Source organism: Dama dama, chromosome 4 (genome assembly GCF_033118175.1).
Source record: "Dama dama isolate Ldn47 chromosome 4, ASM3311817v1, whole genome shotgun sequence".
In the NCBI taxonomy this organism is placed as follows: domain Eukaryota; kingdom Metazoa; phylum Chordata; class Mammalia; order Artiodactyla; family Cervidae; genus Dama; species Dama dama.
This window is the reverse complement of record NC_083684.1, coordinates 63,140,196-63,212,284: the sequence shown is the minus strand read 5'-3', so window position 1 is coordinate 63,212,284 and position 72,089 is coordinate 63,140,196. Positions and strand designations below refer to the sequence as shown.

The 72,089-nt window shown below is 42.0% G+C and overlaps 4 protein-coding genes across 4 annotated transcripts; 2 read left to right on the top strand and 2 right to left on the bottom strand.

Moving 5' to 3' along the window:
* Nucleotides 1–1,491: 1,491 nt before the first annotated feature.
* On the bottom strand, nucleotides 1,492–2,181 carry LOC133054759 (mediator of RNA polymerase II transcription subunit 4-like). Its single transcript, XM_061140057.1, has one exon. It carries the CDS (start codon nucleotides 2,164–2,166, stop codon nucleotides 1,492–1,494), a length of 675 nt encoding a protein of 224 aa, XP_060996040.1. The 5' UTR covers nucleotides 2,167–2,181.
* Nucleotides 2,182–13,564: 11,383 nt separating this feature from the next.
* Nucleotides 13,565–15,150, top strand: LOC133055145 (zinc finger protein 501-like). The gene is made up of 3 exons (XM_061140598.1): nucleotides 13,565–13,865; nucleotides 13,950–14,824; nucleotides 14,994–15,150. Exons 1-3 carry the CDS (start codon nucleotides 13,569–13,571, stop codon nucleotides 15,148–15,150), a joined length of 1,329 nt encoding a protein of 442 aa, XP_060996581.1. The 5' UTR covers nucleotides 13,565–13,568.
* Nucleotides 15,151–22,350: 7,200 nt separating this feature from the next.
* Nucleotides 22,351–68,009, top strand: LOC133054742 (zinc finger protein 91-like). Its single transcript, XM_061140006.1, is given in 8 exon segments — nucleotides 22,351–26,413; nucleotides 30,496–30,622; nucleotides 32,048–32,140; nucleotides 35,165–37,633; nucleotides 37,786–37,810; nucleotides 53,587–54,810; nucleotides 67,864–67,912; nucleotides 67,914–68,009. Coding segments are annotated over 8 exon segments (4,191 nt in total). The 5' UTR covers nucleotides 22,351–26,305.
* LOC133054758 (large ribosomal subunit protein eL43-like) lies at nucleotides 58,494–58,796 on the bottom strand. The gene has a single exon (XM_061140056.1). It carries the CDS (start codon nucleotides 58,782–58,784, stop codon nucleotides 58,509–58,511), a length of 276 nt encoding a protein of 91 aa, XP_060996039.1. The 5' UTR covers nucleotides 58,785–58,796; the 3' UTR covers nucleotides 58,494–58,508.
* Nucleotides 68,010–72,089: the final 4,080 nt, after the last annotated feature.

Below are 72,089 nucleotides of genomic sequence, written 5' to 3'. Positions count from 1 at the left end.
GTCACACGAGTACAACTCTCAAAAATAGATGTCAGTGTTGATGCGATTGCTTTATAATTTCTCTTCCAGATCAGAATACTTTCTATAGTGGTCTGTGGATCATATCTCATTCTCTTTTCCTGGGGTTAGAAATACAGTGGAAAATACAGTACTATAAAAATTATATTCTTGTGTAACACCAGACATTCTCCTAAATCAAAACCATTTCTCTTGCTGGTTTCATCTTGGGTCACATTAGGAAGTCTTCCCAGGTCCACGTGGCTCATGTCCTTTATATTTCAGGGGCTGCCGACATTCCAGGATGTGACCGTAGATTTCACTCAAGAGGAGTGGGAATGCCTGGACCTCGGTCAGCGGGAATTGTACAGGGACGTGATGTTAGAGAACTACGGGAATCTGGCCTGCTTGGGTGAGGATCACTTGCTTCCACAATCTCTTATGTATCCTCAGGGTTTTGGTTCATTCATTCTAGAATGTCTCCTGGAATTTTCTGCTTTGTCCAGTAGAGGTTAGGATCCCTACTTTCCAGGGGAAAGTAACCTTCTTTCTTGATGTAACCTGCCTCCTTGTTGTTCAGTTGCTAAGTGATGTCCAGCTCTTTGCGATCCCGTGGAATGCAGCAAGTCAGGCTTCCCTAGCCTTCTTTGACTCCCAGAGTTTGCTCAAATTCATATTCACTGAGTCAATACTGCTCTTCAACCATCTCATCTTCTGCCACTCCCTTCTCCTGCCCTCAATCTTTCCCAGCATCAGGGACTTTTCCAATGAATTGGCTCTTTGCATCAGGTGGCCGAAGTATCAGAGCTTCAGCATCAGTCCTTCCAATGAATATTCAGGGTTGATTTCTTTAGGATTGACTGGTGTGACCTCCTTGCTGACCAAGGCACTCTCAGGAGTCCTCTCCAGCACCACAGTTCAAAGGCATCAATTCTTTGGTGCTCAGTCTTCTTCTTCTTCTTCTTCTTTTTTTTTTTTTTTTTACAAACAAAAATAAGTTTATTTACAAAAAATACAATAATTACAAAGAGTATAAATTGTGCTGAAATCTCCTCTTCCTGTGACAAAAAGTAATAGCCTTTACTTTCAGATGAGGGTTTCTGTTATATAATGCACACTCTGTGATCGGCTTCTCTTGTTTATGCTTTTCTAAATAACTGCAAGAAGCCTACTAATGATAGGTATGTGGGTCATTTCCCTCAAATCTTATTTCCAGTACTATGCACAAGTCCAACACAATTGGAACAGAACAAGGTAAGACAGCATTGAACTGAAAAAGCTTTACCCCAACAGTAAAGTGTGATTTTTCTTTAAGTATTAACCTAGTGGTTTAGAACTGAAACCTAATTTTCAGCTTTAAAAAAAAGTCCACTATGATTTTTAATGGGCAGAACAATTCTACAGCCAACATCACCTGGCTAGCTTTCCACATTGACCATTTAAGAAACAGATTTCTATAGTATTCAATTCTGTTTGCTTTTCATCTTATGGTTTCTAATCAGAGTCACTGGTGCTGCTTGAGGAGTCCGTTGACATAACCTCTACATCGTCCTCATTTTCTTTGTTGTACCCTGGAGGTTCCAACAGAAAGTCATGACTGTGGTTTGGTGGCAACATATTTATCGCCATGTCATTTGACTGCCAGGGATACTGTGGAGCAAGGACATCTGGCAGTCTGCCCGCTGCAAGTGCATCCCCTGGGAGATGACCGTTTACTCCATTAGTGGAAGGATTGTTCATCTGACCCAGTAATCCACTTCTCATCTCCAAATCAGTTGGGTATGGTCTCCGTGGGTCCCCTGGGACCCAGGTCAGTGGGGCACACACAGCATTACTTGCACTAATCCTACGTGCATACTTAATCATTTCTTCAGAGGAAATAGCACCTTTTCTTGCTTTTTCTATTGACTTGAGTTTTTCTATTGCTTGGTAAACAGCTGTTGCCAGTATCTGTTCTGCTTCCTTTAGCTGTTTTTGTAGTTGCTGAATATCACTGTCTCTCTTTTCTACTTCTTTTTCTAAAACTTGCATTTCATGATGGGCTTTTCCCTGATTAAGTGCCAATTTCATTAGTTCCTGAAATTCCCCATCTCTGTGAATTAACAACTCCAGGACCTGGTTCTCCTCTCCAGACTGTAGCAACTTTCGGTTTCTTGAAATTGCCAGCATTTCTATAGGTTCTTTCGACAAGACCTCCAGATCTTCCAGCGCTGACAGCAGCCGCTCGCGTGCTGTTACCGCCGGCAGCTCCTAAGCCGCCGCCATGCTGCCCACAGACCAGCGTGCACGCAGCTCTGGTGCTCAGCCTTCTTTATGTTCCAAATATCACATCCACACATGACTATTGAAAAATCCATAGCTTTGACTATACAGACCTTTGTTGGCAAAGTGATGTCTGTGCTTTTTACTATGCTGTCTTTCTCATAGCTTTTCTTCCACAGGGCAAGCATCTTTTATTTTTTTATTTTTTGGCAAGCATCTTTTAATGTCATGGCTGCAGTCACCATCTGCAGTAATTTTGGAGCCCACCCCCCCTCCCAAAACTAAATCTGTCACTGTTTCCACTTTTCCCCTATCTATTTGCCGTGAAGTGATGAGACTGGATGCCATGATCTTAGTTTTCTGAATGTTGAGTTTTAAGCCAGCTTTTTCACTCTCCTCTTTCACCCCCATCAAGAGCCTTTTTAGTTCCTCTTCAAGTTCTGCCATTAGAGTGATATCATCTGTATATCTTAGGTTGTTGATATCTCTCCTGGTAATCTTGATTCCAGGTTGTGAATCATCCAGCCCAGCATTTCACATGATGTACTCTGCATAGAAATTAAATAAGCAGAGTGGCAATGTGCAGCATTGATGTACTCCTTTCCCAATCTGCAACCAGTCAACTGTTCCATGCACGGTTCGAACTGTTGCTTCTTGACCTGCATATTCTTCATTCTAGGTTGGTGGTAATTCTGTAAGTTCTGTGGTATCAAATAGTGCCACTCTCCTCTTAAATCCGGAATTCCACTACCTGCTTTCACCTTAGTAGTACTTGAGCATAATATCAGAATCTGATTCTGATGCAGCTGTCTTTCAAAGATGCTTCCAATACATTAGTTGGCGAAATCATTTTTTTAATGCTATTTTAACTTTCTACCTTGCCTTCTCTCTCACCTGAATACATATTGGATTGGAAATTGATGAATATCTCAGAAAACACATATTCCTTTTTCTGATGAACAGGTCTTGTGGTCGCTAAGCCGGACCTGGTCACGTTTCTGGAGCAAATGAATGATCCCTGGGATGTAAGGAGAATGGAGACAGCCGTATACCCAGGTATGTGTCTATGGATGAAGCGGATAACTTGGGTGAGAGGGACAAGCATTGTGGAGGAAGTCATACTTTGCCGTGTGGTTTGAGAAGATCTGCTTCAGTGGAGATGATTTTGGATTAGGCTAGGTTTATTTCTGTCAATGTCATAGAGCGTCATCTCCTGACCCATTCCTGATTCTTTTTATCATTTGTGTACTTTTCTCCAGTGACTAATTTTCACATTCACAGTTAGAACCAAAATATTTGTCTTGGCCTGGAACAACCTGCATGACCTGATAATTCGTCCATTTTGGGGAGGTTTTAGAAAATCTGTGCATATTTCTGAGTAACTATATTAAGCCCTTTTAAAAGTGCTGATTCTGTCTCTAGTCAGAAGTGTGTGGGTGGAACTGTGAAAAAAATTGCCAAACTTGTAGGAATACTGGGGACAGACGTTTTTTGTTTTCTACTATATGATTTCCAGTGCACTGGAAACTACACATATGACCTTAGAAATTTCATAATCAAATTCTTTCTTCACTGCATTGTGACAGCCACGCTTTCCGGGAAACAAACTCACTCAGAAGGACAATGCAGATAGTGGAGTGCAGTTTATTACACCGGTGGGCCCAAGGCAGAGTCTCCTCTTAGCCAAGGGCGCCGACCAGCATTTGTGAAAATCTTTTATACCCCATGTGTTCATGTCCAAACCCACCACCCCAATCCCTTGATGCTTACAAAGGAAGGGTAAATACAATCACAATAATCCCATCATTCACGTGTTATGTGTTGAAACAGTTAATCATCAATAAGCCCACGGTTACATTCCAACCAGTTAATAACCGATAAGCCTGTGCTTACATTCTGATAGATAGTGTCCAGAGGCAGGGGTGATTATTGTCTGTTTTCTCTTAGGTGATGAGTAACTTGGATATGATCTTCAAGGTTCCCCTGTCCAGAGGGGGTTTTATCCTTCCATTGTCGTTCCCACAGGCACTATGCAGAGACTTCAGGGTCCACTGGAGAGGTGGCTGAGCACGATCAGCACAGACAGGCCTGAGATGGAGCCCAGGCCCTATGAATTCCTTCTTCATTCCCCCCTCTTGATGCTCTCAACTCATATTATGAGCATCATTCATAGGGACATATTGCAGCCTGGCTCTCCAACTGCCAATTAGGGAGAATGACATCAACCTTTGGGTTACAAAGTTCATAATACATTGCAAAATTCAGGGTCCACAAAGCAGAACTATCAAGGCAACTTTAACAGTGGTAAATATAGTTTTCCACTAATTGCTCTTCACCCAAGATAGGACCGAAGTCCAGAAAGGAATGTTCTCATTTGACATTGCTTTTACCTGGTTTTTCATGTCATATAAAGTAGTTGATACATTGTCAGATAAGTCAGGAATGTATACACAACATTCAACCTTAATTATAACACAGGTCCCTCCTTGAGCAGCTGTGAGTATGTCCAAAGCCATTTTATTATGAAATACTGCTTTTCTCATTTAGACTTGCTCTTCATTTAAGGCTTGGATGGCTTCTGTTCTATCTAGGAGGGCCTGTTTGTGAAATTAGTCAAAGCCTCTACTTTAATCATAATATATTTGTTGTCCCTACAGAGGGTACGAAAAAGGCAGCAATATACTCATACCATTGAAACACAGATCGTGTCCACCTAGCATGTAAATAAAGTAGATTTACTGGGGCTTGTTGTGGGTTAGGCTTTTGCTACACTGGCATTTTTATCAAATGTAACCCCATGACCCAAGTCTATTGACTGTAGGTCTTACACCAAGAGAGCAAGGAGAGGTTATGATTGACCAGAGAGGAAAGTCTCTTTGTCATCCCAGAAAAGAGCAGAGTGGTTTAAAATCTGCCTGGCGGCGCGGTGACACCCACCAAGGAAGTCCATCCTTCACAGAGAGAGGCATAGTCCTACATACCCAGAAGTTGTAGGTGTTGTGGAAGTCCGTGTAGGAATGTGCCCATGAGGTGTAAACGTTGTCCTGAGTTGAGACAGAAGGTAAATTCAAAATCACGTTGATGAGGGCAAGCAGCAGGAGTTGATTGTGCGACTTCATCCTGAAGGGGCTCGTCCAGAATCTTCTTTTCCTTCTTCTTAAGGATGGTCTTAGTCTCTCGAGGGTCAGTGGGGTCCCTCTGTGCAGTCCACTCAACGTTTTCTGGGTCTGCGTGGTATGCTCTCTTCACCCTCGTGTGATGGATCAAGGGACAATACCTGTAACTTTAACTGCAGTAGGGATAGTTAGAATAACATAAGGGCCCTTTCACCAAGGGGCTAGCAAATCATGTTTCCAATCTTTGACCCATACTTGGTCACCAAGTGTAAACTCATGAATCTGTTCCCCAAGGGGGAACGGCACCCTTTCTTGTACAAACTTAGTTACCCGATTTATTAGCTTACCCAGTTCCATCTGCTGTGAAATCCTATCCCCCCTTACCTGAGGCAAATTTGTTGACACCTGTTTTATTATGGGAGGAGGCCTCCCATACACAATTTCCTGTGGAGAATAGCCTTGGGACTGTGGGGTCATCCTGAGTCTGAGCAGAGCCGTTGGAAGCAAGTCCACCCAGGAGCAGTCAGTCTCTCTGATCCACTTGCAGAGTCTTTAAGTGTCCGGTTGGCTCATTCCACCATCTCAGAACTCTGGGCCTATATGCAGTGTGCAGTTTCCATTTGATGTTTAAGTTTTGCTTACTTGTTGTACTAAATCAGCTACAAAAGCCGGGCCATTGCCTGATCCAGTGCTGGTAGGAAATCCAAATCTGGGAACCATTTCCCTAAGCAGGCACCAGGCTACTTCCGATGTTCTTTCAGTCTAGGTAGGAAAAGCTTTTTGCCCATCTCGGGAACATACATACCATGACCAGCAGATAATGGTAGTGTCGATGAGGTTTCATTTCAGTGAAGTTCATTCCCAGGTGTTCAAGGGGCAGTGAGCCTTTCAGCTGAATACCCGGAGGATTTTTTCTGAATCCCCGAGAGGCAGCATTAACCTGTGAGCAGGCAGCATGGCCTAGGTGGATCACTTGGTGTGTCCGGCTTACCAGAGTGTGTGCCAGCTCCTCCAGTACCAATAATTTGCCACTTGGCAATTCCCACCATCCCTTTTCAGTCTTGATGGCCCCTTCCGCTTTGGCTAACCTGACAGCCATTGTCCTTGTTTTATCAGGCTAGTGCCATCAGTACATAGGACCAAATTAGGGTCTGGAACCTTGAGCCCTTCTTTAAAGCAAACCCCAGATACCTCACCTACTCTTTGTAGATCTGTGCCTTCTTCTTTGACACCGGGTAACCTGCTTCCATCAACAACTGGAGCAGTGCATTTGTCCCTTCCCAACATTTTTCCTTGGTCCCAGCAGCCAGCAGCAGGTCATCCCCATATTGTAAGAGCCAACATCCATACTCTTCCAGATGGAATGAGTCCAGGTCAGAAGCCAAGGCTTCCCCAAAGATGGCAGGGAAGTTTTTAACCCCTTGTGGGGGAGTCCAGATGAGCTGTTGTTTGGTGCTCCCCACTGGATCTTCCCATTCAAAGGCAAAGATGGGCTGTGACGCTGGGGCAAGGCGTGTGCAGAAGAACGCATCCTTGAGATCTAGGCAAGTGTAAAGTTTAGTCCTCGGTGGGAGGAGGCTAAGTAAGGTATAGGGGTTTGGAACAGTGGGGTGTAAAGTCACAGTAGCCTGGTTGACTAGCCTGAGATCTTGTACAGGCCTATAGTCCTGTCCTCCTTCCCTGTTGACTGGCAGGATTGGTGTATTCCAAGCCGACTGGCACTCTACTAGAATGCCTGCTTGTTTCAATCTATTGATGTGGGGCAATATGCCGGTTCAGGCCTCCATCCGTAGTGGGTACTGGCACTGTCTAACCAGGATGGTGCCTGGTTTGAATTCCATTATCACTGGGGCGTGATGTTTAGCCAGCCTGGGGGGCGGGGGGGGGGGGGGTAGTTTTCCACCCAGACCTCAGGGAATAATTGAGTTAGCTCCCTCATGCTCTTCTGGCCCACCTGGTTCTGCCTTCAGAGGCTCATGCAACCTTCACTCATCTTGGGTTGGTATTGAGAGAGAGGGCAAATAAGTCATGGAGTCCGTCCAGAAGGTGGGCCTCTCCTCAGGGGAGAAAGTCACTTGTGCTCCTAGTTTGGAGAGCAAGTCTCTTCCCAACAGGGGTACTAGGCACTCAGGAATGTAGAGGAATTCATGAATCACCCGGTTCCCAGCACCCCCCACCCCCCCATCTGACATTTTCTGGGCTGGCAAAACGGTTTACTCATCTCTTCTCCCGATACCCCAGTAACAGCGGTAGTCTTTTTGGACAGAGGTGCCACAGGTTTTGTTACCACCGACAGTCTGCTCCTGTATCCACCATGAAGTCAGTGTTTTGGTCCCCCACTTTTAAGGTCACCATGGGCTCTCAGGGACCTGATATCTCTGAGCCCTGGCAGCCCTAGTTAATTTCCAGGTCAGCAAGCCCCACAACTGCGCGAGCTTCCTCTTCCTTCCTTGCCTTAGGGCATTCATTCTTCCAGTGGCCAAAAGCTCGGCACCGGGCACACTGGTTTGGCTGTAACGGGCCCAGGGCCTCCCTTGGGACCGGCTGAAGGACTGTCCTGTCCCTGGGGCAGATGAGGTTTTCTGGAGGGCACGAGATAGACTTTCCCAGAGCAGAAGCTTGCACTATAAGTCTCTTGTCTGTTCTCTTTCTTTCCCTCCAACTCTGGCAGAGCGCGGTCTCTGCTTAATTCCAACGTCTCCCTCCCCCTCTTGTCTATACTCATCGGGAGAGGCTGGTATAGCTTGGGCAGTTCGGTTGGAGCCGGATCCTGGAAGTGTTGGCCAGAGGCTTCTGTCACCGGGATCGGAGCCTGCCCAAACGGCGGCTCTACGAACTCCGGGAAAGCTGGCGGAGGAGCAGCGGCTGTTGCAGAAACTTCACCTGGCCCTGGATCGGGCATTAAGGCGGCCTCCGGTCCTGGTGAAGCACTGGGAGGCAGGCGTGTCATTATCCAGCATGGGGGAGGGGTCAGGTCATCCCCGTCCAAATCCTGTAGAATTTCCTTTTTTATCATCAGTCAATTTTTGTGCCCTTCATATTTTTCCCTTTCCCTTCTGGATACAGGACCTTGTCCAAGTAAGAGCGTCTCAAGCTAACCCTAGCCATGAGTCAATAGATGGATATGGATCCAGGTGTCCTGGCTCTCCTGTGACTACTGTGTAGATTGCTTCCACTATTTTTAAGTTCACGGTGTTCTCTGGTGGCCATCCTGCTCCCATAGGGGGCCATTCGACCTCACAGAGTATGTGGAGGCAGTTAGGCTTCATCTTCACCCCATAGTCTCCTCCTAATCCCTTCTTTAAAATGGTCACTCCAATACAGTTGCCTTAGATTCACTTCCCCCCATCTTGCTTACCTTCTCAGACCTTCTTGGACTTTTCCTTTTCGTTCTGTCTACGAAGTTTCAGTACCCTGTGTACTTCTCACATTTCCACTCAGTGACACTTAAGTTGCCAGTCTGCCTCCTTCCTAATTGGGGTGAGAAGAGCCTTACCTGCCAGACCCCAGAGGGAGAAGGGGGATTGGCGTGTCTTCCCCTGCCAGTCAGCATAGCTGAACCAGAACATCACATGATCCAAGACTGTTTCTCCCTTAAAGTCCGTTCTGCCTTTGTGGGCTTGATCAGGTGCGGATGAAAACACAGATGGGTTAAATATCCCATGACCCAGGCCATCTCTGGAAAAGCCAATTCATACTCACTTCTGTATCCCCCTCCTTCTAGCCTAACAATTCCGAGCGGGTCAAGAATTCAACAGCAGACAGGACACCTCCTGGGCGAGGGCAGAATACCAGCATACAAGGACCAGTTTCCTATCCTAAAAATCCCCTGGCGATCGCTTGGTAATAATTTTTCCCGAGACGGCGTGGACACACCTCCTAAATGACCATCACAAATTTCTTTCCTAACCCTAGCACGCTCCTCAACCTGTGTACCAAGCAATCGCCGCCTGCCTATTCCAGGCTCCTGTGGGTCCCCGCTCCTTCTAGTCCCTCCCAGAAGGGTGATCAGGCCCCCTCTTCCACCTTGCCGGGTGGGTTCCTCCTCACCTGAGCGCTCAGTTCCCCTGCTGCCGTCCACTACCTGCTGACGTGAAAGGTGCAGGCGTTGAAAAGCAGAATCCTTCCAGAGGGGCGAGGCGCCTTCCCCCGTCTAGGAGATTCAAGCTACAAAACCTTGGGGTGGCCTCAAATGAGACCTGTCTCCTCAAAGTGAGGAGCTTCCCGCCCAATGCACCAAATGTTATAGCCACGCTTTCAGGGAAACAAACTCACTCAGAAGGACAATGCAGATAGTGAGTGCAGTTTATTACACCGGAGGGCCCAAGGCAGAGTCTCCTCTTAGCCAAGGACCCGGACCAGCATTTGTGAAAATCTTTTATACCCCATGTGGACGTGTCCAAACCCACCACCCCAATCCCTTCATGCTTACAAAGGAAGGGTAAATACAATCACAATAATCCCATCATTCACGTGTTATGTGTTGAAACAGTTAATCATCAATAAGCCCACGGTTACATTCCAACCAGTTAATAACCGATAAGCCTGTGCTTACATTCTGATAGATAGTGTCCAGAGGTAGGGGTGATTATTGTCTGTTTTCTCTTAGGTGATGAGTAACCTGGATATGATCTTCAAGGTTCCCCTGTCCGGAGGGGGTCTTATCCTTCCATTGTCGTTCCCACAGGCACTAAGCAGAGAGTTCAGAGTCCACTGAAGAGGTGGCTGAGCATGATCAGCACAGACAGGCCTGAGATGGAGTCCAGACCCTATGAATTCCTTCTTCACATAAGACACCTCACTAAAATGAGAAAATGCAAATCTGAATTTTCTGTGAAAGTTTCTCTTTTTTTATATGAACTAACATTAAATGGGTTAAGTATATATGTCCCAATTCATTAATGCTAGAATGCTTTAATATATTTATTTAACTCACAGAGTTTTTAAAGAAATTATTGACATGGGAGTTTATAACATGTCCCACAGTGCTTTTTTCTGATTGTTCTTCACTATTAAACTTATAGATTATATAGAGAAATCTTTAAGAAGAAATTTTTCTGTTCCAATAATGCTATTTTACAATGTTATGTTAGTTTTGCTATACAGAAAGAATAAGTGATACATATACACATTTCCTTTCTTGAGGAGATTTCCTTCCCATCTAGGTCACCACAGATCATTGAGTAGAGTTCCCTGTGTTCTCACCATATTTTTGAAGTCTCACTTCTCATTTGGTTTGTTAAGAACTCTTACCTTACTAAATCTATCTTGTTTGTTATGAAACATCCCAGGACTTTATCGTTCATGCCATCTATTTCTGATTAGTTCTAGGTCAATATCATTTACTATTTTAGACTCCATTAGAACATGCTCAGATAACAACATGAGTGGTAAGTGGGTTAAATAATTAGTAGCCATTAGCTTTTGTGAAAATGTTTTGTTTGTAAATTTGATAACTTCAAGCAAAAATTAATCATGACACTCCTCAACTTCTCCTTGATTCGTTGTTCCTGTAGGTTTCTATCTGGACTTCTCCTCTGCACCATGCTCCTCTGTCATCTCATTTTGTCCAATGTTCTGTGTCTGTGGTCTCTGTTCTGCAGGCTGCAGATCCTAGTTCCTCTTGCTCTGGTGTCTGCTCCCTGGTGGGTGAGGTGGTCCAGAGACTTGTGCCCTTATGCCCTTGAGAGGGGGTTGATTGTTACTATTGTGACCAGAGCCTGCCTGGATCTTGAGGGCCGCTTCACCTTTCCTCTGTGGCTGTCACTGTCTGTGGCGGGGTCTGCTTCCTGATTGGTAGAGCAGAGGCCCCAGATCTGAAATGAGCTCTGCTCTGATCTGGTGGGACTGGAGCACACCCGCTGAGAGGGAAGCCACTGAGTGTTGCTCCTCTGGGGATGTTCTCCTCGTAGAGTGCTCTGCGTGTCATCTCTCCCGCACTGTGCGAGCTCTCGTGTGACCCTGTGTTGGCATTGATCCTGGCCCCACCTGAACCATGGGTATGCTGGCACTTGACCCTGGTGTCTCTCAGATGTTGTTTTCACCAGGTCACCAGCAGAGATCCACTGTAGTCATATCCCAGGTGTACATTCATTGTGGAGCTGAACCTGCTATGGTGCTATGGGGGCAAATTAGACTGTGACCTGGCCCAAATGCCTCATGTGCGTGCCTACAAAATCTACAGTTGCTAAAGCCAGACTGGTCTTGACTGCCAGAGCCTCATTTCCATCCAGATGTTCTGTTGGGGCTGAGTTTACCAAGCCAATTGTGGGGTGTATTACCATGGTTTGTACAGATGCAAGGAGAGATCTCAGGTTTTCTTGCCTAGTGGCAGGGCCTTCGGGCTCAGCTGTGGTTTCAGCACCACCTGTACATTGGGACCACCCACAGGCGTGTGCTCTGAATGTGCCCCTGGAGCCCATGAGTCTACCCTGGTGGGGAGGTGGCTGGGGAGGAGGAAGCAGCTGTGGGGTCGTGAGATCACCCACCTAGGTGGGAGCCATGCCTAGCGCCTGGAGAGTCAGGAACAGGCAGAGGGGCAGCGAGGCTGCAAAGAGGTTCTTCCCTTCGGGCATCACTCAACAGCGCCGCTCTGCTTCTCTGGCGGTTCAGGCTTCCTCCACAAGCATTCCATTTGCAGAGCTCCTCCCTCCCTCCCATCCCCTCAGGATGTCTACTCATGGCAAACACAGTCCTCTACCTGGGTCTGCTCTCTGAACGCCACGTTCCAGCACCCAGCCCTTGTCTGCAGTGGAGGACACCCTCTCATGCTGGGTGGCCACGGCAGGGATCAGTACCCTGTGTACAGGTCTCACTCTGTCCTGCATGCTGGTTGCTGTGTTCTCTTCCCACAGAGAACGAGGCTCCCCTTCTGTCCCAACTGAGCTCCCACCAATGAGGGGCTTCCCTGGATGTGGAGACCTCTCCTCTCTTCAGATCCCCCCAGGGTTGTGCGGGTCCCATCCTGCTTCTTTTCCTCTTCCCTTTCCTCCATCTCTCTCTTGTCCTACCTGGCTCAGCAGGAATCTTTCTCTTCCTTTCAGGTGTCCAAGTTCCTCTGCCTGTGTTCCGCAGGGCTCTGTGAGAATTTTTCCACTTCAAGATGTATTCTTGATGCTTTGGTGGAGAGAGATGAACTCCACGTCTTCCAAATCCTCTGCCATCTTGACTCCTTCTATCTCGGTTTTAGGCTTAATCTAGCCAAGTGTATGCCAATTTTATGTAATTATGTAAATTTTAAACTATATTCCACAACAATAGTAAGTAGAATAACTTATTATTTGATATCTTTCAGCTGTGTCTTCTCTCGACACCCAGGGTTTGAGGACCCAAAAGCCAGGCTTAGAAGATTTACTCCCAACAGCAAAGCTAGGAATATATGAAACATTTCACCTTGCAAATTTACATTTAACCAACGACTGGGAATATATGAGGGCATGTAAAGAGCCCAGAGCATGTTATGATGGACACAACCAAGTTGGTTCAGTTTCCCATAAAGTAAACATTACCGCCAAAAGAAATCAAGGATGTGAATCAAATAAGGAAAAACCAATTTCAGATGACCACTTTCAGCCACCAACATCTGCAGATAAGTGGATATTTGTCTGCAAAGATCCACATCATCTCTTAAAACATACATGTTCTCTGAAGGGAAAAGTGGAAAATCTGGAAAGTCATCTAGTCTCTACTGCAAATACTCATTCAAACCTATACTCTGAGCATAGGTGTCTATTAAATATACATTCAAACATGTCTGGAAACCAGAAAGTTAAACATGAGGGGGAAAATTCCCAATACAATCAATTTGAGGGATCCTTTAACAAGGGTTTCTTGTTCTTCAACCAACAACTCTTTTCTCCTTGTTCCAAAATCTGGAATGTTGATAATAATGGGAGAGACCTTATTCAACCATCATTGTTCAATACATATGGAGGTATAATTAGTGTGGAACAACTTTCCAAGTGTAACAAAATGAGTAATGCCTTAAGCAGGAGCTCTACCCCCAATAATTACAAGAGTATACATGATGGAATGAGAAGCTCTTCATGCAATGAAACTGGCCATAATGTTGACCAAGTCTCATATCTCCTGAAACAACAGGGACATCAATTTTCAGACAACAATTTTAAACATCATAAGTGTAGAAATATGTTTTGTCAAAGCTCAAATCTTACTATTAATACTTATAAGAGTATGGATATTGGAGAGAAGACTTATAATTGTTATGATTATGGTAAAGTTGTTAACCAGTCTTCAAAACTTATTCAACAGCAGATAATTCAGAGTAAGCGGAAACATCACAAGTGTAATACATGTGGAAAAGTCTTTAGTAACTCACCAAATCGAAGTAGAGATAGGAAAGTTCATACAGGAAGGAAACAATTCAAATGTACAGCATGTGGCCAAACCTTTAATCAGAGTTCATATTTAACTGAACATCTGGGAATCCATGCTGGGGAGAAACCATACAAATGTACAGAATGTGACAAAGTCTTTATCTGCTGTTCATGTGTTACTCAACATCAGCAAATTCATACTGGGGAGAGACCTTATAAATGTACAGCATGTGGCAAGGCTTTTAAGGAGATTTCAACTTTAACTCAACATCAGCGAATCCATACTGGGGAGAGACCTTATAAATGTACAGCATGTGGCAAGGCTTTTAAGCAAAGTTCAACTTTAACTGAACATCAGCGAATCCATACTGGGGAGAGACCTTATAAATGTGCATCGTGTGGCAAGGCTTTTAAGCAAAGTTCAGCTTTAACTAAACATCAGCGAATCCATACTGGGGAGAGACCTTATAAATGTACAGCATGTGGCAAGGCTTTTAAGCGGAGTTCGACTTTAACTCAACATCAGCGAATCCATACTGGGGAGAGACTATATAAATGTACAGCATGTGGCAAGGCTTTTAAGCGGAGTTCAACTTTAACTCAACATCAGCGAATCCATACTGGGGAGAGACCTTATAAATGTACAGCATGTGGCAAAGCCTTTCTCCTTTATTCACTTCTTACTCGACATCAACGAATCCATACTGGGGAGACACCTTATAAATGTACAGAATGTGGCAAAGCTTTTAACCGTTATTATTTTCTTACTCGACATCAGCGAATACATACTGGGGAGAGACCTTATGAATGTACAGCATGCGGCAAGGCTTTTAAGCAGAGTTCAGATTTAACTCAACATCAGCGAATCCATACGGGAGAAAAACCTTATAAATGTACAGAATGTGGCAAAGCCTTTATCCGTTATTATTTTCTTACTCGACATCTACGAATCCATACTGGGGAGAGACCTTATAAATGTACAGCATGTGGCAAGGCTTTTAAGGAGATTTCAACTTTAACTGAACATCAGCGAATCCATACTGGGGAGAGGCCTTATAAATGTACAGCATGTGGCAAGGCTTTTAAGCAAAGTTCAGCTTTAACTAAACATCAGCGAATCCATACTAGGGAGAGACCTTCTGAATGTACAGACTGTGGCAGAGCCTTTATCAATTATTCACTTCTTACTCAACATCAACGAATCCATACTGGGGAGAGAGCTTATAAAGGTACAGCATGTGGCAAAGCCTTTTCCCAGAGTTCAGGTCTTTCTCAACATCAGAGAGTTCATGCTGCAGAGAAATTTTAGAAATGTAAGGAATGTGGCAAAGGATTTCCTCACAGCCTTCACCTCACTCACAATCAGAGAATTCATACTGCAGAGAAACCCTAGAAATGAATCAGTGACAAAAACATTGGTCCTAAATATACAATGTTGAAAAAACGAGTGTTTTCTTCGGAAAGATAGCTGAATGAAATTAAAAAAAAGTAGAGAACTGCTTAATCAAACATCAAAAGTAACTCAATACCAGAGAATTCATACTAGAAAGCATGTCATTAGTACCACTTTTGTTGAATTACTCTAAGCAGAAAAACTGTAGCAAGTATTCCATAAGTAAAACACATACAAAATTGATATGTTAGTATGGATCACAAGATGAAGGGGTGGATATTTGCAGAGGTATAATTATTATTAATGTATCCTTGCTTATGTTGACGTTATTTGAGATTATTAAGGAACCAAAACGAATGTAATTCAACTCTCAAATTACTACATCCTGTGATTTGTTTCTACTTTATATATAAACTTATGTTTTTGATGGTTGTTGTGCAATGGTAAGAGAAGCCCTTCTGTATTAAGTGGAATCATTTACACTTATTCTCCAATTTATAAGATTTAGAACACAGTCGTGTTATATACACACTGAACCTCTGAATGGATGTATTTGTCACTGATGTCAAACACCTCTGTGGTCACCATGATGTAAGTGTTCAGGGAATAATTCAAAGTAAGACAGAAGTTTGCTCTAAGTTTTCAATAATTATGTCAGTTGCTTTTTAAGCATAAAGCAAGGATAGTTCATGAAAATTGAAGGTATTTTTATAACATCAACATAGAGAAATCATGCATATTTTCTGGCAGGCTTGAAGTAAGCACACCTTCTCTTCTATCTGATGTAAGTACAGAAAACTCTTTCTAGAAAAGTCATATTAATATAACGAATGTCCATCCATGTTTACTAAATTAGCCTCCATTTTGTAAACCATATACATCACATTCTCAGATCATTTCATCAGAGAAACAGGAAAGTTTTTAGAAGCTTGTAATGTGTATTTTAATCAAGGATCAAACAACAATTGTAAAAGGTTTTATTCTATCTGTGTAAAATTAATGTACCTTAATTAATAAAAGTGAATGGTTTTTCAGTGTTACAATTGATGTGGAATGAATGAAGGGTTAACACACTACCAGCATTAACCTCTCACACCTATTTAAGGTTGCAGGAAAGGTAACGTAATGATAAACTATTTGAAGCACAGGGGGATGGCATCTGTAGAAATTAGTTCCTTACTGCCATTAAACCTCTCATAACTTCATATATTTCCCACCATTTCTACATTGTATCTCCTCTCCGATTTTTATCTACATGGACATCGTGGTGGTTCTAATAAGGATCATACAGAGTCCTGTTGAGAGCTCCCCTGAACTGCTCCATGCTGTTGCTGCCTCAGCGTCTGTCTGGGGAGCAGGCAGCCTGCAGGTCCTTGAACTCACACCAGCCAGTCCTGTGAGCACCTGCACTAGATGACCCCTTCCTTGGGACCAGCAGTCTTGCTGAACCCCAGGGTCTACTGCACAGGCCCCCCTTCAGTGACACCCTCAGAGCTCACCGAAATCATGCTCATCTTTGTTTGAAAGGACCCCTCTACACTCAGAGTGTGGGGTCCAGAGCAGTTCACCCAGGGTCAGGTCTGAACCCCAAGTACTGGAATTTTCTCTGCCTGGTTCTAGCCTTGACCTTCCTCAGGGGACCTCAAGGCTTGCTGTGAATTCTCTGAGGACCTAGAGTCATAAACTCACCTGCTGCAATTGTCCTTTGTTGTTCTTTTAGCTAAAACTTTTCAGGGGTACATTTAAGCAAATGTAAGTTTAACAAAGTCACAAAAAGAATAATCAACAGCTATGATGGGAAAATTCTGAACCAAGATTTATAAAATCTTACCCTGTATCATTCTTAGCACATGTGTCTTGTAAGGCTTAAAGGAACTGTTTTCTCATGGCTTTGGCATACTTTGAATGCAATATATAAATATCTGAAGATATATACATAATATGATTTATATAACACACATTGATTACAGGATATAAATATCTGAAGGTATACATGTTACCAGTGAGAAAACCAAGCAGGAATATGTGAGTGTATGTGTATTCTTACACATTGAACTGAGAGAATTTAGAAATGCCAGATCAAAACTGGTCATTTCAGAATTGCAGATGATTTACTACAAACTATAAAACTTGTCAATTTGTCGATTAATCTGTTTTGTCTACTTTTCATGGAATTCATTTACTTAAATGCCAGGAGGTTATGTTTTTTAAGGAACTTTAACACCATCCTCCCTCATGACTGCACCAGTTTACATTCCCTCCAGCCATGTAGTAGGTTCCCTGATCTCCAAGCCCCTTCAGCGTTTGTGATATTATTAGTGGGCTTTTTGCTCATTGTTATTCTGACTGGCATGCAGTGATATATCCCTGTACCTTTGTTCTGCATTTCTTATTGTTTAGCGGTGGTGAGCATCTTTCTTTTGCCTCCTGCCCATCGAAAAGAATAAGCTGCCCCGCACAGCCTCAGCAGTTGTGGGGCACAGGCTTAGTCTCCCCACAGCATGTGGAGTATTCGTGGACCAGGGATGAGGCCCTTGTCCACTGCACTGTCAGATGGATTCTCCACCCCTGGGTGACCAGTCTGTTTAGCTTTTTTTCCTTTGGGAGAAATATATATAATTTATTTATTTATTTATTGGAATATAATTGCTTTACAATATTGTGCTATTTTTGCTGTATGAAGTCATCAGTCAGCTGTAAGTATACATAAATCTTCTCCCTCTTGGCCCTCCCTCCCGTGGTCGCCGTTTCACCCCCCTCCTCAGCACAGAGCACCAAGCTAAATTCGCTATGATAAACAGCAGCTTCCCACCAGCTACCTATTTTAACCATCAGTTCAGTTCAGTTGCTCAGTCGTGTCTGACTCTTTGAGACCCCATGGAGTGCTGCACACCAGGTCTCCCTGTCCATCACCAACTCCTGGAGCTTGCTCAAACTCATGTCCATTGAGTCAGTGATGCCATCCAACCACCTCATCCTCTGTCGTCCCCTTTTCCTCCCCCTTTCAATGTTTCCCAGCGTCAGGGTCTCTTCAAATCAGTCAGTTCTTCACATCAGATGGCCAAAGTATTGAACTTTCAGCTTCAACATCACTCCTTCCAATGAATATCAGGACTGATTTCTTTAGGACGGACTGGTTGGATCTCCTTTTAGTCCATGGGACTCCCAAGAGTCTTCTCCAAAGTTTTATCCACGGTGGTGTATATATGTCAATGGTCCTTTCAATTGGTCCCCCTCTTATCCTGCTGTGTCCATGTCTGATCTCTATATTTGTGCAAATATTGTCTTAACAGATATGTTTGGAATTTAAAATATGGTATTGATGAGCTTATTTACTGAGCAGGAATATAGGCACAGAGGTAGTTCTTAAGCTTTTGCATGTTAAGCTTTCAAGGCATAAAATACATTGACAATCATTCCATGCATCTGACGGTTGTAGCCATGTGTTCTGGGAAACAAACTGACTAAGAAGGACAATGCAGATAGTGGTGTGCAGTTTATTACACCGGCGGGGCCAAGGCACAGTCTCCTCTTAGCCAAGGACCCTGAACAGTTTTTGTGAAAACTTTATATACCCTAGTGAACTTGCTCAAACCCACCTCCCCAAATTCCTTGAAACTAGTCTGGACAAGGTAAAAGAGAGATACGATCAAAGTTAACCCTTGATTCATGTGTCACAAGACTAAATAAACAGTGGATATTTATCAAAAGGCCTGTGGTCATAGCCCGATAAACAGAATGGAATTCACCACTTTGTTCTGTTAGAGAGATAATTAACATATTCTTTTTGGCAACAGAGTCCAAGTACAAGTCCTGAGGCTCTTTTATGAGTGGGCGGGGTGGGATCTGATTTTCCATTGGTATGCCATTTCCATATACACTGGGGCGCAAAGTTCAGAGTCCACTGGGAGGGTGACCGTGCGTGTAGACTGATGCTCACAGGCTGGCCTAAGATGGAGTCCAGCTCTGTCTGTTTCCTCCTTCATTACTAAGTGAAAGAAGCCCATTTGAAAATGCTACAAAAAGTAGGATTTTTACAATATGACTTTTTGGTGTAGGCAAATGTTCATATGTGTGCTCAGTTCTGTCTGAGTATTTGTGATTCCAGGGGCTGTAGCCTGCCAGGCTCACCTCTGTCCATAGATTTCCCAGGAAAGGATACTGGCGTGGGTTGCCATCTCTTCCTCCAGGGGATCTTCCTGACCCAGGGGTTGAACCCGCATCACCTGGATGTCCTGCATCGGCAGGCAGATTCCTTACCACTCAGTCACCTGGGAATCTAGTAAGAAATATAGAAGAGATTTAAAAGGTCCATGATTCCTGTGGGTTTCAAAGGAGGGACTATGAATATCCTAAGTCTAGAGAACTTTCAGGACCATGAAATAATTTGTGTTAAACTGTCATGATGTTATTAAACTGTCAACATGTTATTAAACATTTATTTAGAGGTATGGAGTGCGCATTCCTAAAAGGAACACAGGGGTAAACTAGAGAGTTTATCTCTTTACTGCCCATGTAGATTCATCAGTGGTAACAAATGCTCACTCTGGTGGGGAAAGCTAAGTAGGGAGATTGTCCACATGTGGGAACAACAGGTATATGGGAAATGTCTATACTTTATTCTCAATTCTGCTCTGAAACTAAATCTTGTACAAAGTTGTACTGGTGAATGCAGACTGAATATTTTTTAGAATACATAATATGAGAAAGATCAATATGTTTCTATCTTTAATTTTTCCTTGGTCATTATACTTTAAAGATGTGGGAAAATAGAGCTCTCTAAATGAAGCAGACAAGTGAAAGAAAAATTTAAAAGAACTCCATTTTAGATACCATTACAATTCTGAGCGAGAACCCCTCCAGAGAAGAAGAGAAAAAAACTTCGTCAAACCAACCAATCAGAAGGACACGAGTTACCCTCCACCCCTAGGCAATCTAGCAGGGCGGGAGAAGTCCCTCACCCCGCCCCCATCCCACCAAGACTTCCTGCTTCCCCGGCTGCACAGTATAAACTAGCCGATCCCCCTAAGTTTTCCTTCCCGCGCACCGTGGGAATTAGCCAATCCCCCTAAGCTTCCCTTCCCGCCGTCCCTGCTAGACAGGATAAAAAAGACTCGCCGCTTTCACTCGGGGCTCCTTCACCATTGTGTGAAGAGGATCCCTGCTCCAGCTTGTAATACAGTTCCTCACTGCTTTTGCATCGATCCGCGGCTCCTGTCGTGTTTGGGGGAATTCCGCAATCCGGGTACAACATATGGGGGCTCGTCCGGGATCCCCCGAGCCCTTCAGGACCCGCGCTTCGGAGGACGAACGGCCGGTGAGCAATAACAGCAGGTGCATCTGTGTCAAAGGGGGCCCAATCTGTGTCTGTCTGTAGCTGGAAATTAAACCCAGGCGGGCGCGCCGACAGTGGTCTCCAGCAGGGGGCCGGAGGGGCCGTCCTCCACTCCCACTCTGTCGTCCCGTGTATGTACATACCTGCGCGGACACACTCTGTACTTTCTCGGGATTGCGCGCTCTGTTGTTTGTCTGGAGTGTGGTCTTGTTTGTTCATTGTGTGACTGACTGACGAGGGGACAGGCCCAATCCAGATGCTCTCCGCTTACCTTAGTAACTGGATTCAGGGGCCAGAGTACTCAGGGGCCAGCTTGTCTGCCAACGGACCAGACCCAGCGGCCGCAAATGGGACCCTTTTGTCCCTGGTCTCCTCCTGACGCGGACAACTGGCCAGAGTGCCCCGACCGGTAAGGAACAAGAGACTTCATTAACCTCTCTCCCCTTCCCTCTCTCTGTCCTCTCCTTAGCCGTCCTATCCTTCCCGTTTTTCTAGTCCCCCGGTCCTGGACGCAGGAATCTGGTCGAAGGGCCTCAGCTTGAGCTGAGGGTTGGAGACTGATCACCTCCTCTGGGCAGAGAACTCGAATTTTCTGATCTGGTTTCTGGCAGGGCCGAGTTCCAGTCCTCCCTTCTCTGGAAGCCCAGGGAAAAGTCCCGCAATGCCTGGGTGTCTGGAGGTGGCAGGAGACGTCTGTAAGGCCACCCCTTTTGCCCCCCTTTCCCGCCTCCTCCTCCTTCTTCTTTCAACCTGGCTTTTTTTCCTCCTTTTAAAATCTTTGAAGACATCTGAAGTTTTGTGTCTCTGTAGAAGGTTTTCTGAGAGACTGTATTCTTGTATTTAAGGGAGTGTCTGATGAAGACTGCCAGGTTTATATGTGTGTTTTAACTCTGTTCTGTGTTGTGATTTGTGACGGCTATTTTGCTTTGTCTGACCAACATTTAGACCTGCCGCCATTTTGTTAAAACTTGATTTTCTTTCCCTGTGCCTTGAGACCAGGGCTCTCAAGAACACTTATTTAGACCATCTGAGACTGAGAGAAAAAAAAAAAAAGAAAGAAAAAAAGCCTTTAAAAATGTTATTTGTTTAAATTTTATATTGTAATATCTAATTTATGACCAAACTTAGAAAATGAAGATAGATCTTGCACTGTGTCTGTCTAAATATGTTTTGGTATGTCTCTGTCTCTGAAAAATATTTTTAGGTTAATTTGTAAATGAGCTCTATTTAATTGGCTTAAAAAAGGGGGGGATAAGCGCTTACAAATCTGATAATTCTAAATTAAACAATAAATTCCAGGTTCAGGTGAACTGAGAAATATTCAGTATTAAATACCTGATATTAATGTTTGTTTGTTTGTTGCCCTACCTAATACAGACATGTCTTAGAGTAATTAACATCAAGTGAAATATTTTCATTGTACCTAGGTTTAATATAAGTTAAATATTATATCTATTACAAGTTTGTCGACAAAGAAATTACCTTGAGTAAAAAAAAAAAAAAAAACTTGTAAAAAATGTAAATGAGGTATGAGTTTGTATATAAACTCTATTAAAAATAATTATTCTTTAAGAATATCTATTTAAAATAGTCTCTCCAGATTAGGGTAACTTGAATTTCTAAGGGTTGTGCTAAACTAAGTATTGAAAGTCTATTAAATAATTACGTCATTTCCAAATGAAATAAGATTTTGAAACATTTACTACTAAACACTGATTTCCTTTTACAGAAAAACTAAAGAGATTTGGGACTATAAATGAATAATGTTTGATGCCATCCTAAAATGTTTTAAGAAAACAAGGGTTTTAAAAATTATCACTGGTATTTATGCTCACCAATCTATAAAATGCTAATATAAAAGTTAGCTTTTGGTTGCTAAAAGAAAGCAAGAAGTATGCTTTCAGTAAAAAAAAAAAAAAAAAAGTGTTAAAAAATACTAAAAAGAGTTATGCATGATCAGGATTTTCTAAAATTAGATTACAATTAGTTAAATAAATAGATTTTGTTATAAATGACACAGTCATAAAAAACTGGTTAGAGCCAATTAGGTAAAGCTTTTAATTAATCTTTTCGATAAAACTTCCTGAATCGAATTCTTTTAAATTTCCCTTGACATCTAGCTAGCTTTGGGGTGTTTCAGAGGGGCCCTGAAACATCCCAAAGAGAGATATTAAACTGTTTATTTGGTTGGTTAAATTTACAAAAAAAGAGTTCACCTAGATTTATTAGGCAAAATCTGTGATAAGCCTTTGGTGTGAGTTTCCCAGCCCTGTTTTATATTAAAAGTTCAGTCTGAGATCCTACAAGTGTTTCAGCAAAATAAAAAGTCTATGATCAATTCTGTTATGTGATATTAGTGTAAAAGTTTGTTTCTGAAGCTTATCTCAGTAATCTATCTTTGGATGAAGATCAGATGCCTGATGACCTGCAACCAGGACTGATAAAAGACAATTTAAGAGACTGTCTCCAACCTGGATAAAAGGACTTTTTATCAGGTACTCTTAATTAGCTCATGCACAATAAAACTAAAGAGAAATTAACTCTTAGATTAATTCACACTTCCAGAGGCCCCGACACTGGATTGGCCTATAGGAAAGACAGCTGACCTGATCTCACCTCAAAATGATGCTCAAACAGGAAATACTACAGTACACCAGGAGGAAAAGACAACGACATCAGAGGTGGACAGCTTGTCCAAGATGCTGGACCTGATTCGTATGATCGTTTATAGTGTTCTCTTGACTTCTTAGACCTTTGTGTATAAATCAAATGCTTTTCTATCATAGGCCTGATTCTATGCCAGTTTTAAAAATCAATCCAATTGTTGGGTTTGTGGCCAATCACCTGTATCTCGTTCTGGGTTACTTTGGTAAATTTCTCTACTACAAGACTCTAACTGGTTGGTCCTGAAAAAATTTACTTGAAAAAATTATAGTCATATTCAGGTCACTGTGATATTACTAGATGAGATCCCCTCACCAGGCCAATTAATAATGCCTCCTCTGACTCTGGCCATAAATTTGAGCCTTTTTCTATTCCTCAAGCTCAATCAGAGCAAAAAAAAAAAAAAAGTTTTTAGCAAAAGAAAAAAATCTCCCACAATTATAAGGTAAATTTATATAGATAACACCAGGCTATGGTAATTTAGGTTTAAAGTCTCCTCTGTGTTAAAAACAATTAAATCATACTAAAAATAATCAGTCTAGTAACACTAGAAAACTGGGCTGTGTGCCTTATAGATGGTGGTGCTAATGTATAATTTCTCTGAAAGATAAACGTTCGTACAGAGTAGACTAAGTCAGATGACCTGGGATATACTGGGCTACATCTAATAGAAGCTCATACGTCTTCCTCGTGACTTCACTAGCACTGCTGGCTGTGTTCTTTGTATTTCACCTGTTTTACAAAATTGCCATTTCTTACAGTGCCAAATGTGTGACTGAGGCCTCTGATAACATAATATATAGTTCCCTATGAGATCAATAATGATGGCAGTGTAACTCAAGATATGAGAAAAAACAACAAGAGGGAATGTTTTCCTGGACCAAGAGGCTAGTAAGACAGGTGGTCCAGAGAATTTTGGATACTGTTTTATGGCCTAGTCCAGTAACAGCACATTGAGTGGCCGGTCAACAAAATCTTTGCCAAACCTGAGAATAGACATTCTCAGCACCATGGGATAAAATGGTCATGAAATGCCCCCCTCAAAGTCGTGGTCAAGTTTATGAACAAAAAGGGGCTCTGCCAACTGAAGATTGACACTTGCCATCTACATCTACAGCGATTATATCATGGCCACTGGAACTGCTGACTTTCAACGGCCCTGAAAGGAGTTCAGGGTGAAGATCAAGAATGAGACACTCGGTGCTCTGGAAAAAACTGGCAGAACAGGCCTTCAGATAGTTAGATCTTTTCAAGAGATTTTATGAGTCCCAATTCTTGCATCTTCTCATACCTAGAGAAACACTGACATCATTAATGGTGCCATCTGCTTTGGCTATTAAAAATTTTTACAATTAAAAGTCAAAATAGAGTACTCAGTGATGGTTCAGACATCCTGGGAAATAACCAGGTGTTACTATGAGTGTAATTTCAGATTAGACTTTGTATTGCTAAACACTTGTGTTTTCTGAGTCGTGTCAGGCTTAAATGCCACCATTCTCAAAACAATGTCTGCTAGAAGCTAGTAACTTCTACCTTACTTTTTATAAAACTAAGCAACTGGCCACCTGGCTAAAAGTCTCCCCGAAGTGCCAGGTCCAGACTGGGTTTCAGGCCTATTCTTCTAAAAAAAAAAAAAAATATTTTGTCTATTAAAACTCCAGTTATCCCTTCTCCAGCTACTACTAACTGGGTATGTTACAACAAAATGGCAGACCAAGGGATTGAGATTTTAATCATACAAGGCTCAGGTCTAAGACTTGAGCCCCGTTTTGACAAATATCACAGTCATAGTTGCCCTGTTCCCTAAATTAAAACTGAGCAGGACTCTGTGGGGTGGCAACTCTGGAGTACAGATCTGCTGTACTGTAAAATATAGGCTTTATTCAGCCTCCTTCACCTTCCCTGAGTTCCAAAGGGTAGATTCAAACAATTGCTAATCAAGAAAGGAAAAAAATACAAAAACAGAGGGGAAACAATCAAATGGTGGTACAGCCTTGAGACGGTCCTGGTTCCTACTCAAAGAAATATGTATAACAATGTCTTTGAGTTCTTCTACAGAACTGGAGCCCACCCAGGTGAAAGATGGTAACTTCAGACTAAACACAAGATTCCTAGAACACAGCTCTGTTGCTTGACCACCAGCCAATCATCCCAGCGGTGCCTCCTGTTTCTGGGGACCAGTGATGACCATCCTGTTAGGTCTCCTGTTTGGCCCCTGTCTATTTTATCTCTGAGCGGCGCCAACAGTTTCAAACTAAGTTGCTGTTATTATAAGAGTAAAAGCTGGTTTCAGATATAAAACACCCCAACTTTGATCAGGTAGAGAGAGACTTCTGCTCTGCTAGGCAGGCCTACGCCCAGGCACAGCAGGAAGAAATTACAGAAGAAACAGAATTCCGCCCCAATTCTCAAAAAGCATCTTGAGTATGAAGTCTCTCAAGAGAGAGTTATTAAGAAAAACACACACACTGTCCACCGAATGTTACTCAGAACTCTATATTTGACTGTCTCCACAGATGATATAGTTGACTCTGTAGAAGATCCATGATTGGGTCTTCCATAGGAACTAGAAGAGGGGGAAATGTGAAAGAAAAATTTAAAAGAACTCCATTTTAGATACCATTACAATTCTGAGAGAGAACCCCTCCCGAGAAGAAGAAGAAAAAAAAAAAACTTCGTCAAACCAATCAATCAGAAGGACACGAGTTACCCTCCACCCCTAGGCAATCTAGCAGGGCGGGAGAAGTCCCTCACCCCACCCCCATCCCACCAAGACTTCCTGCTTCCCCGGCTGCACAGCATAAACTAGCCGATCCCCCTAAGTTTTCCTTCCCGCGCACCGTGGGAATTAGCCAATCCCCCTAAGCTTCCCTTCCCGCCGTCCCTGCTAGACAGGATAAAAAAGACTCGCCGCTTTCACTCGGGGCTCCACCATTGTGTGAAGAGAGTCCCTGCTCGAGCTTGTAATAAAGTTCCTCACTGCTTTTGCATCCTTGCGCGGCTCCTGTTGTGTTTGGGGGAATTCCGCAATCCGGGTACAAGAGAGCACCAGGATGTGATTAGCATTATCAGGTTAGTCTCGATTCCCCACTACAAATTGGGAACACAGAAAGTCGAGAAGGAGCTCAGAAAAGGGTGAGGGAAACAGGAAAACGTTTTCTTCTCTTTCCCTGCAGCAGTTGCAGGTTAAACAGCTGCATGGATGCCTTTGAAGGTATTTGCTCAAGATGCAGATGTGAGTTTGCAACGTAACATCCCCAGAGAAGACGCAGAGCAGGAGGAAGAAGAGGAGGAAATGGCAGCTTCTCAGGTAGGAGTCCTGTCCCGGGTCTGGGGCTGTGTCTGCTTTTCTTCCTGAAATGCCTGGACTGAGACCCTGCAAACCTTTAGTTCTCTGCTTCTAACTTTTCTGCCTGGGTGTTTGTTATCAACTTCTTTATTTTTTCCTTTTCCTCTTATCCCAGTGAAGCCTGGCTCTTTAGACCACTTCTCCCTTGTGTCCCAGAATCTTGTCTCCCTTGTCTGTATCCTGGCTTTCTACGGAGCATGATGAATTCTCAACATGAATTAGCGACTTTCAACTGCTGAATATATTCCCTTTGTGAGAGAGAAACACGGAGAGGCACTGGTATCCCGAGATTCCCATTGGGATGTGGTTCGGTGTAGGGATCTTAGGGAACTAGGGGAAATGCCATGATGAGTTTACATGGGGATGCAATTTCAGTTCTTTAGGAGTTAGAAAATGCCCTTATATATTGAATAAACTCAGTGACCCAGAATTTTTCAGAAAATGCTCAGAAATAAAAAGAAAACTAGGAGATATTGTCCTGTGTAATGCTAAGACTTACTAGTGAAACACATTGTTAGGTAGTTAGAAGAGGGAAAAAGAGTCCAAAATGGCAGTGGCTAAAAGACCTGGAAGGGAAAGCCTGAAAAAACAGAGCAAAGGAAGGTCAGAGGACCAGAGTGAGAATCTCAGGTAAAACAAACAACGCTCCTGCCTAGGCCCAATTTACATAAGAGAGGCCCAGGGGCAGAGAAACAGAAAAAGAGGAGTCAAAGCCCTCTTCCTTCTCTCTCTCTCTCCCCCGCGTGATGGGGCGATCTTCTCTTTGTGTCTTGGGAATGGACATGTCCTCACAACTCGAAGATGGATTTTCCAGCTATTATCTAAATAAATAAGCTGTGACACTGATTTATTTAAGAGCTATAAGACGGTCTGTCCTCTGAGAGCCGAGGCCCTCCAAGGGGCTTTAATGTCCGTCACTCCAAATTTTTGTTGTGATGAGACAAAGAACCGAAGAACCTACAGTCGTGAGACAACACTGTTAGGATACAAAACAGAGTAAGTATATATTAAATGAATTTTGCATAAAACTGATATTTTTTATGTTAGGTTCAAGTTATAATTTCCCTATTTTTTCCGACATGCCCAGGTTCTGATAGTGCATCTTCCCTGTGATCCATTTACACCATGACAGATGATGTCGACTGGCTCTGGTGATTTCTCTGAGATTATCAGGCTATAGAGTTCATTTTTTCCCCCTCTGTCTTTAGACAAGGCTGTGGAAAAATGGAATGAGGAACATGTGAAAACCCTCACAGTTAACGGAGAAACTCCACATCTTGGTTTCTCTTTGCTTTGGAAAATGAACACTCACTGTGTTGATGATAGAAACTGGGTTTTGGGAGTGGGAGTTTTCATCACTCAAGCCCAAGTGTGATGTTTCCAGTACACTCCTTGCTCATATCATAGACATAGTCTTCCTACTCACATTTTTGCACTTTTTTTTTTTTTTTGCCATTTATTTATTTATTTATTTTTTTTATTAGTTGGAGGCTAATTACGGCACAACATTTCAGTGGGTTTTGTCATACATTGATATGAATCAGCCATAGATTTACACGTATTCCCCATCCCGATCCCCACTCCCACCTCCCTCTCCACCCGATTCCTCTGGGTCTTCCCAGTGCACCAGGCCCGAGCACTTGTCTCATGCATCCCACCTGGGCGGGTGATCTGTTTCACCATAGATACATTTTTGCACTTCTTTATCAAAATATTTGCAACAATCCTATTGGTGTTAATCTGTTTTCACCTGTGTTGAATTTCTAACATACAGCTCAACAAAATGATATAGTTTGTCAAGAAATTAAAGTTTCATAACCAAGAGCTCTAATTTATCTTATACCATTGTATATGTTTGCACCCTAGTGTATTTAAAATATACAAAGAATATCATCCACAAGTAGATGTATATATTTTAACCCATTAAAAGGAATCTCGATTTTATTGACATGAATAGGAAAGCCTGAAGTGAACTGAACATGAACTGATTTTATTGACATGAATATCGATTTTATTGACATAAATATGAATGAACTCAGCTGAACTGAACTGAACATGAATCAGTTCAGTTCCGTCGCTCATTCGTGTCTGACTCTTTGCGACCCCATGAACCGCAGCATTCCAGGTCTCCCTGTCCATCACCAACTCCTGGAGTTTAACCAAACTCATGTCCATTGAGTCAGTGATGCCATCTAACCATCTGATCCTCTGTCGTCCCCTTCTCCTGCCTTCAATCTTTCCCAACATCAGGGTCTTTTCAGATGAGTCATTCGCATCAGACGGCGAAAATATTGGAGTTTCAGCTTGAACATCCGTCCTTCCAATGAACATCCAGACTGATTTCCTTTAAGATGGACTGATTGCATCTCCTTGCAGTCCAAGGGACTCTCTAGAGTCTTCTCCAACACCACAGTTCAAAACCATCAATTCTTCTGTGCTTAGCTTTCTTTATAGTCCAACTCTCAATACCATACATGACTAGTGGAAAAACCATACCTTGCCTAGATGGACCTTTGTGGACAGAGTAATGTTTCTGCTTTTTAATATGCTGTCTAGTTTGGTCATAACTTTCCTTGCAAGGAGTAAGCGTCTTTTAATTTCGTGGCTGCAGTCACCATCTGCAGTGATTTTGGAGCCCCCCAAAAGAAAGTCAGCCACTGATTCCACTCTTTCCCCATCTATTTGCCTTGAAGTGATGGGATTGGATGCCGTCATCTTAGTTTTCTGAATGTTAGCTTTTCTTTAATAGTGTTAGTAAGTGTATAGTCAATTAAATATATGTCTCTTTGCATGAAAATGTTAAAATTATTTTTTTTTTCTTGTTTTGGTATTCTCTCAGTTATATAAAGTTCTTTTAAAAAAAAAAATACACGTATTTATGTTTGGCTGAGTTGTGTCTTGGTTGTAGCCTAGAGAATCTTGGAGACATGTGGGAGACTTTGTTGCAGCAGGCAAACTTTAGCTGTGGGTGTGGCATCTAGTTCTCTGACGAGGGACTGAACCCAGCCCCCTGACTTGGGAGCTCAGACTACCAGGGAAGACCCTAGAAAAACTATACACTTTCTATAGTGTTGTCTCTGTGTATTTGTGTTTTACTAGTTAAATTTTAGTTCACATGAACTGAAGCAAATTCAAGATCTGTCATTTAATGAATGTTTGACAAAATATTTGCAAAACGGTGGAACAATAATGTTTTTGATTTTATATTATTTATGTGATGCATTCAAGACCCTGTAAAAACTTTTAGAAAGGCATATAGTATATATTAAGTAGTTCAAAGGATTATTGATGCTATGGGTACTATTCTATCAGACCTGTCAATTTTGTAAAACACTTAAAATTCAAAGTTAAGTGTAAATTCTTACCTTAGTGGTCTACCTCTTTGCTATTCAGAACGGTCATTCATGTATCAGAATTTTCAACATTACTAGTTAAAATAAGCTTGTTAAAAATGCGGCACATTAGCCCCACTCCAGAACTCTTAGATCAGAGCATGCTTTTTAAAAATATTTCCTGTTTCCTTGATGGGGGGCTTCCCTAGTAGCTCAGATGGTGAAGAATCTGCCTGCAATGTGGGAGACCCGGGTCCGATCCCTTGGTGGGGAAGATTCCCGTGGAAAAGGAAATGGCAACTCACTCCAGTATTGTTGCCTGAAAAATCGCATGGACAGAGAAGCCTGGCATGCTACAGCCCATGGGGTCGGAAAGGATCAGACATGACTGAGTGACTAACATGCTTTCCTTGATAGACAGTTTATCCTGTGCCACACGAGTTCAACTTTCAAAAATAGATAAGTCAGTGTTGATGGATTGTTTTATAATTTCTCTTCCATCAGAATAGTTTCTACAGTGGTCTGTAGATCATATCTCATTCCCTTCCCTGGGGTTAGAAATATAGTGGAAAATACGGCAGTATAAAAATTATATTCTTGTGTAACACCAGACATTCTCCTACATCAAAACCATTTCTCTGGCTGGTTTCATATTGGGTAACATTAGATAGTCTTCCCAGGTTCACGTGGTTCATGTCCTTTATATTTCAGGGACTGCTGACATTCCAGGATGTGACCATAGATTTCACTCAAGAGGAGTGGGAATGCCTGGACCCCGGTCAACGGGAATTGTACAGGGACGTGATGTTAGAGAACTACGGGAATCTGGCCTGCTTGGGTGAGGATAACTTGCTTCCAGAATCCCTTATGTATTCTCAGGGTTTTGGTTCATTCATTCTAGAATGTCTCCTGGAATTTTCTGCTTTGTCCAGTAGAGGTTAAGATCCCTACATTCTAGGGGAAAGTAACCTTCTTTCTTGATGTAACCTGCCTCCTTGTTGTTCAGTCGCTAAGTCATGTCCAACTCTTTGCGATCCCGTGGACTGCAGCAAGCCAGGCTTCCCTAGCCTTCTTTGACTCCCAGAGTTTGCTCAAATTCATATCCACTGAGTCTATAATGCTATTCAACCATCTCATCTTCTGCCACTCCCTTCCTCTGCCCTCAATCTTTCCCAGCATCAGGGTCTTTTCCAGTGAATTGGTTCTCACAGTCAGGTGGCCAAAGTATTGGAGCTTCAGCATCAGTCCTTCCAATGAATATTCAGGGTTGATTTCTTTAGGATTGACTGGTGTGACCTCCTTGCTGACCAAGGCACTCTCAAGACTCTTCTCCAGCACCACAGTTCAAAGGCATCAATTCTTTGGTGCTCAGCCTTCTTTACGTTCCAAATATCACATCCATACGTGACTATTGAAAAAACCACAGCTTTGACTTTACGGACCTTTGTTGGCAAAGTGATGTCTCTGCTTTTTAATATGCTGTCTTTGTCATAGTTTTTCTTCCAAAGGACAAGCATCTTTTAATTTCATGGCTGCAGTCACCATCTGCAGTAATTTTGGAGCCCCCGCCCCCTCCTAAAATTCAATCTGTCACTGTTTCCACTTTTCCCCTGTCTATTTGCCATGACATGATGAGACTGGATGCCATGATCTCAGTTTTCTGAATGTTGAGTTTTAAGCCAGCTTTTTCACTCTCCTCTTTCACCCCCATCAAGAGCCTTTTTAGTTCCTCTTCAAGTTCTGCCATTAGAGTGATATCATCTGTCTATCTGAGGTTGTTGATATCTCTCCTGGTAATCTTGATTCCAGGTTGTGAATCATCCAGCCCAGCATTTCACATGATGTACTCTGCATAGAAATTAAATAAGCAAGGTGGCCATGTACAGCCTTGATGTACTCCTTTCCCAATCTGCAACCAGTCAACTGTTCCATGTACGATTCTAACTGTTGCTTCTTGACCTGCATATACTTCATTCTAGGTTCGTGCTAATTCTGTAAGTTCTGTGGTGTCAAATAGTGACACTCTCCTCTTAAAACTGGAATTCCACTACCTGGTTTTGCCTTAGTAGTACTTGAGCATAATATCAGAATCTGATTTTGATGCATTTGTCTTTTAAAGATGCTTCCAAAAGCTATTTGGAGAAATTCTTTTTCTTAATGCTATTTTAACTTTCTACCTTGACTTCTCTCTCACCTGAATACATATTGGATTGGAAATTGATGAATATCTCAGAAAACACATATTCCTTCTTCTGATGAACAGGTCTTGTGGTCTCTAAGCCAGACCTGGTCACGTTTCTGGAGCAAATGAAGAATCCCTGGGATGTAAGGAGAATGGAGACAGCCATACACCCAGGTATGTGTCTATGGATGAAGCAGATAAATCAGGTGAGAGGGCCAAGCATTGGGGAGGAAGTCATACTTTGTCGTGTGGTTTGAGAAGATCTGCTTCAGTGGAGATGATTTTGGATTAGGCTAGGTTTATTTCTGTCACTGTCATAGAGGGTCATCTCCTGACCCATTCCTGATTCTTTTCATCATTTGTGTATTTTTCTCCAGTGATTAATTTTCACATTCACAGTTAGAACCAAAATAATTGTCTTGGCCTGGAACAACCTGCATGACCTGATAACTTGTCCATTTTGGGGGGTTTTTAGAAAATCTGCATATTTCTGAATAACTATATTAAGCCCTATTAAAAGTGATGATTCTGTCCCAAATCAGAAGTGTGTGGGTGGAGCTGTGAAAAATTGCCAAACTTCTAGGAATACTGAGGACAGATGTTTTTTGATTTCTGCCATATAATTTCCAGTGCACTGGAAACTACACATATGACCTTAGAAATATCATACTCAAATTCTTGTTTCACTGCATAAGACACCTCACTAAAATCATAAAATGCAAATCTGAATTTTAAAAGTTTCTCTTTTTTTATATGAACTAACATTAAAGGTGTTAAGTATATTTATCCCAATTCATTAATGCTAAAATGCTTTAATATATTTATTTAACTCACAGAGTTTTTAAAGAAATTATTGACATGGGAGTTTAAAACATTTCCCACAGTGCTTTTTTCTGATTGTTCTTCACTATTAAGCATATAAATTATATAGAGAAATCTTTAAGAAGAAATTTTTCTGTTCCAATAATGCTGTTTTACAATGTTATGTTATGTTAGTTTTGCTATACAGAAAGAATAAGTGATGCATATACACATTTCCCTTCTTGATCAGATTTGCTTCCCATCTAGTTCACCACAGAGCATTGAGTAGAGTTCCCTGTGTTCTCACCATATTTTTCAAGTCTCACTTCTCATTTGATTTGTTAAGAACTCTTAGCTTATTAAATTTCTCTTGTCTCTTATGAAACATCCCAGAACTTTATCATTTATGCCATCTATTTCTGATTAGTTCTAGGTCAGTAGCATTTACTATTTTAGACTCTATTAGAACATGCTCCGATAACAACATGAGTGGTAAGTGAGTTAAATAATAAGTAGGCATTAGCATTTGTGAAAACGTTTTGTCTGTAAATTTGATTACTTCAAGCAAAATTAATCATTACACTGCTCAACTGCTCCTCGCTTCATTGTTCCTGCAGGTTTCTATCTGGCCTTCTCCTCTGCACCATGCTCCTTTGTCACCTCATCTTGTCCAATGTTCTGTGTTTGTGGTCTCTGTTCTGCAGGCTGCAGATCCTAGTTCCTCTTGCTCTGGTGTCTGCTCCCTGGTGGGTGAGGTGGTCCAGAGACTTGTGCCCTTATGCCCTTGAGAGGGGGTTGATTGTTACTATTGTGACCAGAGCCTGCCCGGATCCTGAGGGCCGCTTCGCCTTTCCTCTGTGGCTGTCACTGTCTGTGGCGGGCTCTGCTTCCTGATTGGTGGAGCAGAGGCCCCAGATCTGAAATGAGCTCTGCTCTGATCTGTGGTGCTTCTGATCTAGTGGGACTGGAGCACACCCACTGGGAGGGAAGCCACTGAGTGTTGCTCCTCTGGGGATGTTCTCCTCGGAGACTGCTCTGCGTGTCATCTTTCATGTGCTGTGCGAGCTCTTGAGTGACCCTGTGTTGGCATTGATCTTGGCCCCACCTGAACCATGGGTATGCTAGCACTTGACCCTGGTGTCTCTAAGATGTTGTTTTCACCAGGTCACCAGCAGAGATCCACTGTAGTCAAATCCCAGGTGTACATTCATTGTGGAGCTAGACTGCTATGGTGCTATGGGGGCAATGTAGACAGTGACCTGGCCCAAATGCCTCATGTGCATGCCTACAAAGTCTACAGTGGCTAAATCCAGACTGGTCTTGACTGCCAGAGCCTCATTTCCATCCAGATGTTCTGTTGGGGCTGAGTTTACCAAGCCAGTTGTGGGATGTAAGACCGTGGTTTGTACAGATGCAAGGAGAGATCTCAGCTGTTGCTTAGTGCAGGGCCTTGGGGCTCAGCTGTGGTTTCAGCACCACCTGTACATTGGGACCAACCACAGGCGTGTGCCCTGAAGGTGCCCCTGGAGCCCATGAGTCTACCCTGGTGGGGAGGAGGCTGGGGAGGAGGAAGCAGCTGTGGGGGTCGTGAGATCACCCACCTAGGTGGGAGCCATCCCTAGTGCCTGGAGAGGCAGGGACAGGCACAGGGGCAGAGAGGCTGCAAGGAGGTTCTTCCCTTCAGGCATCACTCAACAGCCCCGCTCTGCTTCTCTGGTGGTTCAGGCTTCCTCCACAACCATCCCTTTTGCACAGTTCTTCCCTCCCTCCCGTCCACTCAGGATGTCTCCTCACGGCAAACCGCAGTCGTCTGCCTGGTTCTGCTCTCCGAACCCCTCGTTCCAGCACCCAGCCCTTGTCTGCAGCGGAGGACACCCTCTCAGGCTGGGTGGGCAGGGCAGGGATCAGTACCCTTCGCACAGGTCTCACTCTGTCCTGCACGCTCGTTGCCGTGTACTCTTCCCACAGAGGACGCGCTCCCCGTCTGTCCCAACTGAACTCCCCGCAGTGAGGGGCTTCCCTGGATGTGGAGACCTCTCCTCTCTTCAGATCCCCCCAGGGATTTTCGGGTCCCATCCTGCTTCTTTTCCTCTTCCCTTTCCTCCATCACTCTCTTGTCCTACCTGGCTCAGCAGAAATCTTTCTTGTCCTTTCAGGTGTCCAAGTTCCTCTGCCCATGTTCCGCAGGGCTCTGAGAATTTTTCTACTTCAAGATGTATTCTTGATGCTTTTGTGGAGAGAGATGAACTCCACGTCTTCCGAATCCTCTGCCATCTTGACTCCTTCTGTATCAGTTTTCAGCTTAATCTAGCCAAGTGTATGCCAGTTTTATGTAAATTGTAATCTACATTCCCCAAGAATAGTAAGTAGAATTAATAATTATTTGGTATCTTTCAGCTGTGTCTTCTCACGATACCCCGGGTTTGAGGATCCAAAAGCCAGGCTTAGAAGATTTACTCCCAACAGCAAAGTTAGGAATATATGAAAGATTTCACCTTGGAAATTTACATTTCACCAAAGACTGGGAATCTATGAGGGCATGTAAAGAGCGGAGAGCATGTTATGATGGACACAACCAAGTTGGTACAGTTCCCCATAAAGTAAACATTACCGCCAAAAGAAATCAAGGATGTGAATCAAATAAGGAAAAACCAATTTCAGATGACCAATTTCAGTCATCAACATCTGCAGATAAGTGGATATTTGTCAGCAAAGATCCACATCATCTCTTGAAACATACGTGTACTCTGAAGGGAGATATGGGAAATCTGGAAAGTCATCTAGTCTCTACTGCAAATACTCATTCAAACCTATACTCTGAGCATAGGTGTCTATTAAATATACATTCAAACATGTCTGGAGACCAGAAACTTAAAAATGAGGGGGGAAATTCTCAATATAATCAATTTGAGGGATCCTTTAACAAGGGTTTCTTGTTCTTCAACCAACAACTATTATCTCCTTGTTCCCAAATCTGGAATGTTGATTATAATGGAAGAGACCTTATTCAACCATCATTGTTCAATACATATGGAGGTATAATTAGTGTGGAACAACTTTACAAGTGTAACAAAATGAGGAATGCCTTAAGGAGGAGCTCTACCCTGAATAATTACAAGAGTATACATGATGGAATGAGAAGCTCTTCATGCAATGAAACTGACCATAATGTTGATCAAGATTCATATCTCCTGAAACAACAGGGACATCAATTTTCAGACAACAATTCTGAACATAATAAGTGTAGGAATATATTTCATCAAAGCTCAAATCTTACTATTAATACTTATAAGAGTATGGATATTGGAGAGAAGACTTATGATTGTTATGATTATGGTAAAGTTGTCAACCAGTCTTCAAAACTTATTCAACAGCAGAATATTCAGACTAAGCAGAAACATTGTAAGTGTAATACCTGTGGAAAAGTCTTTAGTAACTCACCAAATCGAAGCAGACATAGGAAAATTCATTCAAGAAGGAAAGATTTCAGATGTACAGCATGTGGCAAAGCCTTTAATCAGAGTTCATATTTAACTGAACATCACCGAATCCTTGCTGGGGAGAAACCATACAAATGTACAGAATGTGGCAAAGCATTTATCCATTATTCACTACTTACTCAACATCAACGAGTCCATACTGGGGAGAGACCTTATAAATGTACAGCATGTGGCAAGGCTTTTAAGCAGAGTTCAACTTTGACTCAACATCAACGAATCCATACTGGGGAGAGACCTCATAAATGTACAACATGTGGCAAGGCTTTTAAGGAGATTTCAACTTTAACTCAACATCAGCAAATCCATACTGGGGAGAGACCTTATAAATGTAAAGCATGTGGCAAGGCTTTTAAGCAGCGTTCAGGTTTAACTGAACATCACCAAATCCATACTGGGGAGAGACCTTATAAATGTACAGAATGTGGCAAAGCCTTTATCAATTGTTCACTTCTTTCGCGACATCAACGAATCCATACTGGGGAGAGACGTTATAAATGTACTGAATGTGGCAAAGCCTTTATGAATTATTCACATCTTACTCGACATGAACGAATCCATACTGGAAAGAGACCTTATAAATGTACAGCATGTGGCAAGGCTTTTAAGGAGATTTCAACTTTAACTCAACATCAGCGAATCCACACTGGGGAGAGACCTTATAAATGTACAGCATGTGGCAAGACTTTTAAGCAGCGTTCAGGTTTAACTGAACATCACCAAATCCATACTGGGGAGAGACCATATAAATGTATAGAATGTGGCAAAGCCTTTATCAATTGTTCACTTCTTACGCGACATCAACGAATCCATACTGGGGAGAGACCTTACAAATGTACAGAATGTGGCAAAGCCTTTATGTATTATTCACATCTTACTCGACATGAACGAATCCACACTGGGAAGAGACCTTATAAATGTACAGCATGTGGCAAGGCTTTTAAGGAGATTTCAACCTTAACTCAACATCAGCGAATCCATACTGGGGAGAGACCGTATAAATGTAAAGCATGTGGCAAGGCTTTTAAGCAGCGTTCAGCTTTAACTGAACATAACCGAATCCATACTAGGGAGTGACCTTATAAATGTACAGCATGTTGCAAAACCTCTATCAATTGTTCACTTCTTTCGCGACATAAACGAATCCATACTGGGGAGAGACCTTATAAATGTACAGCATGTGGCAAGGCTTTTAAGCAGAGTTCAAATTTAACTCAACATCAGCGAATCCAAACTGGGGAAAGACCTTATAAATGTACAGACTCTGGCAAAGCCTTTTCCCAGAGTTCAGGTCTTTCTCGATATTAGAGAGATCATACTGCAGAGAAATGTTAGAAATGTAAGGAATGTGGTAAAGCATTTCATCACAGCCATCACCTCACTCACAATCAGAGAATGCATAGTGCAGAGAAACCCTAGAAATGAGTCAGTGATAAAAAAAAAGTTGGTCCCAAATATACAATTTTGAAAAAACGAGTGTTTTCTTTGGAACGATACATGAGTGAAATAAAAAAAATGTAGAAAACTGCTTAATCAAACATCAAAAGTAACTCAATACCAGAGAATTCATCCTAGAAAGCATGTCATTAGTACCAGTTTTCTTGAATTAGTCTCAGTGAAACACTGTAGCAAGTATTCCATAACTAAAACATACAAAATTGATATGTTAGTATGGATCACAAGATGAAGGGGTGGACATTTGCAGAGGTATAATTATTATTAATGTATCCTTGTTTATGTTAAGTTATTTCAGATTATTAAGGAACCAAAACGAATGGAATTCAACTCTCAAATTACTAAATGCTGTGATTTGTTTCTACTGTATATATGAACTTATGTTTTTGATGGTTGTTGCCCAATGGGAAGAGAAGCCCTTCAATATTAAGTGGGAATCATTTACATTTATTCTCCAATTTATAAGATTAAGAACACACTAATGTTATATACACACTAAACCTCTTAATGGAGGTATTTGTCACTGATGTCAAACACCTCAGTGGTCACCATGATGTAAGTCTTCAGGAAATAATTCAAAGTAAGACAGAAGTTTGCTCTAAGTTTTCAATAATTATGTCACTTGCTTTTTAAGCATAAAAGTAGGATAGTTCATGAAAATCTAAGGTATTTTCAACAGCAACATAGAGAAATCATACATATTATCTGGCAAGCTTGAAGTAAGGACACCTTCTCTTCTAGCTGATGTAAGTATAGAAAACTCTTTCTGGAAAAGTCATATTAATATAATGAATGTCCATCCATGTTTACTAACTTAGCTTCCATTTTGTAAACTATATAAATCACATTCTCAGATCATTTCATCAGAGAAACAGGAAAGTTTTTAGAAGCTTGTAATGTGTATTTTAATCAAGAATCAAACAACAATTGTAAAAGGTTTTATTCCATCTGTGTAAAATTAATGTATGTTAATTAATAAAAGTGAATGGTTTTTCAGTGTTACAATTGATGTGGAATGAATGAAGGGTTAACGCACCACCAGCATCAACCTCTCCCACCTATTTAAGGTTGCAGGAAAGGTAACGTAATGATAAACTTTGTAGCACAGGGGGATGGCATCTGTAGAAATTAGTTCCTTACTGCCATTAAACCTCTCATAACTTCATATATTTCCCACCATTTCTACGTTGAATCTCTCCGATTTTTATTTACTTTGACATCATGGTGGTTCTAGTAAGAAGGATCATACAGAGTGCTGTTGAGAGCTCCCCTGAACTGCTCCATGCTGTTGCTGCCTCAGCGTCTGTCTGCGGAGCAGGCAGCCTGCAGGTCCTTGAACTCACACCAGCCAGTCCTGTGAGCACCTGCTCTAGATGACCCCTTCCTTGGGACCAGCAGTCTTGCTGAACCCCAAGGTCTACTGCACAGCCCCCCCCCCGCCCCTCCTTCAGTGATACTCTCTGACCTCACCAGAATCCTGCTCATCTTTGTTTGAATGGACCCCTCCACACTCAGCCTGTGGGACCCACAGCACTTCACCCAGGGTCATGTCTGAACCCCAAGTACTGGAATTTTCTCTGCCTGGTTCTAGCCTTGACCTTCCTCAGGGGACCTCAAGGCTTGCTGTGAGTTCTCTGAGTACCTAGAGTCATAAACTCACCTGCTGCAATTATCCTTTGTTCTCCTGTTAGCTAAAACTTTTCACGGGTCATTTAAGCAAATGTAAGTTTAACAAAGTCACAAAAAGAATAGTCAAAAGCCATGATGGGAAAATTCTGAGCCAAGATTTCTAAAATCTTATCCTGTATAATTCTTAGACACATGTGTGTTCTAAGGCTTAAAGGAACTGTTTTCTCATGGCTTTGGCATACTTTGAATGCAATATATAAATATCTGAAGATATATACATAATATGATTTATATAACAGACATTGAATACAAGATATTAATATCTGAAGGTAAACAAGTTAGTGAGAAGACCAAGAAGGAATATGTGAGTGTATGTATATTCTGACATATTTAACTTAGAGAATTTAGAAATGCTAGATCAAAACTGGTCATTTCAGAATTGCAGATGATTTACTAAAAACTATAAAACTTGTCAATTTGTCGATTAATCTGTTTTGTCTACTTTTCATGGAATTCATTTCCTTAAATGTCAGGAGGTTATGTTTTTTAAGGAACTTCCACATGGTCCTCCCACGTGGCTGCACCTGCTTACATTCCCTCCAGCCATGTAGGAGGTTCCCTGATCTCCAAGCCCTTTCAGCGTTTGTGATATTATTAATGGGCGTTTTGCTCATTGTTATTCTGACTGGCATGCGGTGATACATCCCTGTAGCTTTGTTCTGCATTTCTTATTACTTAGCGGTGGTTAGCATCTTTCTTTGCCTCCTGCCCATGGAAAAGAGCAAGCTGCCCGCCCAGCCTCAGTAGCTGTGGGGCACAGGCTTAGTCTCCCCACAGCATGTGGAGTATTCCTGGACCAGGGATGAGGCCATTTTCCCCCGCAGTGTCAGATGGATTCTCCACCACCGGTGACCAGTCTGTTTAGCTTTTTTCCCCTTTTGAGACATATATATATATATATATATATACACATTGGAATATAATTGTTTTACAATGTTGTGCTGGTTTGTGCTGTATGAAATCGTCATTCAGCCATAACTATACATAAATCTACTCCCTCTTCGACCTCCTTCCTGTGGTCTGCATTTCACCCCTCTGGTCAGCACAGAGCGCCAAGCTGAGCTCCCTGTGGTAAACAGCAGCTTCCGACCATCTACCTTTTTTCACCATCAGTTCAGTTCAGTTGCTCAGTCGTGTCTGACTCTTTGTGACCCCATGGACTGCTGCATGCCAGGTCTCCCTGTCCATCAACAAATCCTGGACCTTGCTCAAACTCATGTCCATTGAGTCAGTGATGCCATCCAACCACCTCATCCTCTGTCGTCCCCTTCTCCTCCCCGCTTCAATCCTTCCCAGTGTCAACGTCTCTTCAAATGAGTCAGTTTTTCACATCAGGGGGCCAAAATATAGAAGTTTCAGCTTCAACATCATTCCTTCCAATAAATATTCAGGACTGCTTTCCTTTAGGATGGACTGGTTGGATCTCCTTTTAGTCCAAGGGAATCTCAAGAGTCTTCTCCAACATTTTATTCATGGGGGTGTATATATGTCAGTGGTACCCTTTCAATTGGTCCCCCTCTTCTCCTGCTGTGTCCACGTCTGATCTCTATATTTGTACAAATATTGTCTTAACATATATGTATGGAACTTAAAAAATGGTATTGATGAACTTATTTACTGAGCAGGAATATAGGCGCAGAGGTAGTTCTTCAGCTTTTGCATGTTAAGCTTTCAAGGCATAAAATATATTGACAATCATTCCATGCATCTGACGGTTGTAGCCATGTGTTCTGGGAAACAAACTGACTAAGAAGGACAATGCAGATAGTGGAGTGCAGTTTATTACACTGGCGGGGCCAAGGCAGAGTCTTCTCTCAGCCAAGGACCCCGAACAGTGTTTGTGAAAACTTTATATACCCTAATTGTACTTGCTCAAACCCACCTCCCCAAATTCCTTGAAACTAGTCTGGACAAGGTAAAAGGGAGACACGATCAAAGTTCACCCATGATTCTTGTGTCAGAAGAGTAAATAAACAGTGGATATTTATCAACAGGCCTGTGGTCATATCCCAATAAACAGAATGGAATTTACCACTTTGTTCTGTTAGACAGATAATTAGCATATTCTTTTAGGCAACAGAGTCCAAGTACAAGTCCTGAGGCTCTTTTATGGGGGGGCGGGGTGGGATCTGATTTTCCATTGGTATGCCATTTCCATATACACCGGGGCGCAAAGTTCAGACTCCACTGGGAGGGTGACCGTGCGTGTAGACTGATGCTCACAGCCTGGCCTAAGACGGAGTCCAGCTCTGTCTGTTTCCTCCTTCATTACCAAGTGAAAGAAGCCCATTTGAAAATGCTACAAAAAGTAGGATTTTTACAATATGACTTTTTGGTGTAGGCAAATGTACTTATGTGTGCTCAGTTGTGTCTGAGTATCTGTGATCCCAGGGGCTGTAGCCTGCCAGGCTCACCTCTGTCCATAGATTTCCCAGGAAAGGATACTGGAGTGGGTTGCCATCTCTTCCTCCAGGGGATCTTCCTGACCCAAGGACTGAACCCACATCACCTGGATGTCCTGCATCGGCAGGCAGATTCCTTACCACTCAGTCACCTGGGAATCTAGTAAGAAATGTAGAAGAGATTTAAAAGGTCCATGATTACTGTGGGTTTCAAAGGAGGGACTATGAATAACCTAAGTCTAGAGAACTTTCAGGACCATGAAATAATTTGTGTTAAACTGTCATGCTGGACACATGTTATTAAACATTTATCTAGAGATATGGAGTGCACATTCCTAAAAGGAACACAGGGGTAAACTAGAGAGTTTATCCATTTACTGCCCATGTAGATTCATCAGTGGTAACAAATGCTCACTCTGGTGGGGAAAGCTAAGTAGGGGGATTGTCCACCTGTCGACATATATGGGAGGTATATGGGAAATGTCTATACTTTATTCTCAATTCTGCTGTGAAACTAAATCTTCTACAAAGTTGGTACTGGTGAATGCAGACTGAATATTTTTTAGAATACATAATATGAGAAAGATGAATATGCTTCTATCTTTAATTTTTCCTTGCTCCTTGTATTATAGCCACGCTTTCCGGGAAACAGACTCACTCAGAAGGACAATGCAGAGAGTGGAGTGCAGTTTATTATGCCGGCAGGCCCAAGGCAGAGTCTCCTCTTAGCCAAAGACCCCGTCCAGCATTTGTGAAAATCTTTTATACCCCATGTGTACGTGTTCAAACCCGCTACCCCAATTCCCTTGAGACTTACATAAACAAAGGAAGGGTAAATACCACTACAATAACCCCATCATTCACGTGTTATGTGTTCAAACAGTCAATAATCAATAAGCCCGCAGTTACATTCCAAAGAGTTAATAACCGATAAGCCTGTGCTTACATTCTGATAGATAGTGTCCAGAGGTAGGGGTGATTAGTGTCTGTTTTCTCTTGTTCAAGATTCCCCTGCCCAGAGGGGGGTCTTATCCTTCCATTGTCATTCCCACAGGTGCTAAGCACAGAGTTCAGAGTCCACTGGAGAGGTGGCCATGCACGATCAGCACAGACAGGCCTGAGATGGACTCCAGGCCCTATGAATTCCACTTAAATTGTACTTTAAAGATGTGGGAAAATAGAGCTCTCTAAATGGAGCGGAGAATGAACTGTAGCAGTTGATTCATAAAACCTAGAAAAACACACACAGGAAGTAGAGCAACAACATTCTCAGGTGTTAATTCATGTGTGATGTAACTTATGACAACACCGATCATTACTTCCTTGGTTAGTCATCAGATAACATTTAGGGCATCATTTTAAGAGGCATTTGGCTCCGCCCATACGCACTGTGAACCTAGCGTGTCCAGCTCAGTTCAGTTCAGTTCAGTCGCTCAGTCGCCCTGGACTGCAGCCCGCCAGGCCTCCTGCTGCCCCTCGTTTCTTTTCCAAGAAAGCAGGGATGGAAATGCTTCCAGGCTCCTGGTCTCTGAAATTGGAGCTGCCACGCCTGCAGAGAGGTGGTCACAAAAAGCAAATCATTTTGTGAAAACCTGTGTCCCCAGGCTGCAGAAGCGGGTGAAGAAAAACTGAGGACAGGGGAGATCTTTGGGAAGAATTCTGCAAGTAAAGCCTGGCAGGAACCCAAGACCCCCAGGTGATTCCCACCAAACACTCACCTCTCCCCTCCCAGCCCCCACGGGTACAGGCAGGCTGTGGACCACCACACCCACTCTAGAAAGAGCCCCTCCCCAGGGAATCAGGTTGACCTTCTTTGTTTCTAGAAGTTCCCTCCCTAAACCCTCCCTTCCTGAGGTCTCAGGTGTTAGGTTTCCCCTCAGGGCTCTGAATGCGTGTCTTCCTCTTACTTTTCTTTCACAGCCCTCCTAGGGTGGGTCAGGTAGTCCAGAAGTAGGGTCCACTGTCTCTCGTGAACTGTTCTCTGTAACTCAAAAACGAAGGAGAAGAACTAGCCCCGAAGATCTGCAAATAGTGTAGAGCACCAGGATGTGATTAGCATTATCAGGTTAGTCTTGATTCCCCACTACAGATTGGGAACACAGAAAGTCGAGAAGGAGCTCAGAAAAGGGTGAGGGAAACAGGAAAACGTTTTCTTCTCTTTCCCTGCAGCAGTTGCAGGTTAAACAGCTGCATGGATGCCTTTGAAGGTATTTGCTCAAGATGCAGATGTGAGTTTGCGACGTAACATCCCCAGAGAAGACGCAGAGCAGGAGGAAGAAGAGGAGGAAATGGCAGCTTCTCAGGTAGGAGTCCTGTCCCGGGTCTGGGGCTGTGTCTGCTTTTCTTCCTGAAATGCCTGGACTGAGACCCTGCAAACCTTTAGTTCTCTGCTTCTAACTTTTCTGCCTGGGTGTTTGTTATCAACTTCTTTATTTTTTCCTTTTCTTATTATCATAGTGAAGCCTGGCTCTTTAGACCATTTCTCCCTTGTATCCCAGAATCTTGTCTCTCTTGTCTGCATCCTGGCTTTCTATGGAGCATGATGAATTCTCAACATGAATTAGCCACTTTCAACTGGTGAATATATTCCCTTTGTGAGAAGCAGTGGTATCCAAGATTGGCACTGGGATGTGGTTCGGTGTTGGGATCTTAGGGAACTAGAGGAAATGCCATGATGAGTTTACATGGGGATGCAATTTCAGTTCTTTAGTAGTTATAAAATGCCCTTATGTACTGAATAAACTCAGTGATCCAGAATTTTTCAGAAAATGCTAGAAATAAAAAGAAAACTAGGAGATACTGTCCTGTGTAATGCTAAGACTTACTAGTGAAACACATTGTTAGGTAGTTAGAAGAGGGAAAAAGAGTCCAAAGTGGCAGTGGCTAAAAGACCTGGAAGGGAAAGCCCGCGAAAATAGAACAAAGGAAGGTCCGAGGACTGGAATGAGAACCTCAGGTAAAACAAACCACGCGCCTGCCTAGGCCCGATTTACATAGGACAGACCCAGGGGCAGAGAAACAGGTAAAAAGAGGAGCCAAAGTCCTCTTCCTTCTCTCTCTCTCTCCCCCGCGCGATGGGGCGATCTTCTCTTCGTGTCTTTGGATCGACCTGTCCTCACAACTCGAACATGGATTTTCCGGGTATTATCTAAATAAATAGAGCTCTAACACTGATTTACTTAAGAGCTATAACACGGTCTGTCCTCCGAGAGCCGTGACCCGCCAAGGGGCTTTAATGTCCGTCACTCCAAATTCTCGTTGTGACGAGACAAAGAACCCAGGAATATACACTCGCGTGACAACATTGTTAGGATACAAAACAGAGGAAGTTTATATGAAATGAATTTTGCATAAAACTGATATTTTTTATGTCAGGTTCAAGTTATAAATTCCTTATTTTTTCCGAAATGCCCAGGTTGATAGTGCATCTTCCGTGTGATCCATTTACACCATGACAGATGATGTCCACTGGCTCTGGTGATTTCTCTGAGATTATCAGGCTATAGAGTTCATTTTTTTTTTTTTTTTTTTTTCCCTCTGTCTTTAAACAAGGCTGTGGAAAATGGAATGAGGAATATGTGAAAACACTCACACTTAATGGAGAAACTCCACATCTTCTTGGTTTCTCTTTGCTTTGGAAAATGAACACTCACTGTGTTGATGATAGATACTGGGTTTTGGGAGTGGGAGTTTTCATCACTCAAGCCCAAGTGTGATGTTTGCAGTACACTCCACGCTCATATCACAGACAAAGTCTTACTCACATTTCTGCATTTTTTTACAAAAATATTTGCAAGAATCCTATTCGTGCTCTTCTGTTTTCACCTGTGTTGAATGTCTAAGATAGAGCTCAACAAAATGATCCAGTTTTTCAAGACATTAAAGTTTCAGCACCAAGAGCTCTAATTTATCTCATACCATTGTATATGTCTGCACCCTAGTGTATTTAAAATATACAAAGAATATCTTCCACAAGTAGATGTATATATTTTAACCCATTAAAAAGAATCTCGATTTTATTGACATGAGTATGAATGACTGAACTGAACTGAATTGAACATGAGCTGATTTTATTGACATGAATATCGATTTTATTGACATGAATATGAATGAACTCAGCTGAACTGAACATGAATCAGTTCATTTCAGTCGCTCATTAGTATCTGACTCTTTGCGACCCCATGAACCGCAGCATTCCAGGTCTCCCTGTCCATCACCAACTTCTGGAGTTTACCCAAACTCATGTCCATTGAATCAGTGATGCCATCTAACCATCTCATCCTCTGTCGTCCCATTCTCCTCCTGCCTTCAATCTTTCCCAACATCAGGGTCTTTTCAAATAAGTCAGTTTTTCACATCAGATGGCCAAAATATTGGAGTTTCACCTTGAACATCCGTCCTTCCAATGAACGTCCAGACTGATTTCCTTTAGGATGCACTGATTGCATCTCCTTGCAGGCCAAGGGACTCTCAAGAGTCTTCTCCAACACCACAGTTCAAAAGCATCAATTCTTCTGTGCTCAGCTTTTTTTATAGTCCAACTCTCACATCCATACATGACTACTGGAAAATTCATAGCCTTGACTAGACGGACCTTTGTGGACAAAGTAATGTTTCTGCTTTTTAATATGCTGTCTAGTTTGGTCATAACTTTCCTTGCAAGGAGTAAGCGTCTTTTAATTTCATGGCTGCAGTCACCATCTTCAGTGATTTTGGAGCCCCCCAAAATAAAGTCAGCCACTGTTTCCACTCTTTCCCCATCTATTTGTCATGAAGTGATGGGACCGGATGCCATCATCTTAGTTTTCTGAATGTTAGCTTCTCCTTAATATTCTTTATAAGTATATAGTCTCATTTTAATATATATGTCTGTATGCATGAAAATGTTTATCTTTTTCTTGTTTTGGTATTCTCCCCAGTTATATAAAGTTCTTTTTAAAAAATACACGTATTTGTGTTTGCCTGAGTTTTGTCTTGGTTTTAGCCTAGAGAATCTTGGAGCCATGTGGGAGACTTTGTTGCAGCATGCAAACTTTAGCTGTGGGTGTGGCATCTAGTTCTCTGACGAGGGACTGAACCCAGCCCCCTGACTTGGGAGCTAAGACTACCAGGGAAGACCCTAGAAAAACTCCTATACACTTTTTTTAGTGTTGTCCCTGGGTAATTGTGTTTTACTAGTTAAATTTTCGTTCAGATAAACTGAAGCAAATTCAAGATCTGTCATTTAATGAACGTTTGTTAAAATATTTGCAAAACGGTGGAACAACAATGTAGTTGATTTTATATTATTTATGTGATGCATTCAAGACCCTGTAAAACTTTTAGAAAGACATATAGTACATACTAAATAGTTGAAACGATTATTGATGCTATGGGTACTATTCTATCTGACCTGTCAATTTTGTAAAACACTTAAAATTCAATGTTAAGTATAAATTCTTACCTTACTGGTCAAACTCTTTGCTATTCAGAACGGTCATTCATGTGTCAGAATTTTCAACATTAATAGTTAAAATAAGCTTGTTAAAAATGCGGCACATTGGCCCCACTCCAGAACTCTTAGATCAGAGCATGCTTTTTAAAAATATTTCCTGTTTCCATGATAGGGGGCTTCCCTGGTGACTCAGATGGTGAAGAATCTGCCTGCAATGTGGGAGACCCGGGTCCGATCCCTTGGTGGGGAAGATTCCTGTGGAAAAGGAAATGGCAACTCACTGCAGTATTCTTGCCTGAAAACTCCCATGGACAGAGAAGCCTGGCATGCTACAGCCCATGGGGTCGGAAAGGATCAGACATGACTGAGTGACTAACATGCTTTCCTTGATAGACAGTTTATCCTGGGCCACAGGAGTACAACTCTCAAAAATAGATAAGTCAGTGTTGATGCGATTGTTTTATAATTTCTCTTCCAGATCAGAATAGTTTCTATAGTGGTCTGTGGATCAGATTTCATTCTCTTTTCCTGGAGTAGAAATACAGTGGAAAATACGTTAGTATAAAAATTATATTCCTGTGTAACACCAGACATTCTCCTAAATCAGAACCATTTCTCTTGCTGGTTTCATCTTGGGTCACATTAGGAAGTCTTCCCAGGTCCACGTGGCTCATGTCCTTTGTATTTCAGGGGCTGCTGACATTCCAGGATGTGACCATAGATTTCACTCAAGAGGAGTGGGAATGCCTGGACCTCGCTCAGCGGGAATTGTACAGGGACGTGATGTTAGAGAACTACGGGAATCTGGCCTGCTTGGGTGAGGATCACTCGCTTATAAAATCCCTCAAAAACCCCAAAATTCCAAAAATCTCAGGGTTTTGGTTCATTCATTCTAGAATGTCTCCTGGAATTTTCTGCTTTGTCCAGTAGAGGTTAAGATCCCTACTTTCCAGGGGAAAGTAACCTTCTTTTTTGATATAACCTGCCTTCTTGTTCTTCAGTCGCTAAGTCATGTCCAACTCTTTGCGATCCTGTGGAACCCAGCAAGCCAGGCTTCCCTAGCCTTCTTTAACTCCCAGAGTTGCTCACATTCATATCCATTGAGTCAATAATGCTACTCAACCACCTCATCTTCTGCCACTCCCTTCCCCTGTACTCAATCTTTCCCAGAGTCAGGGTCTTTTCCAATAAATTGGCTCTTCGCATCAGGTGTCTGAAGTATTGGAGCTTCAGCATCAGTCCTTCCAATGAATATTCAGGGTTGATTTCTTTAGGATGGACAGGTGTGACCTCCTTGCTGACCAAGGCACTCTCAAGACTCTTCTCCAGCACCACAGTTCAAAGGCATCAATTCTTTGATGCTCAGCCTTCTTTATGTTCCAAATACCACATTCATACATGACTATTGAAAAAACCATACCTTTGACCTTTGTTGGCAAAGTGATGTCTCTGCTTTTTAATATGCTGTCTTTGTCATACCTTTTCTTCCAAAGGGCAAGCATCTTTTATTTATTTTTTTTTTTATTTATTTATTTATTTATTTTAAATTTTTATTATTATTATTATTTTTTTTTCCAGTGGGGCATCTTTTAATTTCATGGCTGCAGTCACCATCTGCAATTATTTTGGAGCCCCCGCCCCCTCCCAAAATTAAATCTGTCACTTTTCCCCTATCTATTTGCCATGAAGTGATGAGACTGGATGCCATGATCTTAGTTTTCTGAATGTTGAGTTTTAAGCCAACTTTTTCACTCTCCTCTTTCACCCCCATCAAGAGCCTTTTTAGTTCCTCTTCTATTTCTGCCATTAGAGTGATATCATCTGTCTATCTGAGGTTGTTGATATCTCTCCTGGTAATCTTGATTCCAGGTTGTGAATCATCCAGCCCAGCATTTCACATGATGTACTCTGCATAGAAATTAAATAAGCAAGGTGGCCATGTACAGCCTTGATGTACTCCTTTCCCAATCTGCAACCAGTCAACTGTTCCATGTACTATTCCATCTGTTGCTTCTTGACCTGTATATACTTCATTTTAGGTTCGTGGAAATTCTGTAATTTCTGTGGTGTCAAATAGTGACACTCTCCTCTTAAAACTGGAATTCCACTACCTGGTTTTGCCTTAGTAGTACTTGAGCATAATATCAGAATCTGATTTTGATGCATTTGTCTTTTAAAGATGCTTCCAAAAAACTATTTGGTGAAATTCTTTTTCTTAATGTTATTTTAACTTTCTACCTTGACTTCTCTCTCACCTGAATACATATTGGATTGTAAATTGATGAATATCTGAGAAAACACATATTCCTTCTTCTGATGAACAGGTCTTGTGGTCTCTAAGCCAGACCTGGTCACGTTTCTGGAGCAAATGAAGGATCCCTGGGATGTAAGGAGAATGCAGACAGCCATACACCCAGGTATGTGTCTATGGATGAAGCAGATAAGTCAGGTAAGAGGGACAAGCATTGGGGAGGAAGTCATACTTTGTCATGTGGTTTGAGAAGATCTGCTTCAGTGGAGATGATTTTGGATTAGGCTAGGTTTATTTCTGTCACTGTCATAGAGGGTCATCTCCTGACCCATTCCTGATTCTTTTCATCATTTGTGTATTTTTCTCCAGTGATTAAGTTTCATATTTACAGTTAGAACCAAAATACTTGTCTTGGCTTGGAACAACTTCCATGACCTGATAACTCATCCATTTTGGGGCGGTTTTAGAAAATCTGCATATTTCTGAGTAACTATATTAAGCCCTTTTAAAAGTGCTGATTCTGTCCCTAGTCAGAAGTGTGTGGGTGGAGCTGTGAAAAAATTGCCAAACTTGTAGGAATACTGGGGACAGATGTTTTTTGTTTTCTAACATATAATTTCCAGTGCACTGGAAACTACACATATGACCTTAGAAATTTCATACTCAAATTCTTTCTTCACTGCATAAGACACCTCATTAAAATGAGAGAATGCAAATCTGAATTTTAGGTTACATTTTCTCTTTTTTTGTATGAACTAACATTAAATGTGTTAAGTATATTTGTCACAATTCATTACTGCTAAAATGCTTTAATATATTTATTTAACTCACAGAGTTCTTAAACAAATTACTGACATTGGAGTTTCGAACATTTCCCACAGTGCTTTTTTCTGATTGTTCTTCACTATTAAGCTTATAGATTATATAGAGAAATCTTTAAGAAGAAATTTTTCTGTTCGAATAATCCTATTTTACAATGTTATGTTAGTTTTGCTATACAGAAAGAATAAGTGATACACATACATATTTCCTTTCTTGATTAGATTTCCTTCCATTCGAGGTCACCAAAGCATTGAGTAGAGTTCCCTGTGTTCTCACCATATTTTTCAAGTCTCACTTCTCATTTGATTTGTTAAGAACTCTTAGCTTATTAAATCTATCTTGTTTGTTATGAAACATCCCAGGAATTTATCATTTCTGCCATCTATTTCTGATTAGTTCTAGCTCAATATCATTTACTATTTTAGACTCTATTAGAACATGCTCAGATAACAACATGAGTGGTAAGTGGGTTAAATAATAAGTAGGCATTAGCATTTGTGAAAACGTTTTCTCTGTAAATTTGATTACTTCAAGCAAAATTAATCATTACACTGCTCAACTGCTCCTCGCTTCGTTGTTCCTGCAGGTTTCTATCTGGACTTTTCCTCTGCACCATGCTCCTTTGTCACCTCATCTTGTCCAATGTTCTGTGTTTGTGGTCTCTGTTCTGCAGGCTGCAGATCCTAGTTCCTTTTGCTCTGGTGTCTGCTCCCTGGTGGGTGAGGTGGTCCAGAGACTTGTGCCCTTATGCCCTTGAGAGGGGGTTGAAAGTTACTATTGTGACCAGAGCCTGCCCGAATCCTGAGGGCTGCTTCGCCTTTCCTCTGTGGCTGTCACTGTCTATGGCAGGGTCTGCTTCCTGATTGGTAGAGCAAAGGTCACAGATCTGAAATGAGCTCTGCTCTGATCTGTGGTGCTTCTGATCTCGTGGAACTAGTGCACACCCCCTGGGAGGGAAGCCACTGAGTGTTGCTCCTCTGGGGATGTTCTCCTCGGAGACTGCTCTGCATGTCATCTTTCATGTGCTGTGCGAGCTCTTGAGTGACCCTGTGTTGGCATTGATCTTGGCCCCACTTGAACCATGGGTATGCTGGCACTTGACCCTGGTGTCTCTCAGATGTTGTTTTCACCAGGTCACCAGCAGAGATCCACTGTAGTCATATCCCAGGTGTACATTCATTGTGGAGCTGAACCTGCTATGGTGCTATGGGGGCAATGTAGACTGTGACCTGGCCCAATTGCCTCATGTGCATGCCTACAAAGACTACAGTTGCTAAAGCCAGACTGGTCTTGACTGCCAGAGACTCATTTCCATCCAGATGTTCTGTTGGGGCTGAGTTTACCAAGCCAGTTGTGGGGTGTAACACCATGGTTTGTACAGATGCAAAAAGAGATCTCAGCTCTTCTTGCTTAGTGGCAGGGCCTTGGGGCTCAGCTGTGGTTTCAGCACCACCTGTACATTGGGACCACCCACAGGCGTGTGCTCTGAAGGTGCCCCTGGAGCCCATGAGTCTACCCTGGTGGGGAGGAGGCTGGGGAGGAGGAAGCAGCTGTGGGGGTCGTGAGATCACCCACCTAGGTGGGGGCCATTCCTAGTGCCTGGAGAGGCAGGGACAGGCACAGGGGCAGAGAGGCTGCAAGGAGGTTCTTCCCTTCGGGCATCACTCAACAGCACCGCTCTGCTTCTCTGGCGGTTCAGGCTTCCTCCACAACCATCCCTTTTGCACAGCTCTTCCCTCCCTCCCGTCCACTCAGGATGTCTCCTCACGGCAAACCGCAGTCGTCTGCCTGGTTCTGCTCTCCGAACCCCTCGTTCCAGCACCCAGCCCTTGTCTGCAGCGGAGGACACCCTCTCAGGCTGGGTGGGCAGGGCAGGGATCAGTACCCTTCGCACAGGTCTCACTCTGTCCTGCACGCTCGTTGCCGTGTACTCTTCCCACAGAGGACGCGCTCCCCATCTGTCCCAACTGAACTCCCCCCAGTGAGGGGCTTCCCTGGATGTGGAGACCTCTCCTCTCTTCAGGACCCCCAGGGTTTTGTGGGTCCCATCCTGCTGCTTTTCCTCTTTCCTTTCCTCCATCACTCTCTTGTCCTACCTGGCTCAGCAGGAATCTTTCTTGTCCTTTCAGGTGTCCAAGTTCCTCTGCCCGTGTTCCTCAGGGCTCTGTGAGAAATTTTCCACTTAAAGATGTATTCTTGATGCTTTTGTGGAGAGAGATGAACTCCCCGTCTTCCGAATCCTCTGCCATCTTGACTCCTTCTATATCAGTTTTCAGCTTAATCTAGCCAAGTGTATGCCAATTTTATGGAAATTTAAACTCTATTCCCCAAGAATAATAAGTAGAATTCCTTATTTTTTCATATCTTTCAGCTGTGTCTTCTCTCAACACCCAGGGTTTGAGGACCCAAAAGCCAGGCCTAGAAGATTTACTCCTAACAGCAAGGCTAGGAATATATGAAAGATTTCACCTTAGAAATTTACATTTAACCAAGGACTGGGAATCTATGAGGGCATATAAAGAGCGGAGAGCATGTTATGATGGACACAACCAAGTTGGTACAGTTTCCCATAAAGTAAACATTACCACCAAAAGAAATCAAGGATGTGAATCAAATGAGGAAAAACCAATTTTAGATGACGAATTTCAGTCATTAACATTTGAAGTTAAGTGTATATTTGTCAGCAAAAATCCACATGATCTCTTGAAACATACATGTTCTCTGAAGGGAAATGTGGAAAACCTGGAAAGTCACCTAGTCTCTACTGCAAATGTTCATTCAAACCTATACTCTGAGCATAGCTGTCTATTAAATATACATTCAAACATGTCGGGAAACCAGAAACTTAAACATGAGGGGAAAAATTCCCGATACAATCAATTTGAGGGATCCTTTAACAAGGGTTTCTTGTTCTTCAACCAACAACTCTTTTCTCCTTGTTCCAAAATCTGTAATGTTGATAATAATGGGAGACACCTTACTCGACCATCATTGTTCAATACATATGGAGGTATAATTAGTGTTGAACAACTTTACAAGTGTAACAAAGTGAGTAATGCCTTAAGCAGGAGCTCTACCCCAAATAATTACAAGAGTATGCATGATGGAATGAGAAGCTCTTCATGCAATGAAACTGGCCATAATGTTGACCAAGTCTCATATCTCGTGAAAGAACAGGGACATCAATTTTCAGATAAGAATTCTGAACATAATAAGTGTAGGGATATATTTTATCAAAGCTCAAATCTTACTATTAATACTTATAAGAGTATTGATGTTGGAGAGAAGACTTATAATTGTTATGATTATGGTAAAGTTTTTAACCAGTCTTCAAAACTTATTCAACAGCAGATAATTCAGAGTAAGCAGAAACATCACAAGTGTAATACATGTGGAAAAGTCTTTAGTAACTCACCAAATCTAAGTAGACATAGGAAAATTCATACAGGAAGGAAACAATTCAAATGTCCAGCATGTGGCCAAACCTTTAATCAGAGTTCATATTTAATGGAACATCTGCGAATCCATACTGGGGAGAAACCATATGAATGTACAGAATGTGGCAAAGGCTTTAACTGCTGTTCATGTGTTACTCAACATCAGCAAATTCATACCAGAGAGAGAACTTATAAATGTACAGCATGTGGGAAGGCTTTTAAGAAGAGTTCAACTTTAACTCAACATCAGCGAATCCATACTGGGGAGAGACCTTACAAATGTACAGCATGTGGCAAGGCGTTTAACCAGATTTCAAGTTTAACTCAACATCAGCGAACCCATACTGGGGAGAGACCTTATAAATGTACAGCATGTGGCAAGGCTTTTAAGCAAAGTTCAGCTTTAACTCCACATCAGCGAATCCATACTGGGGAGAGACCATATAAATGTACAGACTGTGGCAAAGCCTTTATCAATTATTCACTTCTTACTCAACATCAACGAATCCATACTGGGGAGACACCTTATAAATGTGGAGAATGTGGCAAAGCCTTTATCAATTATTCACTTCTTACTCGACATCAACGAATTCATACTGGGGAGACACCTTATAAATGTACAGCATGTGGCAAGGCTTTTAACCAGAGTTCAACTTTAACTCAACATCAACAAATCCATACTGGGGAGAGACCTCATAAATGTACAGCATGTGGCAAAGCCTTTATCCGTTATTCTTTTCTCACTCGACATCAACGAATCCATACTGGGGAGAGACCTTATAAATGTACAGCATGTGGCAAGGCTTTTAAGCAGAGTTCAAATTTAACTCAACATCAGCGAATCCATACCGGAGAAAGACCTTATAAATGTACAGAATGTGGCAAAGCCTTTAACCATTATTCAATTCTTACTCAACATCAACGAATCCATACTGGGGAGAGACCTTATAAATGTACGGACTGTGGCAAAGCCTTTTCTCAGAGTTCAGGTCTTTCTCGACATCAGAGAGTTCATGCTGCAGAGAAATGTTAGAAATGTAAGGAATGTGGCAAAGGATTTCCTCACAGCCATCACCTCACTCACAATCAGAGAATTCATACTGCAGAGAAAGCCTAGAAATGAATTGGTGATTAAAAAAAAAAAAGTTTGTCCTAAATGTACAGTTTTATATATATATATATAAACACTCGTTTTCTTTGGAAAGATACATAAATGAAATAAAAAAACGTAGAAAACTGCTTAATCAAACATTAAATGTAACTCAATACCAGAGAATTCATACTAGAAAGCATTTCATTAGTACCACTTTTTTTGAATTACTCTAAGCAGAAACACTCTAGCAAGTATCCCATAAGTAAAACACATACAAAATTGATATGTTAGTATGGATCACAAGATGAAGGGGTGGATATTTGCAGAGGTATAATTATTATTAATGTATGCCTGTTTATGTTAACGTTATTTGAGATTATTAAGGAAGCAAAACGAATGTAATTCAACTCTCAAATTACTACATGCTGTGATTTGTTTCTATTGTATATATGAACTTATGTTGTTGATGTTTGTTGCCCAATGGTAAGAGAAGCCCTTCTATATTACGTGGGAATCATTTATATTTATTCTCCAATTTACAAGATTAAGAACATAGTCATGTTATATACACACTAAACCTCTGAATGGAGGTCTTTGTCACTGATGTCAAACACCTCTGTGGTCACCATGATGTAAGTCTCAGGAAATAATTCAAAGTAAGACAGAAGTTTGCTCTATGTTTTCAATAATTATGTCAGTTGCTTTTTAATCATAAAACAAGGATAGTTCATGAAAATTGAAGGTATTTTGATAACAGCAACATAGAGAAATCATGCATATTACCTGGCAGGCTTGAAGTAAGGACACCTCTTCTATCTGATGTAAGTACAGAAAATTCTTTCTGGAAAAGTCATATTAATATAATTAATGTCCATCCATGTTTACTAAATTAGCCTCCATTTTGTAAACCATATACATCACATTCTCAGATCATTTCATAAGAGAAACAGGAAAGTTTTTAGAAGCTTGTAATGTGTATTTTAATCAAGAATCAAACAACAATTGTAAAAGGTTTTATTCCATCTGTGTAAAATTAATGTATGTTAATTAATAAAAGTGAATGGTTTTTCAGTGTTACAATTGATGTGGAATGAATGAAGGATTAACGCACCACCAGCATTAACCTCTCCCACCTATTTAAGGTTGCAGGAAAGGTAACGTAATGATAAACTATTTGAAGCACAGGGGGATGACATCTGTAGAAATTAGTTCCTTACTGCCGTTAAACCTCTCATAACTTCATATATTTCCCACCATTTCTATGTTGTATCTCCACTCCCATTTTGTCTACTTGAACATCATGGTGGTTCTAGTAAGAAGGATCATACAGAGTACTGTTGAGAGCTCCCCTGAACTGCTCCATGCTGTTGCTGCCTCAGCGTCTGTCTGGGGAGCAGACAGCCTGCAGGTCCTTGAACTCACACCAGCCAGTCCTGTGAGCACCTGCACTAGATGACCCCTTCCTTGACACCAGCAGTCTTGCTGAAACCCAGGGTCTACTACACAGACCCCCCTTCAGTGATACACTCAGACCTCACGAGAATCCTGCTAGTCTTTCTTTGAATGGACCCATCCACACTCAGGCTGTGAGACCCACAGCACTTCACCCAGGGTCAGGTCTGAACCCCAAGTACTGGAATTTTCTCTGCCTGGTTCTAGCCTTGACCTTCCTCAGGGGCCCTCAAGGCTTGCTGTGAATTCTCTGAGGACCTAGAGTGATAAACTTACCTGCTGCAATTGGCCTTTGTTCTGTTAGCTAAAACTTTTCAGGGGCTCATTTAAGCAAATGTAAGTTTAACAAAGTCCCAAAAAGAATAATCAAAAGCCATGATGGGAAAATTCTGTCTAAACCAAGATGTGTAAAATGTTACCCTGTATAAATCTTAGCACATGTGTCTTGTAAGGCTTAAAGGAACTGTTTTCTCATGGCTTTGGCATACTTTGAATGCAATATATAAATATCTGAAGATATATAAATAATATAATTTATATAACACACATTGAATACAAGATATAAATATCTGAAAATATACATGTTAGCAGTGAGAAAACCAAGAAGGAATATGTGAGTGTATGTGTATTCTTACACATTTAATTAGAGAATATAGAAATGCTAGATCAAAACTGGTCATATCTGAATTCCAGTTGTTTTACTAAAAACTATAAAATTTGTCAATTTGTTGATTAATCTGTTTTGTCTACTTTTCATGGAATTCATTTCCTTAAATGTCAGGAGGTTATGTTTTTTAAGGAACTTCCACATGGTCTACCCACGTGACTGCCACAGCTTATATTTCCTCCAGCCATGTAGGAGGTTCCCTGATCTCCAAACCCCTTCAGCGTTTATGATATTATTAGTGGGCTTTTTGCTCATTGTTCTTCTGACTGGAATGAGGTCATACATCATTGTAGCTTTGCTCAGCGTTTCTTATTGTTTAGCGCTGGTGAGCATCTTTCTTTTGCCTCCTGCCCATGGAAAAGAGCAAGCTGCCCCGCCCAGCCTCAGCAGCTGTGGGGCACAGGCTTAGTCTCCCCACAGCATGTGGAGTATTCCTGGATCGGGGATGAGGCCCTTGTCCCCTGCACTGTCAGATGGATTCTCTACCATCGATTGACGAGTCTGTTTAGCTTTTTTCTCCTATTGAGTCATATATATATATTTATATTTATTTATTGGAATATAATTGCTTTACAATATTGTGTTAGTTTGTTCTGTATGACATCGTCAATCAGCCGTAAGTGTACATAAATCTCCCTCTTGGCCCTCCCTCCCGTGGTCTCCGTTTCACCCCTCTCCTCAGCACAGAGCACCAAGCTGAGCTCCCTGTGGTTAACAGCAGCTTTCCACCAGCTACCTATTTTCACCATCGGTTCAGTTCAGTTTCTCAGTCGTGTCTGACTCTGCGACCCCATGGAGTGCAGCACACCAGGTCTCCCTGTCCATCACCAACTCCTGGAGCTTGCTCAAACTCATGTCCACTGAGTCAGTGATGCCATCCAACCACCTCATCCTCTGTCGGCCCCTTCTCCTCCCCCTTTCAATCTTTCCCAGCGTCAGGGGCTCTTCAAATGAGTCACTTCTTCACATCAGATGGTCAAAGTATTGAAGTTTCAGCTTCAACATCAGTCCTTCCAAAGAATATCAGGACTGATTTCCTCTAGGATGGACTGGTTGGATCACCCTGCAGTCCAAGGGACTCTCAAGAGTCTTCTTCAATGTTTTACCCATGGTGGTGTATATATGTCAATGGTACCCTTTCAATTGGTCCCCCTCTTCTTCTCCTGCTGTGACCACGTCTGATCTCTATATTTGTGCAAATATTGTCTTAACAGATATGTATGGAATTTCAAAAATGGTATTGATGAACTTATTTACTGAGCAGGAATATAGGCGCAGAGGTAGTTCTTAAGCTTTTGCATGTTAAGCTTTCAAGGCATAAAATACATTGACAATCATTCCACGTATTTTACTGTTGTAGCCATGCGTTCTGGGAAACAAACTGACTCAGAAGGACAATGCAGATAGTGGAGTGCGGTTTATTACACCCGCGGGGCCAAGGCAGAGTCTCCTCTTAGCAAGGACCCCGAACAGTTTTTTTATTTTGTTACATAAATTAACCCATTTATTATAGGCTAGCAACATTATCAAATGGTGGTGCTTCTACTGGTCCCTCAATTCCTTCAGTCTTCTGATGGCAGACTTTACTGTGACAGCAGAAGTGGTGTTGTAGGTCCAGGCACCACCAGCTACTGTTTTCATGCAGGAACCACAGTGCCAAATGCCCACAGCTCTTCTCTTCATCTTGGTTTTGCCACAGAAAGAGCAGGTATACTTGGCGTGCTGGCTGATTTCAATTTTCTTCACCATTTTCCTGAGGGAGGCACCAAAACGGGTCCCGTATTTGCCCACGATTCCGACCTTGGTGCGTTTCGCCATGTTAACGCAACCTAGATCCGAGCCCAAGAGAGCCCGAACAGTTTTTGAGAAAACTTTATATACTCTAAGTGTACTTGCTCAAACCCACCTCCAGAAATTCCTTGAAACTAGTCTGGACAAGGTAAAAGAGAGACACGATCAAAGTTAACCCATGATTCATGTGTCACAGGACTGAATAAACAGTGGATATTTATCAACATGCCTGTGGTCATATCCGAATAAACAGAATGGAATTTACCATTTTGTTGTATTACAGAGATAATTACCATATTCTTTTAGGCAACAGAGTCCAAGTACAACTCCTGAGGCTCTTTGATGGGGGGGGCGGGGTGGGATCTGATTTTCCATTGGTATGCCATTTCTATAGACACCAGGGCACAAAGTTCAGAGTCCACTGGGAGGGTGACCATGCCTTTAGCCTAATGCTCACAGCCTGGCCTAAGACGGAGTCCAGCTCTGTCTGTTTCCTCCTTCATTACCAAGTGAAAGAAGCCCATTTGAAAATGCTACAAAAAGTAGGATTTTTACAATATGACTTTTTGGTGTAGGTAAATGTTCTTAAGTGTGCTCGTTGTGTCTGAGTATCTGTGATCCCAGGGGCTGTAGCCTGCCATGCTCACCTCTCTCCATTGATTTCCCAGGAAAGGATACTGAAGTGGCTTGCCATCTCTTCCTCCAGGGGATCTTCCTGACCCACAGATCGAACCCACATCACCTGGATGACCTGTATCAGCAGGCAGATTCCTTACCACTCATTCACCTGGGAATCTAGTAAGAAATATAGAAGAGATTAAAAAGGTCCATGATTACTGTGGGATTCAAAGGAGGGACTATGAATATCCTAAGTCTAGAGAACTTTCAGGACCATGAAATAATTTGTGTTAAACTGTCATGATGGACACATGTTATTAAACATTTATCTAGAGATATGGAGTGCACATTCCTAAAAGAGGAACACAGGGGTAAACTAGAGGGTTTATCTATTTACTGCCCATGTAGATTCAGCAGTGGTAACAAATGCTCACTCTGGTGGGGAAAGCTAAGTAGGGAGATTGTCCACATGTGGGAACAACAGGTATATGGGAAATGTCTATACTTTATTCTCAAATCTGCTGTGAAATAAATCTTCTACAAAGTTGGTACTGGTGAATGCAGACTGAATATTTTTTAGAATATATAATAGGAGAAAGATGAATATGCTTCTATCTTTAATTTTTCCTTGGTCATTATGCTTTAAAGATGTGGGAAAATAGAGCTCTCTAAATGGAGGAGACAACGAACTGTAGCAGTCGATTCATAAAACCTAGAAAAACACACAGGAAGTAGAGCAACATTCTCACATATTAATTCATGTTTAATGTAACTTATGACAACACCGATCATTACTTCCTTGGTTGGTCATCAGATAGCATTTAGGGCATCGTTTTCAGAGGCATTTGGCTCCGCCCATACGCACTGTGAACCTAGCGTGTCCAGCTCAGTTCAGTTCAGTTCAGTTCAGTTGCTCAGATGCCTTGGACTGCAGCTCTCCAGGCCTCCTGCTGCCCCTGGTTTCTTCTCCAAGAAAGCGAGGATGGAAGTGCCTCCAGGCTCTTGGTCTCTGAAGTTGGAGGTGCCACGCCTGCAGAGAGGTGGTCACAAAGCAAATCATTTCGTGAAATCCTGTGTCCCCAGGCTGCAGAGGGGGTGTGAACAAAACTAAGGACAGGGGAGATCTTTGGGAAGAATTCTGCAAGTAAAGCCTGGCAGGAACCCAAGACCCCCAGGTGATTCCGACAAAAACTCACCTCTACCCTCCCAGCCACCACGGGTACAGGCGGGCTGTGGACCACCACACCTTTCTAGGATAGAAAGAGCCCCTCCCCAGGGAATCAGGTTGACCTTCTTTGTTTCTAGAAGCTCCCTCCCTCTACCCTCCCTTCCTGAGGTCTCAGGTGTTAGGTTTCCCCTCAGGGCTCTGAATGCAGGTCTTCCTCTTGCACTTTTATCACAACCCTCTTAGGCTGGTTCAGGTAGGCCAGAAGGAGCGTACATTGTCTCTCGTGAACTGTTCTCTGTAACTCGAAAACGAAGGAGAAGAACTAGCCCGGACGATCTGCAAATAGTGTAGAGCATCAGGATGTGATTAGCATTATCAGGTTAGTCTTGATTCCCCACTACAAATTGGGAACACAGAAAGTCGAGAAGGAGCTCAGAAAAGGGTGAGGGAAACAGGAAAACTTTTTCTTCTCTTTCCCTGCAGCAGTTGCAGGTTAAACAGCTGCATGGATGCCTTTGAAGGTATTTTCTCAAGATGCAGATGTGAGTTTGCGACGTAACATCCCCAGAGAAGACGCAGAGCAGGAGGAAGAAGAGGAGGAAATGGCAGCTTCTCAGGTAGGAGTCCTGTCCCGGGTCTGGGGCTGTGTCTGCTTTTCTTCCTGAAATGCCTGGACTGAGACCCTGCAAACCTTTAGTTCTCTGCTTCTAACTTTTCTGCCTGGGTGTTTGTTATCAACTTCTTTATTTTTTCCTTTTCCTCTTATCCCAGTGAAGCCTGGCTCTTTAGAACACTTCTCCCTTGTATCCCAGAATCTTGTCTCCCTTGTCTGTATCCTGGCTTTCTACGGAGCATGATGAATTCTCAACTTATGAATCAGCGACTTTCAACGGGTGAATATATTCCGTTTGTGAGAGAGAATCACGGAGAGGCACTGGTATCCGAGATTCCCACTGGGATGTGGTACGGTGTTGGGATCTTAGGGAACTAGGGGAAATGTCGTGATGAGTTTACATGTGGATGCCATTTCAGCTCTTTAGGAGTTATAAAATGCCCTTATATATTGAATAAACTCAGTGATCCAGAATTTTTCAGAAAATGCTCAGAAATAAAAAGAAAACTAGGAGATACTATCCTCTGTAATGCTAAGACTTAATAGTGAAACACATTGTTAGGTAGTTAGAATAGGGAAAAAGAGTCCAAAATGGCGGTGGCTAAAAGACCTGGAAGGGAAAGCCCGCGAAAATAGAACAAAGGAAGGTCCGAGGACTGGAGTGAGAACCTCAGGGAAAACAAAAAAGCGCCTGCCTAGGCCCGATTTACATAAGACAGACCCAGAGGCAGAGAAACAGATAAAAAGAGGAGCCAAAGCCCCTCTTCCTTCTTGTCTCCATCTCTCTCTCTCCCGCGCGATGGGGTGATCTTCTCTTCGTGTCTTGGGATCGATTTGTTCTCACAACTCAAAGATGGGTTTTCCAGGTATTATCTAAATAAATAGAGCTCTAACACTGATTTACTTAAGAGCTATAACACGGTCTGTCATCCGAGAGCCGTGACCCGCCAAGGGGCTTTAATGTCCATCACTCCAAATTTTTGTTGTGATGAGAGAAAGAAGAGAGGAACAGACACTCGCGTGACAACATTGTTAGGATACAAAACAGAGGAAGTATATATGAAATGAATTTTGCATAAAAGTGATATTTTTTATGTTAGGTTCAAGTTATAATTTCCTTGTTTTTTCTGAAATGCCCAGGTTCTGATAGTGCATCTTCCGTGCGATCCATTTACACCATGACAGATGATGTCCACTGGCTCTGGTGATTTCTCTGAGATTATCAGGCTATAAAGTTCACTTTGTTTCCTCTGTCTTTAAACAAGGCTGTGGAAAAATGGAATGAGGACCATGTGAAAACCCGCACAGTTAATGGAGAAACTCCACATCTTCTTGGTTTCTCTTTGCTTTGGAAAATGAACACTCACTGTGTTGATGATCGATACTGGGTTTTGGGAGTGGGAGTTTTCATCACTCAAGCCCAAGTGTGATGTTTCCAGTACACTCCTCGGTCATATCACAGACACGGTCTTACATTTTTGCATTTTTTTTATCAAAATATTTGCAACAATCTTATTGACGGTAATCTGTTTTCACCTGTGTTGAATTTCTAAGATACAGCTCTGCAAAATGATACAGTTTTTCAAGACATTAAAGTTTCAGCGCCAACAGCTCTAATTTATCTTATACCATTGTATATGTTTGCACCCTAGTGTATTTAAAATATACAAAGAATATCATCTACACGTAGATGTATATATTTTAACCCATTAAAAATAATCTCGATTTTATTGACATGAATATGAATGACTGAACTGAACATGAACTGATTTTATTGACATGAATATCGATTTTATTGACATGAATATGAATGAAGTCAGCTGAACTGAACTGAACTGAACATGAATCACTTCAGTTCAGTCGCTCATTTGTGTCTGACTCTTTGCGACCCCATGAACCGCAGCACTCCATGTCTCCCTGTCCATCACCAACTCCTGGAGTTTACCCAAACTCATGTCCATTGAGTCAGTGATGCCATCTAACCATCTCATCCCGTCGTCCCCTTCTCCTCCTGCCTTCAATCTTTCCCAACATCAGGGTCTTTTCAGATGAGTCAGTTTTTGGCATCAGATGGCCAAAATATTGGAGTTTCACCTTGAACACAAGTCCTTCCAATGAACTTCCAGACTGATTTCCTTTAGGATGGACTGATTGCATCTCCTTGCAGGCCAAGGGACTCTGAAGAGTCTTCTGCAACACCACATTTCAAAAGCAACAATTCTTCTGTGCTCAGCTTTCTTTATAGTCCAACTCTCACATCCATACATGACTATTGAAAAAACCATAGCCTTGACTAGACGGACCTTTGTGGACAAAGTAATGTTTCTGCTTTTTAATATGCTGTCTAGGTTGGTCATAACTTTCCTTGCAAGGAGTAAGCGTCTTTTAATTTCGTGGCTGCAGTCACCATCTGCAGTGATTTTGAAGGCACCAAAAATGAAGTCAGCCACTGTTTCCATTCTTTCCCCATCTATTTGCCATGAAGTGATGGGACCGGATGCCGTCATCTTAGTTTTCTAATGTTAGCTTTTCCTTAATACTCTTACTCAGTATGTAGTCTCATTTTAATATATGTCTGTATGCAAGAAAATGTTAAAATTATTTTTCTATCTTGTTTTGGTATTCTCCCCAGTTATATGAAGTTCTTTTTAAAAAATACACTTATTTATGTTTGACTGAGTTGTGTCTTGGTCATAGCCTGCAGAATCTTGGAGCCTTGTGGGACACTTTGTTGAAGCATGCAAACTTTAGCTGTGGGTGTGGCATCTAGTTCTCTAACAAGGGACTGAACCCAGCCCCCTGACTTGGGAGCTCAGACTACCAGGGAAGACCCTAGAAAAACTCCTATACTCTTTCTTTAGTGTTGTCTCTGTGTATTTGTGTTTTACTAGTTAAATTTTAGTTCCGATAAAATTAAGCAAATTCAAGATCTGTCATTTAATGAATGTTTGACAAAATATTTGTTAATCAGTGAAAAAACAATGTTGTTGATTTTATATTATCTATGTGATGCATTCAAGACCCTGTAAAAACTTTTAGAAAGACTTATAGTATATACTAAATATTTCAAAGGATTATTGCTGCTATGGGTACTATTCTATCAGACCTGTCAATTTTGTAAAACACTTAAAATTCAAACTTAAGTATTAATTCTTACCTTAGTGGTCTACCTCTTTGCTATTCAGAACGGTCATTCATGTATCAGAATTAAATCTATGTAAATCTATGGCTGATTCATATCAATGTATGACAAAACCCACTGAAATGTTGTGAAGTAATTAGCCTCCAACTAAAAAAAAAAAAAAAAAAGCGACACATTGGCCCCACTCCAGAACTCTTACTTAGATCAGAGCATCATGCTTTCTAAAAATATTTCCTGTTTCCTTGATAGGGGGCTTCCCTGGTGGCTCAGATGGTGAAGAATCTGCCTGCAATATGGGAGACCCGGGCCCGATCCCTTGGTGGGGAAGATTGCCCTGGAGAAGGAAATGGCAACTCTCTCCAGTATTCTTGCCTGAAAAATCCCATGGACAGAGAAGCCTGGCATGCTACAGTCCATGGTGTTGGAAAGAATCAGACATGACTGAGTCACTAACATGGTTTCCTTGATAGACAATTTATCCTGTGTCACACGAGTACAACTCAAAAATAGATAGGTCATTGTTGATGTGATTCTTTTATAATTTCTCTTCCAGATCAGAATAGTTTCTATAGTGGTCTGTGGATCATATCTCATTCTCTTTTCCTGGGGTTATAAATACTGTGGAACATACAGCAGCATAAAAATTATATTCTTGTGTAACACCAGACATTCTTCTAAATCAAAACCATTTCTCTTGCTGGTTTCAACTTGGGTCACATTAGGAAGTCTTCCCAGGTTCACGTGGCTCATGTCCTTTATATTTCAGGGGCTGCTGACATTCCAGAATGTGACCGTAGATTTCACTCAAGAGGAGTGGGAATGCCTGGACCTCAGTCAGTGGGATTTATTCAGGGACGTGATTTAGACAATTACGGGAATCGGGCTTGCTTGGGTGAGGATAACTTGCTTCCAGAATCCCTTATGTATACTCAGGGTTTTAGTTCATTCATTCTACAATGTTTCCTGGAATTTTCTGCTTTGTCCAGTAGAGGTTAAGATCCCTACTTTCTAGGGGAAAATAACCTTTCTTGATGTAACCTGCCTCCTTGTTGTTCAGTCGCTAAGTCCTGTTCAACTCTTTGTGATCCCGTGGAATGCAGCAAGCCAGGCTTCCCTAGCCTTCTTTGACTCCCAGAGTTTGCTCAAATTCATATCCACTGAGTCAATAATGCTATTCAACCATCTCATCTTCTGCCACTCCCTTCTCCTGCCCTCAATCTTTCCCAGCATCAGGGTCTTTTCCAATGAATTGGCTCTTCGCATCAGGTGGCAGAAGTATTGGAGCTTCAGCATCAGTCCTTCCAATGAATATTCAGGGTTGATTTCTTTAGGATTGACTGGTGTGATCTCCTTGCTGACCAAGGCACTCTCAAGACTCTTCTCCACAGTTCAAAGGCATCAATTCTTTGGTGCTCAGCCTTCTTTATGTTCCAAATATCATATCCATACGTGACTATTGAAAAAACCACAGCTTTGACTTTACGGACCTTTGTTGGCAAAGTGATGTCTCTGCTTTTTAATATGCTGTCTTTATCATAGCTTTTCTTCCAAAGGGCAAGCATCTTTTAATTTCATGGCTGCAGTCACCATCTGCAGTAACTTTGGAGCCCCCGCCCCCTCCTAAAATTCAATCTGTCACTGTTTTCACTTCTCCCCTATCTATTTGCCATGAAACGATGAGACTGGATGCCATGATCTTAGTTTTCTGAATGTTGAGTTTTAAGCCAACTTTTTCACTCTCCTCTTTCACCCCCATCAAGAGCCTTTTAGTTCCTCTTCAATTTTTGCCATTAGAGTGATATCATCTGTCTATCTGGGGTTGTTGATATCTCTCCTGGTAATCTTGATTCCAGGTTGTGATTCATCCAGCCCAGCATTTCACATGATGTACTCTGCATAGAAATTAAATAAGCAGGGTGGCCATGTACAGCCTTGATGAACTCCTTTCCCAATCTGCAACCAGTCAACTGTTCCATGTATGATTCTAACTGTTGCTTCTTGACCTGCGTATCATTCATTCTAGGTTCTTGGAAATTCTGTAAGTTCTGTGGTATCAAATAGTGCCACTCCCCTCTTAAAACCGGAACTCCACTGCGTGCTTTTGCCTTAGTAGTACTTGAGCATAATATCAGAATCTGATTTTGATGCATTTGTCTTTTAAAGATGCTTCCAATAAACTATTTTGTGAAATCATTTTTTTAATGCTACTTTAACTTTCTCCCTTGACTTCTCTCTCACCTGTACACACATTGGTTTGGAAATTGATGAATATTTCAGAAAACACATATTCCTTTTTCTGATGAACAGGTCTTGTGGTCTCTAAGCTGGACCTGGTCACGTTTCTGGAGCAAATGAAGGATCCCTGGGATGTAAGGAGAATGGAGACAGCCATACACCCAGGTGTGTGTCTATGGATGAAGCAGATAAGTCAGGTGAGAGGGACAAGCTTTGGGGAGGAAGTCATACTTTGGCGTCCGGTTTGAGAAGATCTGCTTCAGTGGAGATGATTTTGGATTAGCCTAGGTTTATTTCTGTCACTGTCATAGAGCGTCATCTCCTGACCCATTCCTGATTCTTTTTTATTATTTGTGTATTTTTCTCCAGTGATTAATTTTCACATTCACAGTTAGAACCAAAATACTTGTCTTGGCCTGGAACAACTCGCATGACCTAATAACTTGTCCATTTTGGGGAGGTTTTAGAAAATCTGCATATTCCTGAGTAACTATATTAAGCACTTGAAAAAGTGCTAATTCTGTCCGTAGTCAGAAATGTGTGGGTGGAGCTGTGAAAAAATTTCCAAACGTCTAGGAATACTGGGGACAGATTTTTTTTGTTTTTTACCATATTTTTTCGAGTCCACTGGAAACTACACATATGACCTTAGAAATTTCATAGTCAAATTCGTTCTTCACTGCCTTGTGAGAGCCATGCTTTCCAGGAAACAAACTCACTCAGAAGGACAATGCAGATAGTGAGTGCAGTTTATTAAACCGGCGGGCCCAAGGTAGAGTCTCCTCTTAGCCAAGGGCCCAGACCAACATTTGTGAAAATCTTTTATACCCCATGTGTACGTGTCCAAACCCACCACCCCAATCCCTTGATGCGTACAAAGGAAGGGTAAATACAATCACAATAATCCCATCATTCACGTGTTTGTGTTCAAACAGTTAATAATCAATAAGCCCACGGTTACATTCCAACCAGTTAATAACCGATAAGCCTGTGCTTACATTCTGATAGATAGTGCCCGGAGGCAGGGGTGATTAGTGTTTGTTTTCCCTTAGGTGATGAGTAACCTGGATATGATCTTCAAGGTTCCCCTGTCTGGAGGGGTCTTATCCTTCCATTGTCGTTCCCACAGGCACTAAGCAGAGAGTTCAGAGTCCACTGGAGAGGTGGCCAAGCACGATCAGCACAGACAGGCCTGAGATGGCGCCCAGGCCCTATGAATTCCTTCTTTATTCCCCCCTCTTGATGCTCTTAACTCATATTATGAGCATCATTCATAGGGACATATTGCAGCCTGGCTCTCCAACTGCCAGTTAGGGAGAATGACTTCAACCTTCATCACGAACTCACATCTTACTCAACATCAGAGAATTCATACTGGAAGAAAAACCTTATAAATGTAAGGAAAGAGGCAAAGGCTTTAATCAGAGCTCTCACCTTACTAAACATCAGAAAACACATACTGGAGAGAAACTCTAGAAATAAAATAAGTGATGGAAGAGGTTTGTCCTAAACATACACTTCAGAAAATACAGGATGGTTTATTTAAGAAAGATAAGAAATGACATAAAACAATGTAGAAAAGTATTTAATGAATGTTAAATCTAAATAAATACCAGATATTGCACACTAGAAAAAGTGAAAGTTGCTCAGTTGTGTCCAACTCTGCAACCCCAGGGACTGTGTCCATGGAATTCTCCAGGCCAGAATACTGGAGTGGGAGGTGGATTCTTTACCAACTGAACTTTCAGGGAAGCCCGCACACTAGAAAGCATTTCATCAATCCTGTTTTTTGAAGTTCTCTTCAGGAGAAGTATTGTAGATAGTAATCCATAGTTAAAACATAGAAAAATGATATGTTAGTATGGATCAGAAGATGAAGCATTGGTATTTAGAAATGTACAATTATTAGCGATATATCTTTGCTTATATTGACATGATTTGTGATTATTTGAAAACCAAGATATGTTCTTGAACTCTCAAATTACTCCATGCTGCTATGCTTCATTTTTAGTGTGTATGCAAAGTTATGTTTTTGATGATTGCTACTCAAAGATGAGACAAGGCCTTCTATCCTAGAGAGAAATCATTTATATTTATTCTCCATTAGGAGATTAAGGACACAGTGATGTAGCATGTACACTGAACATTTAAATGGAGGTGTTAGTCATTCATGCCAAACATCCCTATAAGTCACCATGAAGTAAGTGTTCAGGGAGTAATTCCACATATTAAAGTAAGATGCACATTTTCAATAGTTATGTCACTTGCATTTTAAGGAAAATACAATGACAGTTCACTGAACTCTTGATGTATCTTTATAATATCAACAGATGTCATGAATATTAGTTGACATGTTTCAAATAAAGATACCTCTGATACCCTAGAAATGTATGGAAACCCTTCTCAGAAAAGGCATGTAATTAGTGTACATCTTGTTTCGTTCGTAAATGATTAGCCTCCATTTTAAAACCTTAGAAATGAGTTCTGAGATCATTGTATCAGAGGAATGAATCTCGTTGCTAATGCTTGAAATCTGTATTTAATCAGTTACACAATGGATTGGAAAAGGTTTTATTCTTTCTAGGTGTGATATTACATGTTAATAAAACTGATGGTTTCTTGTGATAAAGTTCGTGTGTAATGAATGAAGTGTCAACCTACCGATTTAAGGTTGCTGGGAAGAATACCTAACAATAAACTCTTTGTTAGCACAGAGGGATGATATCTGTAACAATTAGTTTCCTTACTGCCTTTATGCCTCAAATAATTGGATATTTCCCATCATTTCTCCTTTGTACTTTCCACTCCTCTCTGTAACTGCTGGGACATGTGATGGTTCCAATAAGGATTATACAGAGTACTGTTGAGAGCTTACCTGAACTGCTCCATGCTGTTGCTGCCTCAGCGTCTGTCTGGGGAGCAGCATCTGCAGGTCCTTGAACTCATGCCAGCCAGTCCTGTGAGCACCTGCTCTAGACAACCACCCACCTTGTGATCAGCAGTCTTAGTGAACCCCGGGTTCTACTTCACAGGCTCCCCCCTTCATTGCCACCCTCACAGCGCTTACCAGATTCCTGCTCCCCTTGGTTTGAATGGACCCATCCACACTCCGCCTGGGGAGCCCACAGCACTTCACCCAGGGTCTCTTATAAAGGCCTGAACCCCAAGTACTGGAGCTTTCTCTGCTTGGTCCTAACCTTGACCTAAGAAATTCCTGCCCTAAACCGTCGTCCTCTCCTGAGAGGGCTCAGGTGTGTTGAGTGAGGGCTTAAGCTCAGGGCTTCTGAGTGTGGGTCTTGGGGGAGAAGCATCAGAACAAATGGAATTTGCTAAAGACTCATTTCATGGCCGGACTTCAGACCTGCAGATTCACAACTTCTTAGAGTGGGGACCTGACCTCGAGGCAGTCATATTCACTGAAATGGTTCAGAAATAATCTTTTAAGTGGTTTGAACCTGGTTTCCTATCAAGATCACATGACCAGTGTTAAGTGATAACCTCCCCGGTGCCCTCCCCACAGAGTTCTCTGGGTCCTGTGGGAGCATCAGTGTGGTGTGTAGGATGTGCTCCAGGGGACTCTCAGGGGAGGCCCGGGTTAAGGACGCGGCTCCTGGTCCATTCGTGAGACCTGAGCCCCGGCGTCAGTCCAAGGGGAGGCTGCGGGTTTGGTCTAGCTGGATTTGGACAGGGAAGTCAGTCAGCTCACATTGTCTGTGTGAACAGAGTATTAGGAACTCTCTGAGGAGAGAACAATCAAGAAATTAGTTCACAGACTGGTCTCCAGGTAGGAAGTGATTGTTCCTGAATCTCTCCTGAGACAGAGGACAGGAGAGGTGAGTCTTTTCAGCTTTTCAAGGTCCTTCTGTCGGTAGTGGTGAAGTAGTTGCAGGTTAAAGAGCTCTGCGGATGCCTTTGAAGGTATTTTCTCAAGATGCAGAGATACGTTCGCTGCATAACATCCCCAGAGAAGCCGCAGAACAGGAGGAAGAAGAGGAGGAAACGGCAGCTTCTCAGGTACATGTCCTGTCCCGAGTCTGGGGCTGTGTCTGCTTTTCCTCCTGAAATGCATAGACTGAGGGAACCTGCAAACCTTTAGTTCTCGGCTTCTAATTTTTCTGCCTGGGGTGTTTGTTATCAATATCTTATTTTTTCCTTTTCTTACCATAGTGAGGACCGGCTCTTTAGACCACTTCTCCCTTGTGTCCCAGAACCTTGTCTCCCTTGACTGCAGGGAGCATGATGAATTCTGGCTTTCTATAGAGCATGATGAATTCTCAACCTGAATTAGTGACTTTCAACTAGTGAAAATATTCCCTTTGTGAGAAGGAAACATGGGGAGGCATAGGTTCTGAGATTCCCATTGGCATGTGGTTCAGTCTTGGGATCTTAGAGAAGTAGGGGAAATTAGTGATGAATTTACATGTATATGCAACTTCAGACATTTAGAACAGGATTAAGAAATTGTCCTTATGAACAGAATTACCCCAGTGGTCCAGAGTTCCACAGGAAGTTTGGGGAAAAGAAGGAGAAAAGTATGAGAGACCCTTCTCCATGCTGGCAGAAAGGACTCACTCTTAAGTGTAGCCTTAGGATACAGAATATGGAAGTTATATAAGAAGAGAATTTTGTATAAAACTGGTATTTTTCAGGATTCAGATCACTGCTAGCATTTATCCCATTACCCCTCACGCTTTCTGGTTCAGGTGCTTCTGTGATTTTGCAACTGTGCTGTTCCTGCTTTCTGTCTCTAAAAAGGATTTTTGAAAGGTTTAGTGAAGGATGTGTATAAGCTGACAAAATTAATGTGGCAAACCACGCCTTCTTAGTTCTGTTTGCTTTGGAAAATGAACACTCACCTGTGTTTAGTAAGGTTATTGCATTTGGGGAATGGAGGTTTTCATCACTCAAGCCCAGGTCTGATCATTTCCATTAATAATATACTCTGCACTCATTTTCCAGACAGAATTCTTATCACATCTTTGTGTTTTCTACCATATTTACCAGAATGTTATTACTTATGTATGTTTAACTGTTAAATCTAAAATATAATTCAACACACATGATAGAGATTTTAAAAGGAATAAAAGATTCCTTTTATTTTTTTCCTTTTATTTATAATATATTTTTTTTCCTTTTATTTATAAAATCAGAACCAATAGCTCTGATTTATATTATGTCATTATGTGTTTTTGCACTGTAATGTATTGTAAAAATATAGAATATTGCCACAAATAAATTATAAGATTTAAGCACAGAAATCTACTCCTGATTTTATAAACATGAATAATTTTTATCCCAACTAGTGTATGTTTGTGTCCATGAAAATGTTAACAGTATATGACATCTTTTCTGTTTTTGATATTTTTACCAGTTACCTCAACAGGTAAAACATCCATTAGAGTGGTCTCTGCGTTCAGTTCAGTTCAGTCGCTCAGTCAGGTCTCTGTGCTGACTTAATTCTTTTTACATAAAATTGAGCTCAGATCCCTTGAAGTCAATCCCAAGCTCTTCCATTTTCTGAATATTTGATCAAATATTCTGAGCAATTTTGAAGAG

Excerpts from the sequence above, each read along its gene's own strand:
- LOC133054759 (XM_061140057.1), bottom strand. The coding sequence starts at position 2,166 with ATGCTGGCAATTTCAAGAAACCGAAAGTTGCTACAGTCTGGAGAGGAG.
- LOC133055145 (XM_061140598.1), top strand. The coding sequence starts at position 13,569 with ATGGATATTGGAGAGAAGACTTATAATTGTTATGATTATGGTAAAGTT. Across the intron at positions 13,866-13,949 it reads AATGTACAGAATGTGACAAA|GCTTTTAAGGAGATTTCAAC; the intron begins GTCTTTATCTGC and ends GCATGTGGCAAG. Across the intron at positions 14,825-14,993 it reads TCAGCTTTAACTAAACATCA|AGAGTTCATGCTGCAGAGAA; the intron begins GCGAATCCATAC and ends TCTCAACATCAG.
- LOC133054758 (XM_061140056.1), bottom strand. The coding sequence starts at position 58,784 with ATGGCGAAACGCACCAAGGTCGGAATCGTGGGCAAATACGGGACCCGT.